This window comes from Hydra vulgaris, chromosome 15 (genome assembly GCF_038396675.1).
Source record: "Hydra vulgaris chromosome 15, alternate assembly HydraT2T_AEP".
NCBI lineage: Eukaryota > Metazoa > Cnidaria > Hydrozoa > Anthoathecata > Hydridae > Hydra > Hydra vulgaris.
Window position 1 is genome coordinate 33,197,812 of NC_088934.1, and position 72,089 is coordinate 33,269,900.

Below are 72,089 nucleotides of genomic sequence, written 5' to 3' on the forward strand. Positions count from 1 at the left end.
TTGAACTACAAAACAAAATTGATCAACTGGAAAAAGAAAAACACGAGTTGAAATCTCAAATAAGTATTTTAGAATCTAAAAATAAAAAAATAAAAAATCAACTGAATCAATATAAAAGTAAATATATACTTAGTTATAAAAATATGTCAACAGACAAAGAACTGTTTCAAAAATATACTGGCATTGAACATGAACAGTATATTAATTTGTACAACTTTTTAAATCCAGGAAAAAATGGTGAAAATGTTAAATACCACAACTAAGGATTATCTAAAAATTTGCACAGTTTAGATAATCAAGTAAAAACTGGTCCAAAAACTAAATTAACCACAGAAAATCAGTTATTTATGTTTTTAGTGTGGCTGAAAAATGGGTTTACAATTTTGCACACATCTTGGCTATTTAAAATTTCAAAATCAACAACATCTTGTTATTGAATAACATGGAAAATCTTTCTATATTTTTCTTTGGGAAGTGTACCTATTTGGCCTTCACGCGAACAAGTTAATAAGTTTATGCCAGAAAGCTTTAAGATGACATTTCCATCAACAAGATGCATTATTGATTGTACTGAATTGTTTTGTCAGAAACCTTCATCACTGAAACACCAGAGTTCTTTATTCTCTAGTTATAAACATCATGTAACTTACAATGGGTTGTTAGGTATTTCTCCTTCAGGAGCAATAACTTTTATAAGTCAACTTGATGATGGAGCTATTTCTGACAAAGAAATTGTTGTAAGATCAGGTTTCCTTGAAGAACTCTGGAACAAAAATGATTCAGTTATGGCTGATCGTGGGTTTACCATTTCAGACCATTTAAACACAATCAATGTTAAATTAAATATACCATCTTTTTTAAATGGACAACTACAGCTAAGTAAAGAAGATGCTACAAAAAGTCAAACCATTGCATCATTGAGAATTCATGTAGAACGTGCTATTCGTAGAAATAAAGTATTTTGCCAAATAAGTAATGAAATTCCTTTGGTGTTTCATGGTTCAATTAACCAACTATGGACAGTAACTTGTCTTTTATGTAACTTTTTGCCACCACTTATCAAAAATCAAAAGTAAGAAAACATTTATTTACATATAGAGGGTAATATACTTTCTTTGGAATTTACATTATTGTCCAATACTTGTGGTAAAAAATTGTTAATCTAAAAATCATTTAACTTTGTAATTAATTCAAAAAAGAACTGATGGTCGAAAGGTGTTCTTATAATAGCAATTCCTTTAAATGTGTACACAACAAAGTCACAAAACTGGGAATTACTTAACCCCATAGCCATTTGTATTTGTGTATAATAACCAGTATAATGATCTTTTTTTAAATATGGGTGTCCATTGTCTAGTCCAATATTAAAATCATTGTCATTCAAACATTCAGAAATAGACAAGTGCTTTTTCATTCTAGGACATTTAATTTCAATTAAACCATAATATTTAGCCTCTTCATCGTATGCAAGACCATCCGGACTTGCAGATAACCAAAATAAATTAGGTTGTATTGCAATTCCAGTTGTCCTAACTAGATATTGCGATTTAATCTATTTTTCAAAACATCAATATATTTCTATCGTCCATGCGGCTCATAAGCAAGCCCGTGGTCTAAAGACTCTTGAATAAATTTAGGCAAATCAACTTTTGTGAGTTATTAATTAACTGTTGAGCAAGAGTTTCAAATTGTCTTTTGCGTATATAAATTTTATGAGAAATACTTGAAGTTAAGCGATGTTTTCTTACATTAAACCACAGCTGATTTTTATTTTGTGTTACTGTATCAGCTTCATACTTTCTGCTTGGTTCAGAAGATACTTTTATTGATAACAAAAAGTCTTTTTGTTTCACATTAAGCTCCCAGTTGCAAGGTATATAGCAATGCTTTTTATTATAAAAGCCTAGAGGTAAAGGAGGTAGGGTATTAGACACATTAAAAGAAATGGCTTTAAGTTTTTCAATATTAGTGATAAGTTCAAAGCTCTCCTTTATCTGGAGTTGATAAGATAAAGGAGAACCAATTGGATAATTTCCAAATGAAGTTTTAGTAAAACTAAAAATGTCAGGTACGCAATGAACAATACCAATATCTTTATTGAAAAAAGCAACATTTGATTTTAGATTATAAATATTTCCTTTTAATGTTTCTTCTTCACATTTTATTCGCCTTGGATCATATAAAGTAGACTTAATGCCACGCTTAATATCAATTTTTTGAACATTTGTAAACATAACAGGATTTTTAATTGTTTTAGTTTTGTGACCTGGAATGCCCCATTGCCTTGATTTACTTGTACAAGCAATCTCTTCAGGTACATACACAAGTAAATTTAAAGAATATTCTGCAAGTTCAAATAATAAAGCCATCACGCGATTACAATAACCACTATTTCCAGCACGGCACGAGCAATATGCTTTTCTAACAGAGCTAGTCAATCTGCTAATATAAACTTTAATCACGAACTTCATTTTTCATACTTGCTTTGCATTTTGCTTTTACAATGATACACGTTAGGTTATATGAAGTGCAAATACTATCCGATGATATATATCGTTCAGATTTAAATCTTTTACCTCTTTCAAATGTTTTTTTTATTGCAATACTTTTTTTTTTAGCTTTTTTTTTCCTGTAGTTTTCTATTTCTTTAATAGTGAGTAGTGGCAAGTATTTTAAGCTTTTACACCATGCTAAAGTTTCATCTGCAGATTTAAAGTTAAGTAAAATATTTAAATTTCTATTTATTTCTAAAACAATTGGTATTTCAGTTGAATAATTTTGTAAATCTACCAGAACATGTTCTACTTGAGAGTTCATTTTATTAACAATTATTTCGATATTTACGTTTTATCATTGCCTGATGTCATTACATCATTACGTCATTGGAATGTGGGATACGTCTATTTATCATCTACCGGAACAAATATGTTTCAGCCGCTTTGCTTTGATCTTTATGAAATATCGTAATGTTTCGGGGGGTTTTATTTTTAAAATACGCTAAAATTTATTTTATTAAATTATCAGTGCTATTCAGAAGCTATATGACAAGTGAAAAGGAAAATTTAGAGTATGCTTTTAAATAGTTTGTGAGTTATTTTGTATTAAATTTTTGAAGGATTACCAAAAATAATCTTTAATAGCTCTCAGCATTTGCGTAGATTGTTTTGTTTGCCAACCAACAGGCAGTGAAAAATCAATTGTGTTTCAATGTCTACCCTTTTTTACCTTCACTTTAAACTTGTTAAGAGAATTACAAGCACCTGATAGTATTCGATATGAATATGTATTAAGATGTGCAATAATAAAGTTTTAGTTGTTTCTCCGCTTTTGAGTTAAATGAAAGATTAAGAAAACATTCTCAGTAAAAAGGGAATCAAAGCTTCTACAAAGTATAATCAACAAAGAAAAAATATTGAAGATAATCAAACAGAGGTAATAATTATCATTATTATACATTATTTTAGTTACCAAATAAAGTTTTTCATTTCTCTAGAGAAGATCTAGTTTTTGCTTGGTAATTACCCTGATAAATTTTTTTTTCTGAACTATTGTTCATAAATTTTGGAATTTCGATTTCATTTTTCTGTAGAAAACATGTAAAATATTTTTCAGTGAATGCAAAATAATCAATCATTTATTGAGAAATTTTTAATGCTAAATGCATTTAGATTGAAATTACATTGAAGATTAGAAATGCATTATTATATTTCATTAATTCTAAATATGTTAAGCATTTATTATGAAATATTAAATTACTCTGATATTGAATTTAGACATGCTTCAAGTAAATTTCTTTTTGAATTATGGAGTGTTGTTTATTGTTAAAAAGTATACTGTTTTTTTTAGATAAATTACAATGAAGCAAATGTAATATTTTGTTCACCTGAAGCCATTCTAACAACTTATAGATCAATTGTCAATGACTCTGCCTTTAATCAAAAACTTATTGCAGTTGCAATTGATGAAAGTCATTGTGCAAAAAAGTGGTAAGTGATTTTATTATATAGATAAATTTTCTACGTAAAGTAAACATTGATATTTACAACTTTAATGTCAGATCTTCTTGGAATACATCGAATTAAATTAAAATTAAAAAAATTTTACTTATAGAAAGAAAAGATAAATGCATTACCTATAGGATTATATAAGTAAAATCTTGTGATTTACATGATTTTATATATACCTTATTTATCTGTGATTGTTATAGGGGATGTTCAAGTACACAATCAGATGCATTCCGGTCTCATGGTACTATATGACCTACATATGCCGATTTGCTGGTTTAAAAGAGCTAAATTTGCAGACATAATGAAATAAAATTCATTAATAGGGGGTGGAATCACACACCATTTGCGCTAGCCTTGGATGTACAGTGGCTTATAGTGATACATGAGGTCACCTACGACTGTTTTCTTCTTTCGTCCGTTTAGAGCGGAAGAACGTTACTTGATTTACCCGACGTTAAAACTATCTAGTTAAACTGAATACCTTTTAACGAAATGATAGTTTACTTATCTTTTATGACTTATAGTCATGACTCAAACCCTGACCGAACCCTTATCCACAGTCGATGTATTTAAATTTAGTTCTTGGTATTTCTATTGCCAGTCAATGTATTTATGCCAAATAATACACAAAATATTATCCTATAAATTTATCTTTATATTTAAATCAACAAAATATTTGTCGTTGTTAATATGTTTTGGTCTGAAAAAAAATTAGAGGATGATATTTGTAAATTGAAAACGACAAATTTAATCTAAATTTGTTTAAAATTCAATTTTTTTTATTTAATTAAAATTTGTTTTAAAACACATGATTTATTTAATGGCTTACCATATAAAATATCTGAAAATTAAAATTTAACTTTTTATTTTTAACGATTATGTAAATTTATAAAAAAAATTTATAAATATTTTTATATTTTTAATAATAAACTTCATTACTTCATTACAATAAACTTTTTGTCAAATAATGAAAAAAAGAAACAGGTTTCAAATCAAATAAAAAATAGTAAATAAACGTTTTATTAAAAATATATTGCTTTAAATAAATAAGGAATGCTTTTAAAATCCCAAAATAGCAAACTCCAGGCATATTACAATTAACAACGATACTATCAACAAATGTCAGCAAATAATAAAAACCAAAGTGTCAATGAATAAATGTCAATCTAACAAGGCAAACTTAATATGGTCATTCTTTGTTTAAAACAACATAGTTCTTTGTATGATTTTGGTGTAGAAAGTTTTCAGTTTTTTATAAATGAATATAGGAAAGTATATTGTGATAATAACACTCAATTTCAATTAAGTAATGCATTAAAGCATAAAAGTATTGAATATGGAAGTTTATCTTTAATCAAATTGAAGAAAAGTTATTGAACAGTATTGTCAAAAGGACATTTTAATCCACCTATTTCAAATGATTTTCGATATTGACCAAAGTTTAAAAAAATAAAACATTATACTGGCAAAATTTCATATTTTTTAAGCAAATCATTATTTCAAATACATTTTTATGTAAACAAGAGATTTCTTTGGTTTCGAAGAACACTTGAAAAATGTCTAACGATACTTTTCTTAAATTTCTAAATTCTGTTTCAAGTAGTTCTGTAACAAATTTTCCTAACATAACATATTTGTAACAAAAGTGTTTCTCTTAATAGCGTTTAATCAGCTAGATATTTTATACCTATTTTCTGCTTATTTCATGCATAATGCTGTATCGCAAAAATCCAAAACAAACTTTCTTTGTTTATCATTTACATTTCTGAGGAAGCTTTTTGATCATTATTGAACCTAAATTATATGCCCACACTTTTTAGATTAAAAGTTTTCCATTATGTGAAAGCAAGTTTAATAAAATCACCAGTCTTGTTAACGCTTCATATAGAAGTTTTAGACTGATTAAGAAGAATATTGTAAGTATTATCAGAAAAAAAGGTTTTGCTTTTTGAGCCCATTATTTTGTATGTTTTTGATAATGTGGACAAAAGTCAAACAACAAAAGAGTTCTATCTGTAGTTAACCATTTTTATCAAATTAAATCACATTTAATTGCCTTTGCTTTGCTATTTGACTTTCTTACTGATTTTAAAGTTATATGAATTAAACAACATTTTCAAATTACATGTTTTCAAATTATATGTTTACAACATTTTCAAATTATATGTTTACAGGTTTTCACAATATTTTCAAAAGAAAGTGAGGACCATCAAAAATATTACTTGTATTACAAGTTATCATAACATCTAAAATACTTTCCGAAAGATAATTTTTATCAATGGTTTTCCCAAAACAGCAACTTCCTTATACAGTAACATTTTTGTAACATACACCTTGTCACAGAGAATAATAGTAGTAATTTCCTAGTTGAAATTTTCAAATTAAAAAAAAGTAGAAGAAGGTTCCTTGCAATTTTAAAATAAAATAAAAATCTTTCTGAGACTCGTATTAGGTAAACATTCTATCCAACGTGTTTTCTTCTCTTTGTCTCTGGGAAATCTATAAATTTTTTAAAACGTTTTTAAATTGTTTGACTTCAATGATAAATAACTCGTAGAACAGCAATAAACACATTTCACCATTTTTTATAAACATAAACAAATCTCATCATTTTTATAATAGGCTAAATAAAGAAACCAACAGACGGTGCTATTTAACTTAGTTTTTATAATTATAAAACCTCTTCATTTAATGTTTACTATCCACTTTATTAAAAAATGTTTTATTAACAGAGAGTGGATATTTAATAGAATTTCTGTCTTTGCTACAGAATTTTTTTTTTTTTTGCTACAGGTTCTTAATTGATGACTTTTAGTCACTACATAAGACCTCCTTGTTAATAAAAAAATGGCAGGTAAATAGACTCAATATGTAAAAAATTATCGGGGTATGTATCGGGGCAGGTAAATAGACTCAATATGTAAAAAATTATCGGGGTATGTATAGAGTTGTTTCAAAATATGACAAATTGACTTTTGCTGCAGTTGATCACTGATCTCAAAATATAATTGGATTCTATTGTTTATTCCGAAAAAAGTTGAAGCCAAAATTGGCCTCCCAAGATGGCGGCGATTTTGGTTCCTAGCGGTGAAACCGATATAAATTTTAAAGGTATTATCAAACTACGAAAGAAAATAATTAAATAAGCTTACAAATTTGTTAAAAATTTAAGAAAACAAATGAATTTTATAAATATTAGAGAAAAAAAAGAAATTATTTTTTTCATAATTGAATTTATTATTAAATGACATTTACGAATTTAGTTAAGTCTTATGTATAAATTATGTACCTTTTAGTTCTTAGTTACCCAATGCTGTATGCTAGAAGGTTAATAACATAACAGCATAATAAACGGCAATCGTTTCTACCTACAATTTTATATTTTTTGTAGCAAGATGCCATTTTGTACAAATGCTAAATGAATTGTTAACTGAGTGCTGTCAGTATACAAAAACTCAGGGGTTCCTTCTAGAATTATATTATACTTGAATTCTATTATTGCATAAACTATTTGAATAAAATATTCTAAAATGTCACTTATACTGGTAAAAAAAATCCAGGTCTGAATTATAGTTATTTATAACAACTTTTAAAACAAATAAAAAGTAAATAATAGTTTCTTATAGTTTGAAGGATAATTACACAATACAATTGAAGAAACAAATGTATGTAAAAATCATTTGTTTGAAAAAAATGTATTTATATCTTTATATAGAAATGTTCAAAACATTACCTCCTCTTTGAAATATCTCCTTAACTTTAGTTAAATATCCTGCTTACCTGCTGTTAAGTATTATGGTTATATTTTACAGCTTGCTGACTTTTTTATATTAATGAACTGTAAATAACTGTTAAATAATTTTATAAATATGTTGTTGAGTTTATTCGCATAATAGATTGATTATACGACATATTAAATTCAAGAAAACGATTTGCTAAAGAATACATATCATATCATTAGTCTTAAAGAGATTACTGGTACACAAATGATCTTGTATAATCGAAAAACTGGTTTCATTGGATATTTGGCAGCAATTAAATCACCATTAAAATATTTATTAACAAGTAAGCTCAGTCAAAAACATAATCATAAATCATAAATCACTTCCTTTCGTGGAGTTCCTCCGTAAAGTATGCACATATGCTTAACCGATATTGTGTTGTTGAAGCATACAAGAAAATTGATAAGGAATATCAATATTACAGAGATTATTTTATGCCTTATAACTGAACTAAAAAAAAAGTATAAAAAAGTTATTGACTAGAAGCACTTAAAAGTCCTGTTACATATTACACTTAAAATTATATATATATATATATATATATATATATATATATATATATATATATATATATATATATATATATATATATATATATATATATATATATATATATATATATATATATATATATATGTATATATATATATATATATATATATATATATATATATATATATATATATATATATATAGATATATATATATATATATATATATAGATATATATATAGATATATATATATATATAGATATATATATAGAGATATATATATATAGATATATATATAGAGATATATATATGTAGATATATATATATATATATATATATATATATATATATATATATATATATATATATATATATATATATATATATATATATATATATATATATATATATATATATATATATATATATATATATATATATATATATATATATATATATATATATATATATATATAGAGAGAGAGAGAGAGAGAGAGAGAGAGAGAGAGAGAGAGAGAGATATTATATATCAGGCAACCAAAAAAGTTAGTGCGGTTTATCCTAATTGCCTATTTCTAAGAAATGTATGAATAAAACTGGTTGTGGTTGGGGGATGATTTTGCATATAAATTAAAGCTTGTTTTAAGGAGAATCAATCAGTGTGTTTCATAAGTTTTATTAGTGCGTTTTAAATTTAAAAGTCATAAGTGGAGTATGGCAGTTTCAGATGCGATAATTCGCGCCTGTTTACTTTATGAGTTCAAACTTGGAACCAAAGCTGCAGAAGCTTGTCGTAAGATATGCGCTGCTTTTAGGGAAGTTACCATAGCAGAACGGACGGGTCAAAAGGCGTTTAAAAAATTTTCTTCTGGAAATGAAAACCTTGAAGATGAACCAATATTTGGAAGACCATCCGTTGTAAACAACTAGGATATCCATCTGGCAATCGAGTAGGACTCGAGTCAAACATGTCAGGACCTTGTCTTAAGATTTATTGTGAGTGATGAAACTATTCGTTTACATTTGCACCAACTTGGAAAACGTTGGAAGTTGAGCAAATGGGTACCTTATGAGTTGAGTGAAACAAAAAAGCTACAGCGCTTAACAATTTGTTCTTCATTTCTTTCCCGCCACAATTTAGTGCCATTTTTTGACCGGATGTTGAGGTGCGACGAAAAATACCTAACGCCAAGCGACTATTGCCTTTTTTTGGCCCTAGATAATCATATGAGGAATCGACAGTTTCGAAACTCAAAACTTTTATAAAAATGGAATATACCAGCTTGTTTCACGATGGGAGAAAGTTATTCTTGCTGAAGGAGTCTATTTTTCAGAATAAACTTTATTAAAACTGTTTTTATGTGTATTTATTTATGGATCTGCAAAACCACACGAACTTTTTTGGTTGCCTGATTTATTTATATATATAAATCATTCATTGTTCTGGTGAGACACCTTTAGAATTAAAGTGAGCAGGGCATACTTTTGAGGATTAGAGGTTTTTTTTGCATATTAATTGCTCCAATTCACTTGCAGCGCTTCTTAGATGATAACTCAAGTGTTTTACTGTCTTGATGCTTAATAACAGCGGGAAATCTATGGAAAGACATGTTATCATGATCTACTCTACTTGATTAACCATTAATAAAACAAGTTCTTGGCATAATTTTGCTGACAATTTTGCTGACAAGGATAAAATAATTTATAGTTTCTATGAAAAAACAAACATTTTTTCACACATTTTAAAACAATTTCTTTTAAAATGTATAATGAAAATAAATAAACCAACTTTCTATAATTAAATATATAATAAGAAAATCTCTTAATACAAACTTTTATTTCACCTATAGACTTTAAATTAAAAAAGTTGTACTTTGTAGTACATAGTTCTACAAAAAGTGTAATGTATATTATTTTAAATGTGCTAGTCCAGCATTTTTTTGTGTTAATTTGAGCATATTTTTAAGGTGTATATGAAAATTGATTTCTTAAAAATCCAGTTAACTTAAAACGTTCAGAATCATGTTTGTTTATAGTATCAACAAAAGGTTGTGTTATTAAGTCATTATTGAGATCCATTGTTAAGCTTCAATTGTTTACATTCATCGTTGAATTCAATAAAATCAGATAAAAATTGTGCATGTCCAACACACTTTTCTTTCAGTGGTAATATATAGAAATGTACATAAGGCCCCAAACTCATTGCACACTAATCAATGAAATGAAATAGATATTCTAAACATTATACCAACTTGCTTGAATGGATAAATATTTTCCTTGAAAATGTTTTAATACTTACACGTCTATTACGTATTTACCAGTACTATTTATAGAAGTCCTTGAAATGTTACAACTTATTTCAAAAAATTTTAGAAGCTGATTCGTGTCTTCTTCCTACTTCTCTTAAAGTTAATGCATATCTTTCAATCAATTTCGTCTACTATGTAAGCTTTTATTTGCAGCAAAATTTGATGCAAAGAACAGTTGATTAAAAACACTCCTTTTAAATTTAAATTTTAACTTATGAACAACACCTATGTGATAAGTTAACTTATCAATAAAAAGTCTGTTTATGAAAAACATTCTTGACATGACAGCAAAAAGATATATTTTCAACAATTTGAAGTTTATAATTATAATCATTTAGATCCTCTGCAACTTGTTTACGCACAAGTGTTGATTGCCTCTATAATGATATATTCTTTTAAGTTTGTGGTTTTACTTGTTGCCCATTATTATTGTTATTAATTATTACTAAATACTTTTAATATACTAAAGCAGTTTGATAAAAAAATTCAGCATATTATTTATATATGTAGCATTTTTAAATATTAATACAATTTAATAAGTTATTTAACATGCTTAAACAACTAAAATGTTCACTGTGTCTGCGTTATGTAAGTTAGCAAGTTGACAAAAATATTTAAAAAAAGATTCTTATGTCTTATAATACTTAAGAGAAGATGTTTAAAATGTAAAACAAAAATAATTAAGTTCATTATTAAATGCTTTGGAGTACTTTATATTCAGTTTACTTATTTGCACATTACTTATAATACACCCTTGAAAACAAGTTATTTAATAGAGTTTTATTTTAAGCAAAAATAAATTACTTATATCGTGAGATAAAAAATTAAATCCTACATAAATTTATTCAAAAATAACCTTTAAAAATCTATCTACTATAAGGTATGTATGTTATCTATTTTACGCTAATTTAATAGTAGTAGTAGTGTCGTTTTTAACGACACTACTACTACTATTAAATTAGCGTATTAATATTTAAATATTTATCAGCTCTTATTCGCTTGCAGGCCTTGCTTGAAAGACGACGTGGTCTTTCAAGCAAGGTCTGCAAGCGAATAAGAGCTGATAAATTTTTAGTTTCAAGAGGAATTGATGTTGTTCATTGTTTAATTTTACTATAAAGTTATAAATAAATGTTTGTTTGTTACTGATTGTTTGTCTTTTTCTAATTTTTATAGCCTGTTTCCTTTTCTTTAAATAAAATAAGACTGTTATTTTTGGACATGTAAGTGTATTTACATAAATTTGCGTATTTCAGCATATTTTATATTTCTCTGTATCTATATGTATATTATATATATATATATAAATATATATATAAAAAAAAATAAGGTATTGAAAATAGTAAAATAGGAAATAGTAAAAAATAGCAGAAAGTAAAAAAAAATGATGGAAGTTGTCAAAAGAATGTTGTGTTATGCTTCTTTTTTAGGTATCTGAATATATATTTAGATTTTTAAATTTGTTTTAAATGGTTTCATCTTTTTTATTACTTAGTTAAAAATATACTAACTGGCATTGCCAAAAAAATATGGATATTAATAAATCCTAAATTAAATTGGTAGAGCTTTTTATTTTGAATAACAGTTGAAATAAATTGTGTTAATTTTTGTTTATTGATTTTTGACCTCAATGGTAAACCAGTGGTTAAGCTAATGAGTTAAATTGAAGATTTATATATCATATAAATCCTAAAGTAATTGCATTTGATTCTTTTTTTAAATACATTGCTTAACATAAGGCGTTTTGATTTTTTTTTTTTTCTTTTCTTTTAAATAGTTAAATATAATTGTTTTTTAGATAAGAAACCAAGTAAGATTCAACATTGTGTTTTCATTTTTATTACCAAATGATATCTTTGTTATTAGGACTGCAGGTTTTTGTCGATTTTTACTTGAACATTATTATTTATCTTGTTGTTGATATGTTTACCACTGTTAATATATTGATATTTTTATTTAATTTCTTTTCTCTTTTTTTTTTGAATGGTTGATTTTAGGCTTAGATAAGTTATAAGAAGAAATACTATCAACTTAAAAATAATTGATAATTTATTGAAATGATTAGAACTAGGCAAGCTGAAATTATTTGTCATCAAAATATAAGAAACGCCGTTTGGTGAGAAAAAATTAATTTATCTCTAAATTAGTACATCATGGTTAGACGAGTTAAAAGTAATTATCATATAAATAAAGGAGATAGTCTAGATGAGATTAATCATCCTCAAAATGCACGAAATGCTGCTAAACTTCTGGCTGTACAATATATTTTCAAATAGACAATATATTGTATAGCAAGAAGTGATACTATTTAGATTATAATTATTTAGCAGAAATCTAATTATTTTAGAGCCAGATCTGTCTGAATTGCTGTGCTTAAAAATTTCTTGATGAAACACATTTTTTATGTTGCCATAATAGAAAGTTAGTTTTGCTTCCATTTTCACTATTTCTGAAAGATTTACAGGAAGTTATATCATAATTCCATATCAATTTTTAAAAATATATTAGAATTTAATATACCTGTCTTTATTGTGCTTTATTTACTGATATTGTGGTTTAACCTATAAATCATAGGCCGCCATGTTTTAAAATATGTGGTCAAGTTTTTCATTGTGTCAGTAATCTTAGGCCAGATCAATATATTCCCCCAACATTATCAACTGTATATCTCTGACCCACTTGCAGCAGTAAATTTTAGAAAGCAATAACATTGCAATAAACTTTGCTTACATAATATAAAGTTTCATTTGCAAACTATAGTTAGTGAAGTTGCTGTTGTATTCGTTGGAGATAGTGCTGCACCTGCTTCCAGGGAAATTATTTACCGAAAAAGATCATTTTGAAGTTTTATTGAGAATGTCAGCTAACTTAGATCCTATGGTTTATTTTTTTTTTTTTTTTTCCAAGAGATGGCATAATTGGTGCACAATCCTGAACGTGCAAAATTGGTTAGAAATCGTGTACCTCAGTTTTACATTAAATTTTAAGTTGAAATAGTGCCTTTGATTAAAAAAGATCGCAATTTGTATGATTCTTTTATTTTTATTTATTATTCTGTTGCAACAATAGTAATATTATTGGTAAAATGTTTAATGGTAATAGTGAAATTGAAATGGATAATATTAAGTTCAAAGTTATTAGTGCAAATGGTAATAGGCGACATAAAAATAGTTGTTGTCAAATAAAGGAGATAGATCTTTTTTTTTTAGTTGCCTTTGTCATTGCTTGATTAGTTTACTTACTGTTGAAATATGGTTTTAATTTTGTAAGTTTAATATGATGTTAAGTTTACTCTATTAATCATTAGTCAACAGTCAGAGAGAAGCCGGAACTTAATTAAAAAATGCTGGGAGTTTATCTTTTATTTAAGGTAAAAATAATTTTGTTTACTGGTAACATAATAAAACCAGTTACTATTATCTATTGTGTTTTTTTACTTTTTTTAACATTCTGCTTTGAAAACACTTTCTTTCTCTTAGATAAGAGGGAGAATTAATAAAACTTATTACATATTTCTTAATACCACAATTGATAATGACCATTTATAAGAAATATCTTACAAGTTGCTAGCTATTTTCAGATGTAATTGTTCAAATTAATAACTATAATTTTCCCTCGATTGTTCAAATATTGGAACAAATAAAATCTTATAATATTATCTTTTTAAATTATTCTGGAGACACATTGTAATGTGTGCTTACAAATATCTTATGCTATGTGCTATTGTTATTGTGTTTTGTGCTGATAAAACTAGGCTGTTATAGCTATTTTTTTGTTCTTTATATTTTCTGTAATACTATTATCCTAATTCTACTAACAATAAAATGCAAATAATACTTTTTTAATTAAAAATTGTAACTTTTTTTTTATTTCTTTTCTTAGGTTTTTGCAGGCTTTACTTGACTTCCATTTTTTGGTACCTGTGTTGTGACAGATTTTAAAAAGAAATTAACTGATGTTAATACAGCTTTTATATCGTTAACTATAAGCAATGACATTCCTGATAGGGAGTTAAAGTTAAAATTTATTTATAGATAAATTTATATTTAATTTTTTATATAATAAATCAAGTTATTAATGTGTTTTTTATTGTTACAAATGATTTAATTGCTAATAACCCGTATTACGGATTGCTTACTGCTAGTTTAAATATTTGTAATTAAATATATTGTGCTAATAAACGCTCGCTTTGTTTACTTTATTTGCCCCATACAATATGGCGGCCGCAAATTTTAACGTCACGTGATATACCATTCATAATCACTATGTCTAAATTCCCCTTAATGCAAAAAGCGAAAAGTAGTAAATAAATCAGGGTTGTTTGTATCAAATAGTATTAAGTATTCATGGTTATTTTTTGAGCTGCATCAGGTTGCACAAATAGAGCAATGAAAAACAACAATAGAGCATTTTAAACATTTCCAATTAATAATAGCGAACTCTGTAAAAAGTGGATCGTTGCTATAAAACGTGAAAGCTTTATTCCTACTGAGCACAGCCGCATATATAGTGATCACTTTTTATCTTCAGATTACAATATAGCTGATTTTAATAACAAATTTAAATTAAAACCTTTTTTATGACATCTATTATTATTGATTCAAAACTAAAAGTCAAAAGAAAGTTTAGTTCTATATTGCCACAAACAAATAAAAAGAGACTTATTAAAAAGTTAACTTATCAGAAAAATGTAGTTGCTATCCTATTAGGTATGCGAATATCGCGTTTTATGGAGCCGAAAAAAGTACTAAAATTCTGTGCCACGTTTTTTGAACTTTTTTTTAAAGTAGCGCCAGAGAAACGTCTTTTTGTATCATTTCTTTTTAGAAATGTATATCAACTTAGATCATTTTTGAGAAATAAAAAAGTGAAGCTTGATTTTAATGTGGTATTTATGTATAGTTGACATATTTTGATTTGACTTTATTGATAATAAAAAATTTAGTTTCTGTTCTCGTGTCAAATAAATGTCAAAGGAATGTTGGGATTTTTTTCAAAACTATTCGGATAATTTTTTATACACATTATCTAAGCACCTACAAAATTTCAGAAAAAATATTTAGTCGCAGATGCCATAAAAAGTGTCGCACTTTTGGTACCTAAAACCCCTTTTTCCGAATTCTGTATTCGGGGAGGGGGTGGTATTAAATTGAGAATCTCGTTTAGGCCAAAGACATTGTTATTGACTTCTAATATAACCATGTTAATGATAATTTTAATTTAGATGTTTTTAATATTGTATTTAATATTATAAAACATTGCAGTTATTAAATCTAATAAATATGTGTTATTAGTAATTATGCAAAATGATTTAGTAACCATTATCATTAATAATATTAAGTAATATTATAATAACTTATAAATTATTAATATTAATATTATTAATGATTATTATTATACATTACAATAATATAATATATTATATATTACATAACTATACATTATAACTAATAATTTATTAGTAATAATATATACATTGTTACCTATACACAATTTAATGATGAATTATGATATGATTTATGGTCTATTATTATAATGGACCATAAATTACAATTGTAAGTTATAAATTTAATGATTATAGTTAAACATACTATTGTAATGTTGTTGAATAATAAAGACAAGTTATTAATTTGTATTAATTCTATTAATTTTAGTAATAGTATTATTAGTGATAATATTATTAATGATAAAATTATTAATATCGTAACAATTATTTAAAAATTATTAAACTAATATTTGATTTCATTCTACATCTGGTCTATTAAATTCTTTTTTAAATGTTCTATATAGAAATTACATATAACTATGGATATTAATATGGAAAAAGGTTTTTACTATTTCTATCCTTGAGCATTAACTTTAATAAATTTAATTGTAAAATAAATTTAGTTATTATTTCAATTAAAAAAATTTTTTTATTTGAAGGTATTGTAAAAAAGAAAAAGGAAAGCTTGAATGAAAACTGAAATAACTGATTTCAGCCAAATAAACAATTTGTATAAACAGTTGACTACAAAACTAGTTGGTGAGTTAGATGATGTTATGTCTGAGAGAATTGTTGGTAGAAATTTATCCCATGAATGGTATGATACTGAACAATCGAAGTCTGTCATATATAATGGCAGAGTAGAAAAAGTAAAAAAAAGATTGCAAGACAGAGTTTATACTATTTCTTACTGACAACAAGATGAAACGGGTTCTGAAGCTCTTGATTAATGCATAAAAAAATTCCAGCTTGCTGCTGATATTGTTTCAGGAGAACTAATATTTTCTTAATCTTAATGTGTGCTATTTGTTGATAGTCTTTTATTTATTTTTTTTAATGTGCCCCAAGAAGTCCTAACGGTCTTGTCACAGAGCACTGCGAAAGTGCATTTAACCAGGAAGTTCACACCTCCTTCCTTACCGTGACGCAAAAATATGTCCAAAGTTTGTTTCGAACCTGGATCTCCTGCTTATAAAGCAAGTGCTCTAGCCACTGCGCCACGGCCGCAGTCTTAATGTGCACTATTTTCCTAATTTCTATGTTTAACAATACCAAACAAAATCTCGCAGGTTATGTGACTTGCAAAAAGGTATCGCAAGTGATGAAACTTTCAAAATAGATACCGCAGGTGTTGTAACTTGCAAAAAGGTATCGCAAATGATGAAATTTGTAAAATAGATACCACAGGTACCTATTTTACAAATCTATAAGGTAAATATTTTATAAAAACCCAAGTACAATCATGATAAAACTTTTAGATTACAAAGATAAAGTAGAAGTTTTAAAAAATTCTTTTAAATTAAAGAGTGAAAGTATTTTCATTAATGAAGATTTTTGCTATGAAACTAACGTAATAAGAAAAGAGTTGAGAGAAAAAATGGAAACTGAAAGGCAGCTGGGAAAATTTGCATATATATCGTATGATAAGCTAATTGTACGCGATTGGGTATCAAAATAACCGTGCCAAGAAAGCAAGAGTTAAGTTTTATTGTTTTATTTGCAATTTTGTATTTATACAAATGTCCTTTTTATTTTCTATTATTATTATTATTTTTTTTTTAAACAAAATCAAATAAACAAAAAAAATGGAGGAAAACCTAATAATTAAATTTTTTGATGAAAATATCATTTTCAGGGACGAGAATGACATTGATAATTTTAATCAACAAATATTTGAAAGTCAATACTATACAGTTTTCGAATCTTTCCAATATCTACAAAAAAAAGGAAAATTTTTTTTCAATTTTTAACATTAATATTTGAAGTTTAAAAAAAAATTTCATGACTTTAAAATTATTTGTCTTACGGAAAATTGGTGTAAGTGTGGTGAAACTACTGCGCAATTTGAACTAATTAATTACAAATCAGTTCACTAACCACGTAATTTTTTTTTTTCTTTAGTTTTACATTTAATTAGTCGTAATACAATAAAATCCATGATATAAGTTTTCGTAATACAATAAAATCCGAGATATATGCATTCGTAAAATAATAAAATCCGTAATATATGCTCTCGTAATACTACAAAATCCGAGATATATATGCTTTCGTAATACAATAAAATCCGTGATATATAGACTAATTTAAATAAAAACTTGGTATCTGATGGAAGATCTAATGATCTTGTCGCCAGAACCATAAAACGTTATAATAAAATATAACTTAAGCCGTTTATAAATATAAGCAAATAAAAATAACAAAATACAAAAAACAAAAGAGCGTTTTTATATAAATTTCTTATTTTTAAAAGTATTTCAAGATATTGTCATTAAAAAGAATGAATTTTTTTAATTTCTTTTTAAAGACTGGGAAGGTAATTGATAAATCAAAATTAGGTAAAACGATTATGTTCCAGAGATTAGGTGCACGATAAGCTATACAGAACTGATTGAATTTTGTTCGACAAAAGGGTTTAAAGAGTGAGTTATCATTTCATAGTGTGTACTTATTTTTTGTTTTTAAGGTAATTACCACGTAATTTTGTTTTTAAGGTAATTTTTTAATCTTGTTTTTAAGGTAATTTTTTCGTTTTTAAGGTAGTTACCACGTAATTTTGGTATTGGTAAGACAAATTGATTTATCATAAATATTTTTTTCATCAACTATTTTTTTTGGCAGAGTGCTTTTCGCGTAAGTATTTTTATCCACAACTCAATTAATTATAGTTTACGTAACGATCCCTGTGTGAATGAAATAGATTGTGAGTCATTATGTATTGAATTAAAAAATAAAAACACAAAAAACATAATTGTAAACGCGACATATAGACCACCATCAGGTAATTTAAAACAATTTAAAACTCATCTTTAATCATTCATAACAGCTATCAATAAAACGCGAGATCATATCTTTTTGGCTGGGGATCTAAACATTGACCTAAAAAAACATGCTTCAAATAATAATGTAAAAAATATTATAAACACTCTTCTTCAAAATAACTTAATTTCAACAATAAACAAGCCAACTAGAGTGACTAAAAACTCTTCTACACTTCTTGATAATATAATAACTAACAACTTTCATAATAACCGTCTTAACACAGGTATAAGCAAAACTGATGTATCAGATCATTTTCCAACATTCTTAGTTACTAATAAAATAATAAATAACTACATTCCTTCTAAAACTACCGTAGGCGACAGATCAATGAAAACTCTGTAAAACAGTTTCAAAACCTTTTAAGAGACAACGTTGATTGGAACCTGGTATTGCAATCAAACGATGCTAACAACTCATTTGATCGATTTCTAAGTAAATTCTGCAAGTAATATGAAACAGCGTTTCCTGAAATAATTATGCGAGAAACACTCTGCCAAAAAAAATAGTTGGTGAAAAAAATATTTATGATAAATCAATTATTGCTGAAAAAATAAACAGTTTTTTTATTAATGCTGTTTATTAATATTCAAAATTGGCATCAAAAGTTCTTCTGAATTCAACTTCATTTGAGTCTTATTTAAAAAATTACGATAAAGTTATGGATGAACCTAACCTTAAATTAATTGAATTGCGAACCGCCTTTTATAATCTTAAAACTAAGAAAAGTGCTGCATTTGATAAAATTAACGTTAATGTTGTAAAATCTGTTTACGATATAATCGAACCTCTTTTGTTTCTCATCTTTAATCTTTCTTTTAAAACAGGTATTGTCCCGGAAAAATTAAAAACTGCACGAATCACACCGGTTTTTAAGACTGGCGGTGACTCTATTATTTCTAATTATAGACCTATATCTGTATTACCGTGTTTCTCAAAGTTACTCAAAATTGCTCAAAATTTCTCAAAAGAATAATGTACAATTATTAATTTTATTTATTTATCAGCTATTTAAAAGCTATTTGACCAATAGAAAGCAATTCATCCAATATGAGCAAACACAAACAATTCCATATGCTGTAACTTGTAATGTCCCCCAGGGCTGTATTTAAGGATCCTTATTATTCTTTGTATATATAAATGATTTAAATTTAGCAACAAACTTCTGAAATTGCAATCTTTTTGCAGATGACTCCAATCTTTTTTATTCCCACAGAGATATTAAAACACTTTTTGAAACAGCTAACGAAGAGTTGGGTAAGGTCAATGAATGATTTATAAGTAATAAACTGTCTCTAAATGTGGATAAAACCAAGTTTATTTTATTTCATAAGGTAAATAAATTAAAAAATATTCCTATTATACTGCCAAATCTAATAATTAATAACGCTAACATTAAAAGAGAAACTTCAGTTAACTTTTTGGGCGTAATATTAGATAAACATTTACGTTGGAGTGAACATATAAAAAGCATTGAGAAAAAAATATCAAAAAATATTGCCATGATATATAGGTCTAAACCATTTCTAAATAATAAATCTTTAAAAAGTTTATACTTTTCTTTCATTCATTGTTATTTGATTTATTGTAATAATGCATGGGCAAGTACAAACCATACAAAATTAAAAAAGTTGCACAGCAAACAAAAATATGGGTGCAGAATATTATTTGGAGCTGATAAAATTGTACCATGTGAGTCTCTTCTGCGTATACTAGGCGCATTAAACATTTATAAAATCAACTTACACCAAGTTTTAATGTTCATGTATAAAATAAAAATGGGATTATCTCCTAAAATATTTCAGTCCTATTTAGAAAAAGTAGTGCATAAATACCCGACAAAATTTTCAGATAATAACTACATTGTCCTTAAATATAATTCAAAACAAATTACATATTCAATTCAATAGCGTGTACCTTATTTGTGGAAAAAGTTTCCTAATATTGCAAATACGAAAAAGTTAGTATACAACAGTTTAAAAAAGAATCGAAACAGGTGTTATTACTTATGGATTTTAACATATCCGATTTTAAATGCTTCTTTTAAGCTAAAACTCAATTATATAAAATATGTCTCAGAATTTATCAACTTTTTTTCATTAATTCAGTTATGGTGTTTCATCTAATCTTAATAGTTACTGTTGAAATCTGAGTTCTTGATTTTTTTTTTTAACTATTAATGAATTGTTATTTATTTTACTTTTATTAAAATTGGTTTTAAAACATACATAAATATTACGGTTTTTGTAAATAAAGTATAATAAAGTAATCTTTTATTTTTAATTTTTCATACTTTATTTAGATATTACTTTATTACAAATTGTTATATATTCTATTTTCATTTTATTCAATACATACTTTGTATGATATACGTTGTTATTGTGGCTCTCGTAAATACGTGTTCTTTAATTAATTTATTTATTTTTTGTTCTTTTTTACTTTACTTTCAGTTTTTCTTGTTTACTTCAATATTACTCTTAACATGAATATTGTTCTTGAAGTATTTCTTCAACTAAATGTTGTTTATTCTTACATTTATAATTTTCAATAAACAGTTTGTAAAGTATAAATATATTATACGGTTATTGTAAATAAGTACGATTGGGGCTCGTTGATAAGACAAAATAATGTCTTCTACTTGCCCCGCCAGTTTTTATTTATAAACTTATAAATTGTAAAAGTTATTAAACGGTGAAATAAACAAAAACAAAAACAAAAAAAGGTGTTCTGACTAGCAAAAAGGTATCGGAAATGATGAAATTTGAAGAATAGATACGGCAGGTGTTGCGACTTGCAAAAGGTATCACAAATGTAGACAATAATTCGTCTGACTTTTTTTTCCCGTGAACTTCGAGAAGACGAGAAAACTTTAGTTATTTAAAAAAATTAATACTGGCGAAAAATATTTACGCTTAGCAGGTTTAAGGACGGGGGTTATAAACTTTTTAAAAACCAATTATCAACCATTTTCAAAAATTATCAACAATTTTACCAAATTTAAGATACGTCAAATATATCTTGTTAACCCGTATTTTTAACTTTCAAACTAAAAAAAGACACATTATTAAAGTTTTTTCTGATTGCAGATTTATAAAAATAATAATAAATTCATTTTTTTTTTCTTACTCATAAGTAGTGGCCAAATTAAGTCGATTAACTTCAAATTTAATTTATTAAATTCAAACATTTTGTTTTGCTTTTTATATACTCGTAAGTTTTGGTGAACTCTTTTATTGCAACATGGTATCCAATTTTTAATAAATGGATAATAAGTTGTTTGATTTTCAATGCAATGATCACGATTTTTTATTGCTTAAAAAAACAAAAAACATTATATCATTAACAAAAAAAAGGTCACAACCTTCTGAGATTTTCTTACCTCCTTCATTAAACGTGTGGATTTTATATCTTCATGATATCACACAAATGTATTCATCCTATGATGACGATTCTATGAAAATTAATCTATGGGATAATAATGGAAAAATAACAGAGGCTGACCTAAATATAGAAAAAGTCATAAATGAAAAGCTAACTTATTCAAATAACTATCATTGTTTTTGTAAAGCATGCTATACAAATGTAAAAAAGAATATTAGCAAAAATACAAAAAAATATAAATGCCATATCAAGAGGTCGTGAAATTTTTTTTATTTTTTTTATTTTTTTTTATTTTAGGTGCCCCAAGAAGTCCTTACGGTCTTGTCACAGAACACCGCGGAAGTGCATTTAACCAGGAAGTTCACGCCTCCTTCCTTACCGTGAAGCGAAAATTTGTCCACAGCTCGGTTTCGAACCTGGATCTCCTGCTTATAAAGCAAGCGCTCTAACCACTGCGCCACGGCCGCACAAATTCTTAAAGAAAACTCACAAAGAATATTGATATCTACACCAAAAGCAGAAGAAACGGATTGTAGAATATTCTCAAACAAACAAATGAAGCTTGATCAAAGAATATTTTTTAACAAACAAATTGAAGCTTGATCTTTTTATTATTATATTTTTCATCATTAAAATCATCATCTGTTTTGGAATGAAATTGACCATATGGTCTATCAGCTTTTATATTTTTCTCTTCTTTGTTCTTTGTGAAAATACCAATAAATTGATCTCACATTAGTCATAGTTGTAGAAAAGACTAAAGTTCTTTTAGCTGAATAAGTATTCAAAAGAATATGTTGAACAACTGGGTAGAAAAATTTCTCTGGATCTCTAGAGTCAATATGTATTAGGCTGTATTTCATATTTTTTCTTTCTGGTGTAGATGATATAATAATTAAATTATGCATACAAAGATTATTAATAATAAAGTCAGCAGTACTTTTAACTGCAGTTGCTGTCAATGCCAATACTGGAATTCTTTTAGGGACAAGTGATAGCAATTCGAGAGTCTATTATTCAAACTTGGATTTTTCGTACTGTCGGCAAATATGAAAAGCGAGGATCTTTTTTTTTTTTTTTAGACAAAAAAATATTTATGGTATTTTTGCTACAGTCAATAAAAATCCTGGATCCGCCCCTGCTGCACACAAATAAGCAATCCTAAAAAAAAGATGATTATAAATATTTTATATATATGCTGATATGGCATTTTTGTGTAAATTTAATTACCTTAACAACTAAGTAAATTTTAAATAACAAAAATTGTTATTTACAATTTACTTAGTTGCTAAGGTTAATTACCTTGTTCGGCAGTGTTTAGAAAACTAATTATTTAATACTGAGATTTTTAAATTCAAAAAAAATTATATCATGAGAAAGAGAATTAAATTCTACATGAATTTAATCAAAATAATAAACTTTTTAACTGTTTTTACTCTAGGAACCACACTAATAGATAAGAGTAATTAGCCTTGCGTTAAACTGTTTTAATGAGTAAACGCGTTCTAAATTTTACATTCTAAAATAATGGCAATAAAAAATAAAACAATAGATTTTGAAACGATGCGCTTTAATGTCTTTGAAACCGCGAATAATATTCTCAATGACGCTGATACGCAAATTTTTCAAACGTATAATTTTAACTCTCGATATTTTGAAACAGAAACTTTCAAAACTGAACTTGAAGCTTATAAAAATAATTTTACGATAATTCACATAAATATAAGAAGCATAAATAAAAATTTTGACAAACTTAAACATTTCCTAATTGATTGCAATTATTCATTCAGTATGATTTGCCTAACAGAAACTTGGTGTTCTGATGAATCAATCCAAAATAACTCTAACTTTCAAATTCCAAATTATAAATTATTATCTTCTGAAAGGAAAGCATACAAAAAAGGAGGAGGGATTGCAACTTATGTTCGGAATGATCAAGTGATAAAAGTGAGAAAAGATCACTCCATTTCTAACCCCGATAGTGAGGTCTTTACAATAGAGATCATCAACTCCAAATTTAAAAATATTATAGTCTCTACCTGTTATAGGCCACCTGAAGGTAATATTAAAAAATGTTCTAATTATCTAGAAGAAATTTTTCTTAAAATCAATAAAGAGCAAAAAAAGTTGTTCTGTATCGGGGACTTAAACATAGATTGTTTAAAATACAAAGAGTGTCCGATCACTAAATTATTTTTTGATAACATGTTTCAACATTGTATTTTACCAATTATTAATAAACCCACACGGGTAACCTCGAATACTATTTCTGCTATAGATAAAATACTAACAAACTCATTTCTAGATACCTCCTTAAAAGCAGGAATAATAAAAATTGTTATAACAGATCACTTTCCAGTTTACTTTACAATAAAACATGATACAAAAATAAATAATAACTCGAAAAAAAAAATTTATAAAAGAAAAATAAATAAAAATTCTATTAAATGTTTTAAAGACGCACTATCGGCAGTAGATTGGGTTAAAGTGTATCAAGAATGTAACCTTGGGAACACAAACTCTGCATATAATACTTTCACAGATATTTTTCTAAAACACTATAATAATCATTTTCCAATCAAAGAAAAAGAAATAAAAGTAAAACATTTGAGCTGTCCATGGATCACCAGCGGAATCAAAAAATCTTCAAAAACTAAACAAAGACTATATGTTAAATATTTGAAAAACAGAAACGAAGAAAACCTATCTACTTATAAACAATATAAAAATCTTTTCGAAAAAATCAGAAAACATTCTAAAAAAGTTTATTATTCTAAATTACTTCAAAAAACTAATGGAGATACCAAAAAAACATGGAACATCATGAAAGAAATAATCGGAAAAAAGTATATAAAAACAAACAGCTTACCAGATAGAATTATTATAAATGAAATAGAACACAACGATCAGAACTCTATTGCCGAACAATTCAACAATTTCTTTGCAAATATTGGCCCTAACATGGCGTCTAAAATTCAAACCGCAAATAACTCCTTTGAAAATTATTTTACTGATCTAAATAGCGAACTAACTTTCAACGGATTAAGCTATGAAGAACTCGAAAATGCAAAAAACTCTTTAAAAATCAACAAAGCACCAGGAATTGATGAAATTTGTAGCAATATTGTAATGAGTATCTTTCCGATAATAAAGAAACCCCTCTTCGAAATATTTAAATCTTCAATTACAACAGGAACCGTTCCAGAGAAATTGAAAATTGCTAAAATTGTACCAATATATAAAACTGGAGAACCATACTTACTAAACAATTATAGACCAATCTCAATTCTTCCTGTATTCTCAAAACTCCTCGAACGAATAATTTATAATAAATTATACCAATATATAACAAACAACAATATCTTAAATACAAAACAATTCGGCTTTCAAAAGCAACATGCAACCGAACATGCAATCGTAGATCTTGTAAATAGCATCAACTACTCATTTGTTAATAAAGAATTTGTTTTAGGAATCTTTATAGATTTATCGAAAGCATTCGATACTGTTGATCATGCTATCCTGCTAAAAAAATTGGAAAAATATGGCGTAAAAAATGTTGCATTACTCTGGTTTAAAAATTTTTTGCTAAACAGACAGCAATGTGTTAATACTGATGAAAATATCTGTTCAAAATTGCTTAAGATTAAATGTGGCGTTCCCCAAGGTTCCATTCTAGCTCCCTTATTGTTCTTAATATACATTAACGATCTTCCAAAAGTCTTAAATAAACTTGATGTAATAATGTTTGCAGATGATACTAATTTATTTTATTCATCTCAGTCTATCGAAGAACTCTTTGAAACAACGAATATCGAACTTGAAAAACTTAATATCTGGCTAAAATCTAATAAATTATCTTTAAACACAGAAAAAACCAATTACATTTTATTCCATCCCAACCAAAAAAGAAAAAAAATACCTAATATATTACCATTGCTAAAAATAGAAAACAAAAATATTGAAAGAACCTCAATAACAAAATTTCTAGGTTTACTAATTGACGAAAATATTTCATGGAAAGCACACATTGACTATTTAAATACAAAAATAACCAAAAACATTGGCGTGCTATACAAAGCTAGACCAATGTTATCCCAAGAAAATCTAAAACATCTTTATTTCTCATTTATTGGCGTGCTATACAAAGCTAGACCAATGTTATCCCAAGAAAATCTAAAACATCTTTATTTCTCATTTATACAGACCTATTATACATATGGTAATATAGCATGGGCAAGTACCAATAAATCCAATTTGAAATCACTTTATCGACGTCAAAAACATGCCGTTAGAATTGTCTATAAAAAAGACAAATTCACTCATGCTGAACCTTTGTTAAAACTCCTTAATGCACTAAACGTCTATAGAATAAACATTTATCAAAACTTATTGTTTATGCTGAAATATAAACTCGGGCTTGTCCCATCACATTTCTCAAATGATTTCTTTAAAAGCAATAGAAATAGATATGACACTCGAGAAGTAGGAAACTTTAATATACCGTTTAGAAAAACAAAACTATCGCGTTTCACAATTTCATATCGCGGTCCCTATCTCTATAATAAACTGATATCCAGAAATGCCATAATTACAAAATTAGATAACCAAAATTGTTTGAAAATCTTACTAAAAAAATTCGTTTTAAATATAAACAATTATATGAACTTACACTAAACTAATACTGAAACTAGAGCCAAAATTAACGTTGAAGCGAAAATCCCAAAAAACTTCAATAACAAATATTAATATAAAAAATATATAAATCAAAAATAATTTTATTTATGCCTAATCATATATTTATGTGTGCAAAATCTAGCATTTATCAATTATTTTTTATCTTACATTTTATTATATGTGAATCCAATATAAAATGAACTACCATTATATTTTGTGAAACTAGAAACATGTAAAAACAAAAATACAAAAAAAATTACTAGTACAAGCGGTTTCTTGATGACAAGACCATCTGGTCTTCTGCAAGTTTCCCGCGTTCTTTTAATAATAATGATACCCTGCAGTTATATTCTTTGTATTCTATAAAGTTGTGAGATTTTATTTTTTCTCTTGCCATCATATATTTTATAAAAATTGTAAATTTGTATCAGTTATATAGATAGAATCACAATATTGTAAAGATAAAAGAACAAAAAAAAAAAAAAAAAAAAAAAAAAAAAAAACTAATGCGCATTTGTTTGACCAAGATGGCGTCGGAATAACAATGTTTACATCGTGACGTCGATCGAACACCATCTATTCTTAATATATCATTAGGTCTCATAGATTCCGATTTTTTTTAAATGAGGCCCAGAATTCACTTCGGTGATGGCGTGGTCGTGTATTTAAAACTAATGTTTGATTAAATGTTTTGAAAATGTATAATGTGAAAGAGGACATAGAAGCAAGCAAGTTGAGGAAAGTATGTGCCACTTGTTTTGAGATGGCCTAAATACTGGATTTTGCATCGTTAATCACGAAAAAGGAAACTTTTTTATAATTGATTTGAAACTCGCCTGTTAATATGTTACAGTTATAATATTTTAGTACTGTTTTAAAAAGCATATATTATCTCCCGAGGAAATACCTATAATTAGATACTATAATGTCTAATAAACAAAAAGTTCTTTGATATCACGTTTAACCTTGTAAGCAATATAAAAAAAAAACAAATTTATCACATTTTTAATAAATCTTGATTAGGTTAAGTTGAATAGGTTTCTTAAAAATAAAAACTATATCTATTCTGATTTAACCTTTATGTATATAATATGATACGTAACGTAATGTATTTTACAATTTTAAGGACAGGTTTGTTTATATACAGGCTGTATATAAATATCGCTGTATTTTAGCATTATTTAGAATTTCAGACAAACATCAGGGTTATTGAACTGGAATAAATCCAGTGCAAGTTGGACTTCATATGTTGATTACTTTGTAAACTCAAAAATATTTTGTTAATATGCAGATAATATTACTTTATTTAGTATATTTTCTCAATTGTTTGTTACAAGATGTTTGTTAACATTGCTTTTTCGTTTAACTAAAATTCTATGACATGTTTAAAGTGTATTTTCAGTTAGTGCACATTAATATATATTTTTGCTATTTTTTATAAACTACTAAATTAGATTTTTTTTTACAACTAGAATAGTTAAACCAATTCAAACATTCATTTTATGTGTCTTTTTTGTGATTAAAATTTTTTTTTAAGTTTTAAATTAACTAAATTTTATTTTTTAAATTTGGATAGTTACACAGCCTACTATAATGCTGAAAATGTATTTTTACAATGGTGTAAATCTTAAATTGGTTGCCTAAAATTTTATAACTTATTGTAGAATGGAATAATAATAATTGATTCTATTTAATAAACAGTTGAGCTTTGGCCGTTCCCTATTCTGAACGTAAATTGATGTATATTTTAATATATATATATATATATATATATATATATATATATATATATATATATATATATATATATATATATATATATATATAATATTCAAAAATAAATATATATATATTTAAAATAAATATATAAAAATTTAATTATACATGTGTGTATATTTACCATATTTTGTGAGATAAATAAATTTTATTAAAATATTTACATATTCAGTTGTGGAAAATTGCTTCAAATTATCCAGTTGTATGTGTATGATAAAATGGTATTACGTGGAATCATAGAAATATTTTTAATCTTTAATTAAATTTCCTTAGGATGAAGAAGATTGTTACAATTCTATTTTGACCTCATCATAAAAGTTTTAAAGTTTTTTTGTTTAAAGTTTTAAACAGTCAGTTGACTGACTAACATTCACAGTAATGTATGCATAAGCAATTAGTGTGAACCAGTTGTAAAAACTTGACTAAATGTGAATCTGAATATATGCAAACTCTTATGTCTTTAAAACAGTTTATGAAACCAAAACAAATTTTTATAGACAAAAAGCGTCTACAAAAAGATTTTGCATTTTGTCAACAAAATTAAAAAAAAAACACTAATGCTTTTTCACTCTACAAACATGTTTTTTTCTTGAACTGCATATTTATACATATATATATATTTTATACATAAATATATCTATGTATATATATATATATATATATATATATATATATATATATATATATATATATATGTATGTATGTATATATATTTATATATATATATTATTAGTTAGTATTAATTAATTGTTCTTCATTATAAACTTAGGAATAGGTTTAGAAATAGGGTTGTCAATTGTCCATCTTTTACAAAGGAGGACACAGTAAAAAAATTTATTTTCATTGGTTTGTTACTGTATTCTCCATCATATAAGCCGCACATCTGGCAACTCTAGGAATAGGTGTATTTAAGTGTAGATACATCAATTTTGGAGTTAATGTTTTATTTTAGAGCCTCTATAATATTAGGTCCTCATAGTCCTTATATTATAGCGGGTCAAAACTACATACAAATTAAGTTTTCTTTAAACTTTTTATGCAATTTATATTTGTAACTGAATAATAATCACAGTTCTTTCGATATCTGAAAAATATTCCTTATATATATATGGTAGCTTATGAGTTAAGCTTTGTATTACTTTGATATGTTCACATAAATTTATATAATTTTTTTCCATTCAAGAATTAAAAACTTTTCTCTAAAAAATGGCAGCCAACGATGACTTTGATGTGGATGACTTGCTAGAAGCTCCCTACAAAAAACCAGTAAGTAGAATTTAGGCTAATTTTTTATATTTTACAGTTTTTATAGCCTTGTGTTTTTAAATTTTATGTTATTTAATTGCAATTTCTCTTTATTTGTCCCAAAAAAAAATTGTATGTCAACTTTTTTTTTTTTAGGAAATTATAAGCTAATTAAGTGAAATAAACAGTTGATTGTTAAAAAGTGTTAATATATTCTGAAATAATATTTAATTCAGATTAGTTTTTTATAAGTAAAATTTTTATGACCCAAGTGGTCTTTGGCTTGCTGTCTCTTAAATATATTTCTATCAACTAATATTCTACATATGTGTTTATTATAATATTCTACCCAATTGTTTTCTGCCAGTTGGCATTGCAAGGTATGTTCTAAATTTTACTCTGTTATAGAATCAGCATCAGCCTGTATTATAAATTAAGCACAATTCAATATATACATAATAATAATTGTACATTTTATTGATAAGTTTTTATGTCTTATTATTATTTTGTAAAATTACAGGAAGAAAATGGAAATGATGATGGAAAAAAAAGTGGCACTGATAGTGGAGATGATAACAGAAAGAGAAAAAAAAGGTTGCTTAAATAAAATATCTTTATACTTTATTAGTTCAATTTTATGCTCTTTTTTAAATTGATTTATATATAGACTTGGTGTTTTCTGGACTTATTTAAAAAAGTAGTATATTATAAAAATATTTGCAGGGGTTGAATTGAGTGATTGTAAGAAATAGTGAGGCCTCTAATTGTATACTCAATTATTTTATAATTTATATTTACTGAAGTTGTTCCATAATTGATTGCTCCTTGTTGTATTTTTAAGCGATGTAGCAGGGATTGATACAGATTTTAGATATTTTTAAATAAAAAAAATTGAAGTGTAGCTTTCTCATTTAAAAATTATCTTAAATGCCCTTGAGGAATTTTTTTCTACCTAAAATAAATACCTGTATCAACCTCTAGTAAACAGTCATTTGTTTATTTTAGTTTTAAACATATAAGAATTTTTTTTACATTTATAAAATAACTGGTAAGTCTTATTTTTATAGTAAAAATATTATTAATGTATTATTTAAATAGGTTTAGATATTTTAAGAGGTTCTACTTTTACAAGAAAATCTTTTCTTGTTCTTCTAGATCTCCTCATTTGGAACCCATCTCAAAAATGCTGCCTACCTACTATATGTTTATTGTCTCCTTTCTTTTTGTACTGTCAATGTTTTTTAAAGTTCATACAAGGCAATAATGTAAATTATTGTTGTATGGGGAAATTTTCTTAAAATTTATTCAGCTAATTTATTGATGTTGGTGTTATCTTAAAACTTAATTTGAATGATTTAATTTTTTTTTTTTTTTTTTTATAGGTTATAAATGATATTTTTTTTAGGATTTTGTTGATAACATGACATCCAAGAGTTTTTTTTGTTAGGTTTTAGTTTTATTAGATGTAAAATATTTCAAAATAAAAAATTACTTAGTTTGCGCACAACCAGTTAATTTGCACTATCATCTTTTATTGTGATTTTAGAAAGACCTCCGCAGTTTCAAACCCAGACAACTTGCATTATTTATGAAATGGTTTTAATTTGAGTTTAAAGTTACACAGTTGGTCAATTTTAATTTTTTTGTGGCAAAGTAAATGTTATTATTTAATATAGTTTGCTAAAACTAATTTGCTCTAATGAGTAAAAAGTAACAAAAGATTTTAAATATATATAGAAATAAACATTGTTTTCAACCTATTTAAAAAGTCATAATACCAAAATACCATAGTACCAAAAAAGGTCATAATTATATTGCTTAAAGTTTTTGCAAATGAATTTTTGATTGTTTCAAGATTCAAAAAAAATTTTTAGCAGTGTGAAATTATGAAAGCAATGTTAATTTGTTTTACTGCTTTTTAAACAAATGAATTCTGAAGAAAAAGTAAAAAAGAAACCCAAGTTGTAATGTCTATAAAAACTGATTGAAATAATTTTCTTAAATGTTATAACTGTTTTACAAAGTTTAGAAAGAAATACTAAACTTGATTTTTTTTTTATTTTATTGAGTTGTTTGGTTTTGTGGCAGGGTCACAAATGGCAATTATAGAACTAAATAGAAGATTAACTTCTAATTAGAAGTAAATTTCTAAATAATTTTTTTAATCAACCTGCTATATCCTATTGTTGCTATTTTATTTATTTATTTTAAACTGGGTATACTCTAACTTAATTAGCAGTGGCTGATGATTGAGATTTTCCAGACGTGAATTTTGATGTTTAAGATTTAATTGCGATTAATAAAAAAAATATTTTATCAACCTTTGGGACAGTTAAAGCCAAAATTCTAGGGCATTTTTGTTCCCAGACTCCAATCATCACAATTTTTTACAAAGCATCCTTATTTGATATGAGTATAAACTTGTTATATGTTTAGAGTTTGCTCCATGTCTGGAAGTCATCTCAAACATAAAAAATGCTGCATTTGCTTCTGATTTGTTATTTTGTAAATTTATAAAAAATTATTTTTTACTTGGTGTTACAAACTATATGATTTTTATATTCATTATGTATATATATATATATATATACATATATATATATATATATATATATATATATATATATATATATATATATATATATATATATATATATATATATACATATATATATATATATATACATATATATACATATATATACATTTGTATATATACATATGTATGTATGTATCTATACATATATACACATACATACATACATACATACATACATACATACATACATACATACATACATACCAGGGATGCGGAGTCCCAAAAAGGACTCTGGATTTGAAATTCACAAAAAGATTACTTTATCCTAGTTTTTGGTATCCAGGAGCTCTAAAAATATAAATAATTTTATGGACTACTAATAGGGAAAAAATACTTTTAGGTTAGAGGAACAATCATTTTTTGAACCCGGAGTTCTTACGTATAATGGCAGCAAGGACTCCGGGCTTAAAAACAATAAGTTTCAAGTCATTAAATCATAAATTTTTTTATTATAGCAGATCATAAGTCAACAAACATGTTTAGAGCTTCTGGACATTACAGACATGGAAAAATAGAGATATAAAGCCAGAGTCTTTTTGGGCCCCCGCATCCCTGATACATACATACATACAGGGGCAAATGCAGCATTTTTTAATATTTGAGATAATTATAACTAACTTATAGATAACTAACTTAAAGACATAAAACAAACTCTAAACATTCATATGTTTATACTTATGTCAAATAAAGACACTTGACAAAAAATTGTAGTGATTCAAGCCTGGGAATAAAGAAGTTTCAAAATTTTGTCCACAACTACCCCAAATTGTGAGAGCAACAAGTTTATGAATTTTTTTTTTTTCTTTTCTTATCTAATTTAATATTCATCAATAAATTTTAGATTTGGTAATATAATTTCTCAGCCTTCAAAAATTATGACCATATAAAGTTTGAATCTCTATAAGGTTATAAATTTTGAATGCTAAGTGGTTGTTGTATGAAATTTAGAATTTATCAATAAATATAAATTTAAATAGTTAAAAGAAAATATTTTATTAACTTGTTACTCTCATGTTTGGAGCAGTTGTGGCCAAAGTTTTAGGGGTTTTTTTTGTTTGCAGGCTCTAATCATTGTAATTTTTTACAAACCATTATTATTTGACATGAGTATAAATATAAAAATGTTTATGGTATGCTCCGTGTCTGGAAGTTAGTCTCAAACATCAAAAAATGCTGTATCTGTCCCTGATATATGCACACTTTTTATATTTTTTATTTATTCTTTCAACATCATTTTTTATTTATCATTTATGGTTCATTTTTTGTATACAATTTTTATACAAATTTAAAAAATATTAGTATTGATAAAGTATAAATGAAAATAAATGCATAACATCGCATGTTAAGTTATACATTTTTTATTACTTTTCAATGTGTTAATTACTGCAGTTATTCATATATCGATTACTGCAGTTATTCATTTATCAATTACTAGAGTTATTCATATATCAATTACTACCATTTTTATATGTAGCAGTTACTTTTTTTAAATATAAAAGCTATTGTAATTAAAATTCAATTTAGCTGAGTAGGAATAGAAAGGAACTTTTTAGGTAGTTATTTAACAGATTGTGTAAGTATATTAGTATAATTATTCATTTTGTAAGTAGTTAAGTTATGTTACAAAATTCTGGTTAATTGATTGATAAAATTATAAATAAATTTTTTGTCTTATGCACTTACTGTCATTCAATCAAATATTTTTGTTTGAAAAAATTACTAATTTTTCTATAAATGCTAGCATGAATACTAATTACTTTTTTTTTTTTTTTTTTTTCTTTTTTTGCAACTGAAAACCTCATACAGTTTCAATACAATATGAGCACTTTTAAGCAATATCTGTCAGGCACATGGTGTCACCCTGCATTTTGTTGAAAATCAACTTTTGATGTTTTTGTATTTTGTTAAAAAATAATAACTGAAAATGCAAACATTTGTCAGGACAAATCATTTAGTATAGTTTAAATGGAGAATAATACACTTTATTTTTCATGGGTGGTTGTTTTTTTTTCTTTGCTAGAGGGGTTAAGTTTTTTTATGCTTATATTTCCTACTTTTATATAATTTAAATTTTTTTTCCATTAAATTGTTTGTTTTGATAAATTTATTTCATTTATAGTTTAGAACTTTCTTTGTCTTGGTGTGAAGACACTATTTTCATCAATATTTTACAGATCAAAATGAAATATAAATTTGAAGGCTAGTAAAAATAGATTTAATGTATTACTCTAAATTAGTTAAATTTAGCTGGCATAAATAAAGTTAAAAACCAACAATTCTAAAAATCATTCACAGAATAATTCTAAAGCTCTTTGTTTTATATTGTAGGTACAGAGTTTTTTTAAATATAGGGTTGTTTGAATGATGAGATTTAGCGTGGCAGTAGTCTCAGAAGATGACTTTAAAGGTTATTTATTCTTGATGGGTGTTATCTATTCCTCAAAAAGAGCCAAGTATCAAAGAATTAATAGCATATTAAAAATTAAGAATTGGAGATGTTGGTTTATTTGTGTAAATAATTTGTATATTTAATTATTTAATTATTTTATTAATTTGATTTTCAGCAAAGATGACAGAAAGTCAAGAGATTCCAAGCGCAGTCGATCAAGATCAAAAGATCGCAAAAAGTAATTTGTGTTTTTTTCTTTTTCTTTTATAGTTGTAAAATTTCTGATTAGGACCTCTGAGAGACCTTGAGTTTCTATTTTACTTAGGCTATGATGTCTCAGAGATAAGGTATTGGTGGCTTAACAGCTAAACCAAACAGCAGTTAAGCTTGTAATAATTTGAATATCTATTTTTAAAATTAAGAAATTTAAAAAATAAATATATAAAATACAGCCTTGGAATTAGAGTCGGCATTCAGCAATGCTGACCTTACAGTCAACCTTAAAGTGTTTGAGGTCTGCAAAAAATTGCCGATCTCATTTCTATGTTTTATGGTAACCCCTTTGTGTCAAATTTTTTTGCCGACCTTTAACAGTCAGCATTTTATTACCAACCTTATTTTTCCTAATCCTCCAGGCTGAAAATATCTTATTTAATTTAGTTTAGTTCTAATCTAATAAAATTAGATATATTACCTTAAAGTTTATTAAAAATAATGAAATAGACAGTGTGCAGGTATATCTGTTTCTTTCATCCTCTTGCTCAAAATTGGGGTCTATGTTCTATGGATGTAAACTTGTGTGTTGACATTTAGTGAAAAAAAAAATAAACATAAATATTAACTATATGAAACACTATATTTTGCTTACAATACGCATTTTTCTGTTCTAACCTTTCGTTCACGTGTGTTGTATTCAAGATTAATGGGTTTTTGACATTTTAAAAATAATACAAGAAATGTGATAGTGTTATGCAAAATAAATTAAAAAATGAAAGGCAAAGATTGCTAAAAACAAAAACAAACACCGAAGTGTAAAATTTTTTTGATTTATTTTAAAGACGATGTGAAGCATGACAACCCTGTCAAATTTAATAGAATTTTGTTTAAAGTATTTTCAGAGTTTCTTTAAGCATGAAGATTAAAATTGTAATAGTAGTATTTGTTAAAAGTTATTGTGAAGCATTATCATATTGATAAAAACAAAGAAAAAACATTTAAATGCAAATATTGTGGCCTTCAGCTCCCACCTAGGAAATGCCCAGCATTTGGGAAAAGTTGCACAAAATATGGGAAGTTTAACCATTTTAAAAACGTATGCAGAACAAACACTTAGTATGAAAAAACAGTAGAGGAAATAGATAACGATGATACTAGTGTATACTCCATAAACATGAATGGTACAAATTCAGAGATTGATGTAAAAATAAACGATTATAATATGAAAATGCAAGTTGACACCAGGAGTCAAGTCACATCAAGTCACAAATCATTCCAAAGAATTTTTGGGAACTTATGTCTAAACTGAAGCTACAAAAATGCTATCTTCGTCTGAAACAGTTTGATGGTACAATCATAAAAGTCCTAGGCGAATTTGAAGCAACTTTGGAAACTGAATCAAAAATGAATATAGTACGAATTGTCGTTGCAGACTGTAATAAAAATCATAGCCTAATTGGTATGGATGTATTAAATATCAATGCTACGAAATTAATTAATAGTATAGACCCTATCGTTCATGGGCGTTTAATTAATTACAGAGCAAATTTTTTTTTAAAAACGACATACAACCAACTTATTTTGAATCGCGACTTCTCCCTATTCACATTAAACCACTATTGATAGATAAACTGAATGAGATGATACAACAAAGTTTGCTCCAAAGGGTCCCTCCTGGTGGAAGCAAATGGGCATCACCACTTGTGGTTGTTAGAAAAACAGATGGAGACTTATGCATATGTGCAGACTACAAAATAAGGGTTATTCAAAAAATATGCTCAAACTCATATCCTATCCCCAATATTGAGACTGTATTCCATAAAATGGCGGGAATAAAATATTTTGCTAAAATTGATCAAAAGGGAGCTTATCATCAAATTGAGTTGGACAAAGAGGCACAAGAAATAACTACAGTTAATACCCCTATCGGACTATTAAGATAGACATGTTTACCCTTTGGAATAAAAACAGCGAGTGCAATATTTCAGAGAGCGATAGAATCTGTTGTGGGTGATCTTATCCTGAACATGATTATACTCCAGGATGATATATGTGTTGGTGCGGAAAATGCTGAAGAACTTAAATCGAATTTGAATAAAATTTTGAGCAAATTGAAGAAATCTGGAATGAGCATAAATACAAGAAAATCAGTGAATAAAGCGAAATGTCTTTCATTTTTAAGATACGAACTGTCAGAAAAGGGAGTTACCCCAAATCGTAATCTAGTCAGCAAAATACTAGGAATAAACCCTCCTAAGGATAAAAAGGAACTTGAGTCGTTCATAGGACTAGTAAACTTTTATGGTCGACATATACAAAAATAAGCTGAAAAAATTTTACCTTTAAGCAATTTAAGAAAGAAAGGGGTTATATTCGAATGAAAAAAAGAACATCAACATGCATTTGAATTGCTAAAAAGGAACCTTAGCGAAGAACCTGTAGTAAAGGTTTATGACATCAACCAAGATCTAGAATTGACAACCGATGCCAGTGAAAAAGCTATATCTGGAATACATTCACAAAATGGCCATCCTGTATTGTATCTCTCGCGAACTTTATCAGACGCTGAGACAAGATATTCTAATATTGAAAGAGAAGCTTTGGCTATTGTATGGTCTACTCACAGGGCTAGGCATTTTCTGTTGGGTAGAAAATTCTAGCTAATATCCAATCACAGGCCACTAGAATTTATATTTGATAGTAATAAAGAACTGCCCAAAGTCACATCCGCTAGAATTTTAAGATGTTCCATACAAATGATGGCATTCGATTACGAAATAAACTATAAGAAGGGAGAGAATATTCCTCATGCCGATGCTTTATCAAGATTGTCTTTTCTATCACAAGATGAAGAGAAGGGCCAAGGGACATTTATACACTTAGTCAAGTCAGATATTGTTAACCTTAATCAAATAATAAAAGAAACGGAAAATGATAGAGTATTGATGGACATCAAAACCAGAATTAGCAAAAATAATTGGAACAGATGCTCTGTAACAGAAAGACCTTATAAATCTATTAGGAATAAACTGACTATCGAAAAAGGAATCATATGTAATGGAGATCTCATAATACCTCCTCGAACAATGAGAAAGATGTTCATCAAACTGGTCTGTGATGACATACATTGTGGCACAATGCTAACCCGATGTAGATTAAAGTTGGAAGCCTGGTGGCCTGGCTACTATCAAGATGTCGAAGAATATGTAAAAAGCTGTGAAAAATGTGCTGAAATAAAAGCGAAGAAGGAGAGGACATTACATACATGGCCAAATGAAAGTAAACCTTGGTGTAGAGTACATATGGATCATGCCCATATGCAGGGCATAGGACTGTTTTTAATTTTAGTAGACTCCTTTTCTGGATGGTAGAAAGTTATTAAGGTAAATATCCGTGAAGCTGCCACAGTGAAGGCAGTACTACAAAATGTCTTTTCGAGTAATGGAGTTCCGGAAGTTTTGGTGTCCGACAACGTTGCTGAATTTCATGATACCACCTTGCAGCAGTGGCTAAAGAAAATAGGTTGCTTGCCGTATAAAACCCCGCCATACAACCCTCAATCTAATGGAGCGGCCGAAAGAATGGTAGAGACAGTAAAGATGGGTTTAAAAGCGTATTCACCAGATAAAGGTCCATTATGTGAATATTTAAGCAGAATGCTTTTAAGCTATAGGACAATACCCCATGCAGGGAGATCAAGAAGTCCTTCCGAGATGATGGGGAGACAGCTAAGATCTCCTCTCACTATGAGTTTTGAAAGTGGAACACCATTATGGTATCGACAAAAACCAGATTCCAATCCTGAACTTGCTGCATTCATATCTCAGGCTGGTCTTAACACTGCAATCATTTTGAGGAATAACTCTTCCGGTACATTAGCACACTGTGATCAAATAAACAAACGCCTAAATGAACCTAACACACGTATGAATAATGAAGATGATATACATGATGATCCCATCAACAATGAGAATCTCGACCCTTCCAATAGTTATAGATCTGATATACATGATATGCCAGAACTACTTGTAACTAAGGAAGAACATATCCAGAATCGAAGAACTACACGGTCGACGAGGGGGGAAAAGCCAATACATTTCCGGGATGTGAAGCCGTAGAGCTTAATTATATGCCGACGAGCAGGAACAATGTTTATATATATACGTGGCTTTTTTTGAGATAATATATATATGCATGTAAAGATGGCTTACTTATAATATATATGTATTTCATTACAAGTTCTGGTATTCATTAACGTTACAACAGTTATAATCTTATAAGCGAAGAAATAAAGTACAATTTAACAACAACTTTTATATACAGTACAACATCAACAACAACTTGCGGTTGTTGCAGATTTAATTCAGACCAGCTTTTGGTAAATCATCGTTCTTGTTATCAAAAATTTTAAATATTTTAGAAAGGATTTTGAAAAGACAAAGATAAAAATCAAAAATGTTTATAACAGAAACCATTTTAGGTTTTAGTAGATTTAAATAAACTTTTTAATTTTATAAAAATTAGTTAAAAGATTTTTATCTGTCAAATTTAATAAATAAATCAAAGTTTGATATTTGCTACCAAGAAAATGGATCATCTGTAAGAAAGTATAACTAAAATGCTATGATTCAGTTTTTTTTTTTTTTTTTTTTTGTCTTTAATTAACATTTTTGAAGTGATTTACTCTAAAGAAATGACTTTGTTAAAAGAGTAAATTTGTATACTACTTTTGTGAAGTTTTTTATTGAATAATTAAAACACATATTAGATATTTTATTTAATAATATGTTTTATTTACAAAGGTTTGTAAAAGTATTCAAAATCCAAAGACTAACTCAATTATTAACTTAGAATGCTGGAAAGTTGTGACTTGCAATTGAATATGAAAGTAAAACAAATTTTCTATTGCAAATAGGTAGCAATAAACAATGTTTTTATGATGATTGTTTTGCTAATAAAGTTTGTTATCATTCATGTTGCTACAAAGCATATAAGGTGTGTTCAAAATAATATTGTTATAAAATCTTCTCATCTATAAAGATTCATACGATTTATTTTGTAGAAAAGCAATCAAAGATCCCTTGAATATAGAATGTGATATATTTACTTTAATAACTGTACCAGATACTTATACCCGATATACTTGCTACCATAAATCATTATAAGTTGATTTTGTTTCTGATTATTATCCTTTGCAGAGTATAAAGCATAATGAACATAATGAAAAATCGACTGAAAGCAATATTTTTGTCATTACATATAATAAAGATAAAAAATGATCTGTTTGCAAAAGAAAAAACATGTAATACATTTAAAAATTTGAAAATATTAAAAATATGAAAGGAATTCATTTAACGTTTGTTTTACCTTTATAGCTGAAGCTGTGAAAGTAAAAAAGAACCTTTGCATAACCAACCAATATTCTTGTTATAAGATGTTTTAAAAAATATAAGTGGAAAATTTTTGATGTCCTGTATTTTTTTTAATATAATAACTTATACTTACAATGACTCTATTTAGATTTAAAATAAGACCACAGATTAAAAATAAAAAAAGTATATTTTTATATTGTTTTTCTAAATTTTTTATTAATAATTATAATTAATAATTGAAAATTTAAGCACATTTAAAAATATAATTATCTTAAATATTACTGCCTAAAAATTACATTTTTTACTAAAAATGATAATATGCATTTTTACAAAAAAAGTTTATTAAAAATTTTTTTTTTACAAATGTTTTTTATGAAATTATGATTGTTTTTGAAATTTTTACATAATTTTGTTTCTTTTAAGACCCAACATGATATACTTTTGAAGAACCTGTCTGAAGTTTAAGGCCTTAAGGTACCCCCCAATTTTTTTTTTTGTTGAAAATTTTTCAATTCCACTATTATTTTGTTATACAGGACACATTTAGAGGGTGGGAGCAGATAAATTAATATTATAATATAATTATAATTATAACCAATATTATATCCAGCAGTTTTTTGGAGCTTTGTCTTGCTTGTTTTCAGTAAGACAAGGTTTGTTTGGTTATGCCATACAATTGCTTTTTCAATGAAATCAAACATAGTTTTTTTTTTGGTATGTATTTTGATTGATCTTACTGTTATACAGCACGCACTAATGCTACTGTTGTAAAAACATTTCCATATTCAAAAATTGGTCTTAAATAGAGAGTGAAAGCTCTAACTAGTATACAAGATGTATCTACTACTTAAAATGTTGTATTGTTATTTCTTAGATATTTCTTATCTTATATTGATATTTCTTATACATAAAAATTGGTATTAAAGGAAAGATCTTCGAAAAAAAGAAAGCTGTGTTTTAATTATTTTATTTTTTTTTTTTTTTTTTTTTTTTTTTAAAATAATCAATTGAAAAACAAACACCAAAACATTACGAACAAAAAAAACTAGTTTACTTATTACTGAGTAAATTTATTGTGGTACTACTACAAGGAGAATTACTTTAGATAGTATACCAAATAAATATTTAGCTAATTTTATATATATATATATATATATATATATATATATATATATATATATATATATATATATATATATATATATATATATATATATATATATATATATATATATATATATATATATATATATATATATATATATATATATATATATATATATATATATATAGAGCTAATTTTATATATATAAATTTTTTTTTTTTTTTTTTTGTTATTCACCTCCTCAAGGCCGAGAAGGCCACTACAGATGAGAAGGCTACTTAATAGTAGTTATAATCCTCTCTCAACTCTATAACTGCGAAACACGAACCTTGACAAACAAGGCCGCTGCGCGGAGAAACAAGTTGAGCGTGGTAATACCAGGTGCATGGTGGGGATCGAACTCGGAACCTCTCGCTTGATGCTCAATATTTATAACTAATTTTTAATTTTAGTAAATTAAAAGTAGTGTCAATCTTGATAATTATATTAATAATATTTTTTTTATACCATCAAAAGTTGTATTATTTGCTTTTATGATATTTTGAGAGCTGGTGTTTAATAAATATTTTTTGTTTATTTAAATAGAAAAAGCCGGTCCCGTTCTCGAGATAGAAGAAGGTAATTATTTAACGGTTAAGTGTGGTAAAATAAATTGAATTTATAATTTTTTTTTATTTTATGATTACTTTTTTTTTTTTCTAAAACAACAAGATAATTAGGGGTGTGGAGCTAGATTAAAAAAGTTTAAATCATTGCATTTGTTTACTAATAAAAAAATTTATACAAGTATCTTCTTTATGATTTTTGTTTGTTTTGTTTAAAGACATTTTTTTTTCTCTAAATAGCATTGCAACTAGGCTTCTTTATAATTAAGTTGGTATATAAAGTTTATGCTTTGCTTAACTGAAAGAAGAAGGCCTAATAAATTACACATGTTCTGGATTTAAAATGAGACTTCTATGTTTTTATTACTGTGAAACGTTGTGCATTGTTAATGGCATTGTCTTTAATTCTTAAAAAGATGGTGCTTTTTCATGAACAAAATAGTTAACTAATTTAATTAATCAAAATAAATAATAAAATATTTAAAAAAAAAAATTATTTCATTAATAGAATTTAACTTTTTTTTCTCTGTTAAAATACAATATTGGTGTTTTGATTATTGAACTAAATATTTTGTTGTGTGCAAAAAATTGCAAACAAAAATTAAAATGGTACCAGGCTATGTATATTCACAGCAAACAACTCAAGCAAGTAATTAGCAATGTTTTTATCTGCCTGACGGGCAATTTGATCTAAAATCTAAAATTACACCACTGAAATGTTGGGCATTAGCTCCACACCTCTTATAATAAAATATTAAACCATTCAAATAAAAGTGTATAAGACACTTACCTTAAAAGTGAAAATTTTAGAGACAAGAGATCAAGATCTCCAAAAAGGAGAAGTCGTTCTACTTCTTATGAGCGTCGAAGGTATGGCTGAAATTTTGTCTACGTTTATTTTCAGCTTTATCAATATATACTATTAGCCTCAATAGTTATTTTTTAAAACCCTTTCTCTATCGGCAATGTTAGTTATAAAAACCAAAATAAATTAAATATGACAAGAACTTTATGATATAGTGGTTAAATTTAGTGTGTTTGTTACAACATTAGTTTAATTTTGTTTGAGTGTGTTTAATATAACATAACTTAAAAAGAAAAAAAGGAAAGAATTTTAATAAAACATTTAATGAGTTTGTTTCGATAATTTTGTTTTTTACTAACATGAAATATAAATCTTTCTGTTATGCTTAAAATTTAAAAACTGTTTTATTTTGTGGTATTAAAGTAACAAATGTCAGTTTTATTAAGATTTAAGAGTTATTTTGTTCAAGACACTTATCTTGAAAGTAAAAACTTTTAGACACGAAAGGAGGTCGAGATCTCCAAGAAGGAGAAGTCGTTCAACTTCTTATGAACGCCAAAGGTATGCCAAAAATATTTTTTTAAACTTCGTTTTTAGATTGGGCTGTTTAGCTGCAAAAAAAATAGAATCTATCTGAACAGTATACCTTAAAATTGGATATTTTGGCACACAAAAATTAATTGAAAAAAAGATTACTCATTGTTTTATATTCAGTTTTTGATATATACCTTATAGTGCAAAAATGCTAATCAAAAAAAAAATTTACCTATATATGATTTTTTTAAAGAAAGGCAAGGTATTAACTTATTTCCATGTCAACTATGACAGTGTTTTAAAACGCTTGTTTTTTGTATTTATTACAAAAATCTACAGTAAATTTTTTATTACAATTGTATCAGGTTGAACCAGCAAACTAATAGCTTATTTTTTGTTCAATAAGTAGGTTCTAATAAATTTTAAGCCTGAAACTAAACTTCAAAAATTCAAGTGTTTTACTGTTACTACAAAATAATGCTGTATTTTGGATTATCGCTTAGAAAAAAGTGTAATACTATAAAAATAAAATATTCATAATAAAAATGTCTTGATAAAATCAAATTTCATTTTTGTAAGAGTATTATGGTTAGCTATTATTTTGTTTACTAAGCAAAATTTTTAATTCGAGATGGACCAATATTTGACTAATGCTCATTTTCAAAATGCGGATAAAAAAGTTTTTACACATTTTTAAGACATGAAATTTTACACATTTTTAAGACATAAAATTTTTTTTAGATTATCTAATAAAATTGAAATTGATATGTTTTTTGCAATCAACACCTAAATCTTATAGATTTAACACTGATGAATCAAAATGTTTTTTTTGTTTTTTTTAAAAAAATCATCAAAGTAATCCCAAAAGCAGAATGTAAAGTTTATTTGAATAACCAATTGCAGTATAAAGTCAAAGTATGAAATAAGTATGAGAGTAGTAGATGTATAATCATTAAAACTACGGTTTTACATTAACATTCCATTATAAGTGTTTTTGTTTGTGTGAGTATTTATTAAAACATTGCTTTTTTTGTTTGTTTTTTGTTAACTTGAGTGCATTTATTAAAACATTTAGTTTTGATTGTGTGCGTATTTTTGAAATTATTGCAGTTTATTTGAGACAACATTAGTGTTATGAACTTATTTCAATTATTTTAGGTAAAATATAAATTATTTTATGTTTTGAATAAGAAAGTTTTTTACTTTTTACTGGTGGTAATAAAATAAAATATTTTATCTGTTCCATTGAAGTTTAAAAATTATAGCGTTTAAGACACTTATCTTAAAAGTAAAAATTTTAGACACGAAAGGAGATCAAGATCTCCGAGAAGGAGAAGTCGCTCAACTTCTTATGATTATCAAAGGTATGACTGAGATTTTTAAAAGATTTTCAGCTGACTGAAATAACAAGAAAAAAATGACAGATAAAGATTGTGGGTATATCTATGGGAATATTTTTACTTTTTTGACCAAATATAAAAAAAGTCATTATCAACAGCTTAATAATTCTAAATGGAAATGTAAAACATGTATCTGTCATTTTCTCATATTTTTTAGAATTTTAATACAAATTTCAGATTTTATGTATTAAAAGAGTAACCCTAAGTCATGATGATGGTAGTATAATGATATTTGTCTTTGAGTTAAAAGTTTAAGAAAATAAAGTATAAATGATCTGTGTGTGTTTTGTTACGCTTCTTTTACTAATTTATTGGAAAAAATTTCAAAAGTGTTTCATAAATTGTAAAAATTAGTTTAAAGATATGTATACTGTTTTTATTAAAGGCGTGACAGGTGGGAAGTTTCATAAAATACTCTTGGTTTTACTTCTTTTTTTTTACCAGGTCTGAATAGCCCTGGAGCTTTGCGTTTAAAAATGTCTTCCCATCTCTGATAAATGAAAGTGTAATTATGCTCTAACTTATGTTTGATTTATTTCTGCGCTTATTTTAATGTGAAAAAGTTGTGAAACAAGTTTTTTTTAATGCAAAATTTTTTTTTTAATTTAAATATACCGTAAAAATGGTTTATTACAAATGAATCATATTTTTCGAAATTTTAACAAAATGTTGTAACTTATTATTGGAATTATTATTTATTTTTTTCAATTTTTTTTTTTTGGATAATTAAAAATGAGTACAAACCAAATAAACTATGCATAAAAAAAGTTGTTGTATATCATTGAAATCAAGTTAAATTTGAATTTAAAATCTATTCAAAAAAAATGGATCTAAAATAATAGATATTTAAAAAATAACTTTAATTTGCAAAGTTTAATTTCAAAAACTATTTACTATTTTGTCCGAAATTTAATTCTGATTAATAAAATGCGTATCAGTACAAAAAAAAGTTTTTAAAACTAAAATATTAGTAATATTTTTTGTAGAGTTTATCATAAAAAAAAGAGTTATATATTCTCTCTTACAAGCAATTTATTCAATTTTTAGTGAAAAATTTCTTGTATTAGCCATTTTTACAGTATAAATTTTTTGTTTGTTTAAATTTTATTTTTTATTTTTTAGAATAATTTTTTTTTAATCCAATGTAGTTTATAAGAATATTGTAGGTATGCGTAATTTTTTTTAGGAGAAGAAGTCGATCTCCTAGGAGAAGCCCAAGAAGGAGTCCTAGAAGAAGTCCCAGAAGAAGTCCTAGACGAGGTCCTTCAAGTGATCGAGAAGTGTATGTTATATATTTATATGTACTTGCAGTCTATATTTAGAGAGGTTTGATTATGTAAATGTATTTACAGTCTTGATTTTTATGTATATTTACTTACAGTCTTGATTTAGTGAGGCTTAATTGAAGTCCTTGATATTTGTAATTTTAATCACTACCTAGTTTGTTTTTTAATCTAAACATGCATGAAAATCATTCTTAGCTTTTAAAAGATTTAACACTACTTGTTGCATAAATCATGTGATTAATAACATAAAGTTAGTTGCCAAAAAAAATCTTTTTAAATTAAACAAAATTTATATTTTTATTAATTTGAAATGAGAGAAACTAACAAAACAATAACAAAAAAAGGAATTTTGTTTTACCTTCTTTCTTTTTTTTCCACTTTATTACCATATTTAACAACCTTTTCATTTATGGTATATGTTGATTAAAATTTCAACACTGAGCAAAAATCTATTGATGTTGTAAATGTATTAAAAGATAACCCAGTATTAGTATCAAGGCTTAAAATATGGTTATACATTTATGTACAACTTTATCTGCTACCTAAAAAATTGAATTTTTTTCCCTTAATATTTTTCTGACTGCCTTTCTTCATATAAGTTTTCCGTGGTTAGTCTTAGTAACAGCAGTTTGAATTCAACAGCAAGATTTTTGAGCATTATTTTTACAAGTGTAATGGTGGTGGAAAAAATGATTTTACAAAAAAGTTATTCAAAGGGTAATCATTATTAAAAGACTTTTTTGAGCTTAGCTTGAGTTTGGTTTGTACTTTTCTGTTTTTTTTTTTTTTTGTAGATTTTTACTTGCAAAACCATTCATATTTCAAACGTATTTTTGTCTTTATAAACTTTTGAGTGTTGGGTTGTTAGCAATTTAAGTTCATTATAAAAAAGTATTATTAATTCGGAATCAGCCTAACACTAAATCAGCGAAAATTGTTTTTATTCAAAGAAAAAAAGTTATTTTTGGTATCTATTCATTCATAAAGAAGCATATTGACTAAGTATTTGTAATATGATTAACATGCAAAAATATATAACGCAGAATTTAAAAAGATGTAAGATTTATAACTAATAAGAAATGCATTACTAATTGATTTGTGATTCAGGTGCTTGTGCTATATAAATAAAAGAATGTTTAAGCTATACATTCCATATATTCTGATGAATGTGGAAGCATTCCAGCTACCCCAAAAGATTATTTTAGCATTGAATTATGGCTATGAAAGTATAAATGCAGTGGAAGGAGTTTTAGAACATAGTTATTCTCCGTAGATTGTGCTAGTTGTTTAGATTTATCTTAGTTATTATACAGAGAGCTCTCTGAGAGTTTTTAAGATAACAATAAAGCAATTACAATAAATATTTTAATAACTGTTTTTAGTTTAATAATCAGTTTGTAATCAATATAGTGACTAACATAGGCTTATTTCTTATTGTATAGGATTCGTCGTAGTAGAGATGGGGTGACTACAATTTCATTGCTATCTGAGTAAGTATTATTTGTATTGATTTAAGTAAAATTGTAAAAACAGATAGAAAATGGTTTTTAACACTATATGATATCAGTCGTGAGAGAGAATGGGATGAAGAACATGTTTCTCAAGAAGAGCGTGATTCCCGCACTGTTTTTATAATGCAGTTAGCTAAACAAGTTACCATTCGCGATATTCAAGATTTTTTCAGTAAAGTTGGACAAGTTCGGGATGTTCGCCTGATATCAGATAGAAACTCTAGACGATCTAAAGGAATTGGTTATGTTGAGTTTACAGATGCCAGTGCTGTTACTTTGGTAAGTTTATTTAAGCATAAATTACCTTATCATTTTTTTTAGTCTATAGTAAGTTTAATAAACATATTTTAGAAAGTTAGAATTTTTTTTACACAATATTTTTAGGCCATAAAATTATCTGGACAAAAACTTCTTGGAGTTCCTATAATGGTATCCCCTACAATGGCTGAAAAGAATCGTTATGCTGCGGCTCAAGCTGCTTTAGTTAAACCGCAAGGTCCTATGAAACTTTATGTTGGATCTCTGCATTACAATATCACAGAGCCAATGCTAAGAGCTATTTTTGAACCTTTTGGAACTGTTGAAAGTGTTCAACTGCAATATGATTCAGAAACCAATCGCTCAAAGGGATTTGGATTTGTAAACTTTAGAGAAGCTGGTGCTGCAAAAAGAGCTATGGAGCAAATGAATGGATTTGAATTAGCTGGACGTCCAATGAAAGTAAATACTGTTTCAGAAAGAACAGATGGTTCAATGTCTTTTCTTGATGATGAAGAAACTGAAAAAGGAGGAATAGAAATGAATGCACAATCACGAGCATCGCTTATGCAAAAACTTGCTCAAACTCATGGTTCAGGTAAGAGAGCGCATTTAAAATTATTTTATAATAATAAAGTTTTTTTCGCTAAAAATAAGTTTTTAACAACTTTAGGTTATTAACAAAATCTTAATGGTCAAGTGTAGCATACATATTACTACGAATTACGTGTTATATACTGTAGTTAACATTATAAACTCAAAATCAAATAGTATTTTTTATATTTATTCGCTATTTCTTCAGAAAAATATGATAGATTAAAAAGTAATTGCAAGCTGTAGCACATTTAAATCTGCTGTTTAGTTAATAACCAAACGATATTTTGGTTAATAATCAAACAACAGATTTAAATAAACAAATTTAAATATTTTGTGTTTATGGTTAAAAATAAATAGAAGTTATAGATTTCACTAAAATGTTAACTGCACATATCAATCATTAACTAATTGAATTTCATTCTTCATTACTATTACACAATTCATTCTGTTTTGGTAGAAATTTGAAATAAATTTTTTCTATGATTCTATTATCTCATGTTTTTTTTCTTTGTACTCTGGTGCTCTTTCCTGTGTTAGTTAACAATACAGTAAATATGCTGAAATAAGATTTCGTTTACTTTTGAGTGAATGACCTTGCAGTCCTGGTAAATTTTAGAATAAATAATTTTTTTTTTTTTTTTTCTTACTTAAGGATAACTTATCTTTGTTAATGTAGTTATCGATTATATTTTAAAGCTCTGTTAAATTAACAAGCTTAAGTAAATTAAATATAATAGTTTTTTTTTTTTCATTAAAATTATTTTACAGAGCCAGCTTTGTTTTTTAGGAGCTACTGTCTATTTGAATTTCTTTTTTCTTTTTTTTTTTTTTTCTTTAGTTACTGGCTTAATTTTGAAAACTTTATACAATTTGTTGACGCTAAATTCTAATGAAATAAATTTTAATGATTCAATTTGTTCACACTAAATTCTAATGAAATAAATTTTAATGATGCAATTTGTTCACACTAAATTCTAATAAAATAAATTTTAATGATGCAACTTGTTAATTTTGAAAACTTTATACAATTTGTTGACACTAAATTCGAATGAAAAACTATAATGTTTATAATAGCTCTCAAGGGATATCTTACTTACTAAGGCTTGTCAAACTCTTACTTACTTAGGAATATCTTACTTACTAAGGCTTGTCAAACTCTTATTTCTGAACGTATACTTGTATATATACATAAAAAGTAATATATTTTATATATTCCAGTTTGCCTGTCTCCTATAAATCTGAGTTAAATATAGTTCTATAAAACATGAAGGACGTCCAATGTCAGAAAAGTAGTTCAACAAAATAGCCAATTTTTTACTATGTAAATGTTTATTAAAATTGCAGTTTCTAACAATTAAAATCTTAAATGAAATAATTTTAGAGTAACTAAAGTAGCGCATGTCCATTGCAAATTAGTTACGTAAAATGAACAAAATTTCTCCATACTTTGATGTAGTAATATAATTCACCAAATATCATTGGCTATTATATAATATGTTAAATTCTTATTTCCAGAATTCTTCTTTACTACAATTTAGACATAAATTTACTCCGAAAATTTCTAACCCATTATAAACTTCTAGTAAAACTTATAAAACCGGTATCCCAAAAAAAAACTCTGCGATCGTCCCTGACTAGTTATACTATTGATGTAATATTTGCTCATAACATAATATTTGTTTGCTAAGGTTTGCAAGTTCCAACTGCTCCTATTATACCTGCTATGCTTCCTACTCCTATGATGAATGTTGCTGGAAGTACCTGTTTAATATTATCTAATCTGTTTGATCCAAGAAAGTAGGATTTTTTTGTACTTTTTGCTACATAGTTATTTTACGTTTCATAAAGTTAATGTTTGATGTTTAAGTTTCTAAATAAACCAATTAGATTAAAATAGATTGATTAAAGATTTGAATAAGATTAAAGTGTGAATTGTTTTTATTAAATTTTTCAAAAAATTTCTTTTTTGTTTAAGTTCAAACATTTGAGAAAAATATTTTTAAGGGAGACAGAATCTGATTGGGAATTGGATATTAGAAATGATGTTTTAGAAGAGGTTACTAAAATGGGAATTGTTGTCCATATCTCAATTGATAAAATAAGTGCTGAGGTTTGTTATTTTATTGTTTCTACATTATTTTTATCACACACTGTAGACTGTTTAGTTTACATTATCTTTAAATTTTTATAGTTTACTATGAAAACAATATTAATGAAAAGCAAAGAGAATTTAATTTTATTTTTTGGCGCTATTCTCCTAGGGAAATGTATACATTAAAACACTTATTCCGGATACAGCTCAAAAAATATTACAGACATTCAATGGAAGATGGTTTGCAGGTAAATTGACCTTATGTATATTTCATGATCATTTTAAAGTTCAATGATTCCGTTAGTATCGTGTATTGTTTACTATCTATCGGCCATGCGCATTTAGTAGAACATAGTAAAGTTTATATTTGCACTTAAGAAGACTTTAGTCAGTTTGATGTTGTTTTTTGATTTTTGAGCATAAATGTCGGTATTAAACATATATACGTATTGTAAAAGTTTCAATATTTTGTTGACAGTATCTGTGTATGACAATATGTAAATTACTCAACCTGTCAAATCTGTTATATGTGTAATAATTATTCCCATCGTTAGGCATTCTTTTCCTTTCAGTTTCGGCCGCAGTTATGAATACAACATGTAATTTTTTAATAAATCTTTTTTTTTGCCCTTTTTTTCATTAGGTCGAACTATTCGTGCAGTAGCAATTCCTGTAGCTAATTATAATACAATGTTTCCAGAAGCTGCCACTGCTGTCAGATCGCTCAAACCAGATCCGCGTTAGCATCGTGTACAATCATGTATACATATATATGTTATATCAAGATAGTGTTATATCAAGATGGTTTTGTTCAAAAAATATCTTAAATAAGATTCTAAGCGAATATAACCAAAATCCTACCATTTTCAAATGTTCTCATAGAGTTGACACAAAACGCCTATTTGAATTACTATTTTACTTAAAAGCATTTGTAATGGTTGTTGAAGACATTTTTCTTGCTAAAATATTTGAAGTTGCCTGACACGCTAAGTGTTCAAGATTTTATTGGATAATAAAAACAATTTCGTAAATGTATATATATTTGGAACCACTAATTTGTTCTAGTCTGGATATAATTATAAATTAAAAATTGATTTTTTAGCTTCTTTTTTTTTTTTATCTGATATTTTTATAACTGCGTGAAAGTTATAGTGTTATTGCTATTGAATTCCGAAACTGAATACAGTCCTTGGAAAAATTACGAACACAAATTATACGTTATAGCAAACAAATAATTTTATTGTAATAATAGCCTTATACGGCGATGTTGGCTAAAGAGCTGGATTTCTAATGTTTAATTCGAAATTCAGTTTTAATCTAGCTCAGCAACTTCCATTAAATTTTACGACTCTTATATAAGAAATGGATTTTTAACTAATTAGATAATTATTTGAAATGTGTTGTCATCTAAGTAATTAAATTACATATGAATAAGAATTTCCTGCGTATTTATTGGAAAGGATCTGTAAAAAAATATTTTTATTATAAAATACTGCTTCCGTCTTTATCACCAACTTCACGAAACCTAAACGCCAACTGCAACCAGAGTACAAAATGTTAATAATGCGCATGCGTAAGCTCAGGGTAATACCCTAATCGCATTTTAAAGTTCTAGGCCGGTGTCATGAAATAAATTAACCCCCATAATAAATTAACTCCCGTTGCGTAAAAAATTACCCGGGGAGTTTATCTATTTCAAAATAGATTTTTTTGAAATAAATTAACCCCTGTCGGTGAAACAATTTGACTCCCTTGGAACAACTTATATTAATTACAAATAAAGTGTTCTTGCTCGATGTTTTCCAAATGTGTTGTTTTTAAATCTGTTAATTAGTTATTGGTATGGATATAAATTATATTTCTACTATTATTATATCATATATTAATAGTAGCAATATATATATATATATATATATATATATATATATATATATATATATATATATATATATATATATATACAGTATCGGACAAAACGAGTGCAACCAAATAATGCTAATTTAGTTTCTTTATATAAAAGTGCTGCATTTTTTCAATTTAGAGAAATGACTATGTAACTGTTTAGAGACAAAGTTCTTCAAGTTTTATTCATCACAAAGTTCATTATTTGAACACGAAAATTAATTGATTAATCAAAAGTATTAAAAAAAGTTGATTTTTTCTTTCTGGAAAAAACAAGTCCAACTCGACAAAATGTTGACCAAGCTGTATTTCGCTATCAATATTTCGTGCCGAATCCTTTATTGTCGACACAGCCTTGCATCTTCGAGGCATAGATTCGATCAGGTAATCAATGAAACTTTGTGGAATCGCTGCCCAGGCCTTTTGGATTTGTTCAAACAGTTGATTATTATTACGAACACCTTCACGATTAATTCTGCGGTTGACGATCTCCCACAGGTTCTCGATAGGGTTGAGATCCGGAGATTGAGGCGGCCAATCCATCACCGATAGGTGGTTGTCTTGAAACCACTGCTTGACTACTTTTGCAGTGTGTTTCGGATCGTTGTCTTGCTGAAAAACCTATTTTATTGTCATATTCCATTCAGCATGAGGTAACATAACATCTTTCAGGATATTTTTATACATGAAGCGGTCCATTATTCCATCGTTTTGATGTATTGGACCTAGATCGTTAGCAGAAAAACACCCCCAGACCATTACATTGCTTCCACCATGCTTCACGGTCTTATGGCAGTAACATAAATTGAGGCGTTTTCCGGCTGGTCGACGTACACGGCAAATGCCATCGCTCCCAATGATGTTGAACTTCGATTCGTCTCTGAACAGGACAGTTTGCCTTTTCTGCACATTCCAGTCAATATGAGATGTAGCAAACAGGAGTCTTTTCTTCTGGTTTTTTAGTGAAATCAGCGGTTTCTTTGCAGGGCGTCGAGAAAACAATCCGGCTTCAACAGCACGTCGTCTGATTGTTCGGTCCGATACAGGCAGCTCTAATTGCTTTTGTATCTCGACTGATGATATCCAGGGATTCTTCTTGACGGATCTGAAGATCATAGAATCCTCTCTAGAAGTGGTGGAACGTGGTCTTCCACCTTTGTTATCTGCTGCCAACTTCCCCGTAGAACGATATTTGGAACATAGTCTTGATACGGTCCATTTTTTCACGCGATATTTATCACAAATATTTTTTTGTGTCATTCCACTTACGTAATCGCCAATAATTTTCTTTCTTAGTTCCAATCCAAGACTGTCGGGAGCCATTTTTGCACTTGAAGTCATAAAAATAGTAAAAATAAATAATCATGCTTCTCAAGGCTTATCGTGTTACATTTACCTTGTGATGATACAATAATGCTCTCTGGAACACAACGTCTCGGTTGGATGTGGACTGTATTGATGTAATGAAACACTTGTTGTATTTCACTTCTTGTATTGATGTTCTTCGATAAAACACTTTGATAAAACTCACTTCGATAAACTGTCTTGATAATACTGACTAATTGACTTCCATATACTGACTGAATTACATGTCGATTTACATGTCTCTTATATAGTAAAATGAACCTGTGTGAACCTGTTCTGGAAGATTCTAGTAGTTCTTTTCGATTCTTTCGATGGAAGCTTCTGAATGTTTCTTGATGCTTCTGAATGTTTCTGGATATTTCTGGATGCTACTGGATGCTTCCAGATGCTTTTTCTGGAAACTTCTGGAAGCTTCTGCATGCTTCTGGAAACTTCTGGAAACTTCTGGATACTTCCTTTAATTATTAAAAAACTTTAATTATTAAAAACCAGTCTAAAGAAAATGTTGGTTGCAAATGTTTTCTCCAATACTGTATATATATATATATATATATATATATATACACACATACTGTATATATATATATATATCTATATATATATATATATATATATATATATATATATATATATATATATATATATATATATATATATATACACACATACTGTATATATATATATATCTATATATATATATATATATATATATATATATATATATATATATATATATATATATATATATATATATATATATATATATATATATATATATATATATATATATATATATATATATATATATTAGGGTTTGGGCTGTCGGCGCCGACAAAATTTACTGCTTTGCAGACGATTTTTTGAAATCAACAAAAAAAGTTTTAAGCTTAAAAAATGTTTTAAGTAATATTTTAACTTTATTATAAATTCAGTGATTAGTAACAATAGGAGTTTTCAAAGATTCTTACAGTAATAAAAAAATATAATGCCGGCGCCTATTCGGTGATTTCTTGTCATTCAATTTCATTGAGAATTGCACCTTCTTCAAGAATGTAATCAGTCTTGTCAATTGTGTCCACCAGTACGTTATTGGTATACAAGAATACCAGCTTTTCAACTCTCTCATTTGTAAGACGATTTCTTAGTCGCGAGTGAATCAATCGAAAGGTCGACAAAGCTCTTTCTGCAGTAGCCGATGAGCAGATCATTTCGTTAATAGGCTTAGCAATTTCGTAAAGAGCAGGGTATTTATCGCGACCGATAATGTTCCAATAATTTCGTGCGTTCATCTTGAATATCGTTTCCTTTCTTCTCTCAGGCAGCGCAGTTATTTTTCCTATAAAAGCAATCAATTCATCCTCAGCAGTGTCACCAATTTCAGATTTGATCTTTTTGGCGAATTCAACTGAAGCAGTGATAAAATTGGTTTTATCTTCATTCAAATATAAACCTTTTGCGGCATTTTCGGGCGTTAATATAAAAGCAATTCCAATACCTGGTGTAAAGAGCCTTCTGATCGGGTGCTTTAATACAAAAATTCACTATGTGATCGCCTCTTATGTTCGTCCAGCCGTCAGACATCAGTGTTAAGTTTGTTTCAGAATTCAAAATTTCATTCACAGAAGTAGAACATTTTGTGTATTGTTTGTCGAGCAGAGATCCTGATAAGGCTTTAGCATTCGGGATGACAGATGCGTACGATGGATTGAGCAACTTAATGAAATCTTTAAAGACCTCCGATTCGACTAAACGAAATGATATACCCGTACGGTAAAAGAAATTATCAAGCTTCGTGTCGATATCATTTTTGAGCTCTTTATTAATTGGTGGATGAAGACGCTGCGTCGCACAGTGGGACGAAATCCCGATTTCGTGGCCAAAAGTCAAATTTTTGAGTTTTGTATTTTTGTCTTTTTACGTTTAGATCTTGTTTACAGATAGTCCTGGAACAAAATTCCGAACAGGGCAGGTATATACCTGCTCTAGGGTGGCCTGGGCGTCAGTTGACATTTAGCCTCCGTTCGGTACGCACTAAACAAGTGGACGCGTCGAAAAATTCTTGCCTGTTTTAAAATGCTGTTAAACTGAAGAAACTATTTCAATTGGAATTCGGCAAGATGGAATCACTTTCTGGAGGCATGTAGAATATGTGGTTATGCACTGTTATTGCTAATTTTAATTTTTTTCATATTTAAATCGCGCGACAAGTAAACATAAAAAAATTGTAAATTTTTTATCTGAAATCGATTTTCTAATGTCGTTTTAAAAATTTAACCGCGTTTATCCACCTTCTTTTGACAAGGAACTGATCGTGTATAGTGTTAAATATAACATATTAAAAAACTGGCTGCCATTGAGTGCCATTTTAATAATGAGACTAGTTTTTATGGAGGAATGCGTGGTGCGACTTTAAACTATGTTAATAGACTAATGTCGCACCATGCACTAATGGTCATGGAAATAAGTGAATTAACATTATTTAATAGCACTAATTACATTTTAATGATTAACACTAACAATGATTAAAATTAACACTAATTACATTTTTTATTTTAAATATATGCTTTAAAAGTTACTTCTCATTCCTAATGATAATCTGATATTTTATAAAATTTTGAGATTGATAATCTCAAAATTTTATAAAATAGTTCTCAAAGAACTTTTAGCAGTTATTACTGTATTTTTTTTTACAGTCTTCCAAATCTTCAAATATGGAATTTTCAAGAAAAGATATATTCTTTATGGTTTAAAAAATGAATATAAATTCATCATTGATGTTTTGACAGATGTAATTTTCAAAAAAACGGAACATATGATACAAGTAGGTGAGGATGAAATGTCATTATCACGGTTATTTTCAAATTTTCGATCGAGATGGAGTGCAGCAGGAAGATGGGAAAATTTTTTTCTGAAAAAAAATGATTGAAGGGCATCGTACAATTTTCAAAATTATCCAATACTGAATGCACAACACCTGAGAAGATTGTGAAGACTGATAATAAAAAAGGAACATGTGGGCGACCCTCGCAATCCTTTGCTTCATCTAGTGAAAGATCAAAGAGACGAAAGACTCAAGAAGTACGTTCAACTTTTTCCACAGAAGAATTGGCATATGCTGCTCAAATGAGTTTAAGGACTTCTGGTCAAGTACATGCTGCTCAAGTTGTTAAAGATGTCACATTAACAACCCCAACAAGAGCCTCAAAATATATATCCGCTGTTAGTTCACAAAATGAAGTACCTTTAACCCCACATGAAGCACTTTCTTTAATGATCGAGAAAGGAGAATCAAAGCACTTTTATCAACTATCAAGAAATGTAGCTAGAGCACATAAATGCAAATTATACCCATCATACCTTGAAGTAGAAAAAGCAAAAAAACGTTGTTATTCATCAGTTGTGTACACAACTGTTAGTGAGTCGTGCGCACAGATTGAACTACAGGCTTTACTTGATCATACCACATCTAGAATTATACAACTTCAGGCTGATGTCATTGATACTCTAAATCCGGAAATTCTGAAAAAATTAGTACTTTACTGTAAATGGGGATGTGATGGAAGCAGCGGTCAAAGTGTTTATAAACAAAAACTTACTGAGACTGGAAAATCTGATGAAAGCATTTTTATACTTCTCTTGTACCTTTACAATTAATACACAATAACCACGAGACGGGTGAAGCAACAATTGTGTGGAAAAATCCTAGACCATCATCTCCACGATTCTGCAGACCAATACGGTTGCAGTTTGTACATGAAGATGTACAGTCAACATTAAAAGAAGTTACCGACATTGAACTGCAGATTGAGGGTCTTGCACCATATGCTAATGAACAAAATGGAAAATCCATTTCAGTAACTTATTATATGTCATTTACGATGATAGACGGTAAAGTCTGTAATGCAGTAACAGTACCACTTCTACACAACGCTGCTTCCTGTGCAAAGCTTCCTCTAAAGAATTTAATGACATCAACAACATTATAAAAATGGACATTACAACAGATAATTTAAGATTTATCATATCTACATTGCATTCATGGATTCGTTTTTTCGAGTGCTGTTTGCATCTGTCGTATAAGCTAACAACTGAAAAGTGGCAAGCTCATCGAGAGAAAGATAAAAAGAATGTGAAAATACGTAAGGAAGAAATACAGACTCAATTTAGGATAAAACTGGGGCTTATCGTTGATCGACCAAAGCCAAGATATGGAAGCTCTAACGATAGAAATACAGCGCGCCGCTTTTTTCAAAATGCTGCTACATCTGCTGAAATAACAGGAGTCGATGAAAGATTAATTCACCGATTTCATGTTATTTTGCAAGTAATTTCGAGCGGGTTTGATATAGATAAAAAATTCAAAGACTATTGTCTAAATACCGCCCATTTATTTGTTGCTTTATATCCGTGGTATTACATGCCTACATCTGTACATAAATTGCTGATCCATGGAGCAGAAATTGTAAAGTATGCCCTTTTACTAATTGGACAACTTTCTGAAGATGCCCAAGAGTCACGCAATAAGGACATAAAAAACTTCAGTTTACATCATTCAAGAAAATGCTCAAGAGAATCAAATATGAGAGACATTTTTAATAGGCTCTTATTAACATCAGATCCATTTCTCTCGAGCATCAGGAAATTGCCCCAGAGACCGGTAAAGTCTCTACATCAAGAAGCTATACAATTGTTAAAACAACCTGAAGTCACCAGACAAGAGACAAGGAACGATTTCGATTTAGATACAAGTGGTTCAACATCAGGTTCGGAATCGAATGATTCGAACATTGATGAATATGACATACGTGATTTTTGTTACTAGGATTAAAGAAATAATTTTTTTACATATATGTGAGTTAATCTTTTACCAATTTTAAAAAAAAAAAAAAATTAAAATTATAAATTTCTGTTTTTTTATTAATAGTATAAATTTGAAAATAATTTTGCAATGTTTTTGCTATAATTTAACTCCTGAATCATTAGCAATGACCTTGAAAACCAAACTACATGAGATTTCATATTTTCAACGCATAAACAGTTTTGGCCGCCATATTGGAGCCGCTATTTTGAACTTTTTAAATCTGACCTCAGATTCCTAATCAGCGACCTCGAAAACCCTTATGTAGGTAATTTGGGAACTTTGGCCACAAAATCAGGATTTCGTCCCACTGTGTGTCGGTGAATCAGACGTAGACAGAAGTTTCTGAGAATCATTGATTAGATGTGGCGGTTCATAATTACGCTTAGAAATCTTTTTTCCTCGACACTGGTGTTTGGACATGTTGATTTTTTATGCGCTGCAAGGCGTTCCTAAGACCATTGAACAGTTTTGTTACATGTTAAACAAGTGCCAGAACGCTTCTCTCGATCAAGATTTGTCAAATAATTCGAAATTTTGATGTTTTCCATTTTAAACATTTTGAATGACGAAAATACACGATTTCTTGATTCTAAATCACTTTAAATTGTAGTAAGAAACACTTACAATAGTTTATATCGATTGATTATATGTAGCTCCAACCAAAAAGAAACAGATGAGTAATGAAAAACTCGTAAAAAGTAGATAATTATGCAAAAATAATTTTAGACATTTGGATTCAGATAATTTAAATTTTTCGCTTCCGTTAAAGTATGCGCAGACAAAATATGCGCATATCTGCGCAGACACATTTCCAGAACCCTAATATATATATATATATATATATATATATATATATATATATATATATATATATATATATATAGATAGAGAGAGAGATAGAGAGAGAGAGAGAGAGAGAGAGAGAGAGACAGGGAGAGAGAGAGAGAGAGAGTTTATATAGCTAAATAGTATATATTAATATACACGCACACACACACATATATATATATAGAGAGAGAGTGAGAGAGAGAGAGTATAGTATAGATATAAACTCTATAACCTTAGCCATTATTATTAGCAAAAGAGAATGGTTTGAAGTATTAGTATCAAAACAATAGTAATAGTAGTAGTAGATCAAAAAACTATAGTAATAGTATTGCACGAACACATCAGTTCATGCAATACTATTACTATTGTTTTGTTATTATAGGGGGTTAATTTATTTCAGTGAGGTTTAGAATTACTTGAGCCCCTGGTTAATCCATTTCGCTATATTTTAAAATAATTCGACTCCCGGGGTTAATTGATTTTGAAATAGATTAACCGGGCAATTAGAATGTTTTAACCGGGAGTTAACTTTTTGGAGTGTTAATCTATTTCGCGTCACCAGACGTAAAAATTAAAGTTTTAGCGTTTTGATGTCACAACATCACAAAGTAAAAAACGAGACTGGATTTAAAGACATCAGATTTACAGACAGTCCTCTTGGTACAAAATAAGGTTGAGAACTTTCCATTTTTAGAAAAAGCAATCCATAGAAGTAATTTCTTTTGAAACTTTTGTTTTGTTTGGTATTTAACTGTAGATGGAGTAGATTTTATATCACTAGTATAAAATATATCATTTCCATTGATACGGGAGTGATTTAACGTGAAATAAGACTCATCTTCAATGATTGGTTTACGATTTTTGAATTTCTGGTACAATCGACTGCACTTAGTTCTAGCTGCTGCTTTTTGCTAGTCAGAGCGTTTTGGAATCGTCATTTTTTTTCTTGATTTAATATTTTTTTTAAATGTTTTACTAATGGGTTGCCGAGTACAGTTGAACTTTTTAGCTGCCTGACGTTGAGAAACTCCGTCTTTATGGTCAAACATGAGTGTGAGCCTTTCGATGTTTGTCCTGGTCATTTTTTTAGCTTTTATTCTACTTCCTTGAACTCTTTGGTACCCAGATTCACTTTCAGCACGTTTAATTATCTTGTAGATAGTACTTTTAGGTATAATCTCAACTTTAAAGTGGTCATAAGTAAACTTTTTATCAGCTTTTTTGTAATTTAAATAAAATTCATACATACGTTTTCTAACCTCTTCTTGTTTTGATTTTATTTTTTTATTCATTTTTCTATAAAAAATAAAAACACATAAAATATTTAAAAACTAGAATAAAAATACCTTCTAAAACAGTTTTCCTATTTTTAAAATCTTTTTCCTTTAAAGAGATATCTGTCTTTAAATCCAGTCTCATTTTTTAGTTGTCACCCGTTATTTTTTAGTTCATTGTGATGGACTCAGCTGCATGGTTACACCTTAGTAATGGAGGTTTTGACCTTCGAGCCATGGCAATTTAAACGTGGTTCAAAAGAAAAAGGAGATTCATGGGGAAAAAACTCTCTTAATGGATAACCAGAACCTTATTTCAAAGTTACAGGTAGATCAACTCGTGATCGCATTAACCTTTTGATTAAAAAGTTAAAAAAACTTATTGTACCCTTCAAATGATAACAGAAAATTCAGTGATACATTATTTTCGTAAAATGTCTTATTCGGAATTTGTGCCCAGAGATTAGTTAAAATACTCTGAAAAATCTAATAATGTGTATTGTTTCTGTTGCAAGTTGTTTATGTTTCATTTATTAGATAATACGCAGAGTAGTTTAAGTCGTCTAATTAGGATATTCAAAATGACAAACTTCTATTACTCACCTAAATAACTTTCAAAAGTGGTTAAAATTCAGAACGTTTCTTAAAAGTAAAAACGACAATTGATTAGTAGTTTTTTTTGCGGAGGATAGGCGATAAACCCCTCGCCTATAATCCCTCCCCCCCCCCCACCTTTCCCCCTCATTGTAACAACCATTGTTATAATAAAAAATGAAGTAAAAAAGAAAAAATATATTTATGAAACAAGGATACATAATATTATACAATAAATTTTATATTATCAGAAAAAAAATTTTATGTTATCAGAAAACTTATTCTGAGAGCTGGCCAATCGGAAGAAACACGATTTTATAACTTCCGTGCTATGCATTAAAATTTTATGCACTGAAACAGGCATGTAATATCACGAATATAAATGTAAATATAAAGTCCTTGTTTCAGAACAAAGTTTTTTAAATTTGACACAATCAATGTCATGGCCAGAAAATAGCGTTCTTAATAAAACACTAAAGTCTTTAATTAATTCGACTTCTAATTCTGTAACCTCTCCACTCTTTTCTGGATTTAAAAAAACGAGTTGTGTTACCATCGTTTGTATTGCCATAATGAGGTTTCGGTCTATCCATAATAAGTCTCAAGTGTTTTTTAAACTTTTTCCTAACCTCTTCCGAACGTTCTTATATACGACATTTATCCTCATTGCCTCTAACTTGCCACTTTTAATGTCAAAACGGTAGCTAGTGGAAAGCAAACATTCAAAAGTATGTATTAAGCATGCAAGGTAGACAGACCGAAATCGTAATTTTCTTTTTTATCAACCAAATCTTTTAATTTACCATTCATCATTTTTGGAGTAGCACTACAAATATAACATTTTTGTGTAGAGTGCGTATCGGTTAAAGCATTGCATACTTTTCCGTCTATCATTGTAAGTAACAGATTGCGCCTCACAATAAATTTAAATTCACCAACAGTACACAGTGTTGGAAGAAGTTCAGATATTTCTTTTAAAAATTTGTCAGTTTTTATTACAGTAAATTCCTGTGTTTCTTTTGAAAATATGAAATTAATTGGTCAGCAATAAAGTGTTGACGATGGCCGAGAATTATGCCAAATAATAGTATTAGAGTCATCACTCAATCTCAACGGGACAAACGCAAACACAAACAAAAACTCATCATTAGCATCGGAGTTCTCAAATCTTTATTTATAGGTACTGTGGCCAGAACTTTTGTCACATCCCCATTTGCTTATTAGGATAGATTAGGGTAATTTGAGCATCTTAAGCAAAAATTTGAATATTTTCGAAAATAATTATTCTAGACTCAAAATTTTTGCGAATAAACAATTTTAAGGGATCCCTACTCATGATCCACTAAGACTTTTGGGCACTCGAAACTTTTTCTTAAAAACACAGAGGTTTTAAAAAAGTAGCAAAAGTGCTCATGTTACCTTGACCACTTGGTAATATGAGCACTTTAAATTAGCTCAAATAACAATAACATTAATTAAGTAAATTTATTTTTTCAATTTTATCAATTCAAACCTTTGAACGATAAAAATTCAAATTTTTTGAACTTAAATTATTGAAAAATATTTTGTATTGTTGAAATATTAAATTTTTTTACCATGTTTTGTTTTTAATCAAAAAGCAATTAAAACCACTGCTATTTTAGGACTTTAAACTAGGTAATTTCAATGAAAAATACTGGGTAATTTGAGAATGCTCATATTACACTAAAATGGCATCTTAAAATAAAGTCAAAACTAAATTTTTCTATCATTCTTTTTCAAACAAAAATGGATTGGATTTTTAGCTAACATATTTTTCTTTATGAAAAATTAATTTGATTATTTTAGTACCAAAATTTCGCGCCACAGATTTATTCATGTGTGATGTTATTATTTTAACAACGCAAAAAATTTAACAGCGTTTTAATTAGCCTTTAATTACCGCATATAAATTTACGCTAATTGTACTGATTCCTGTTATCGCCACATAAAGTTGATTAAATAAATACATAGCAACTTTAACTTAACAGCTTACATCTAAGAAATCTATAAGTATGCTTATATTACCAAGGTGCTCATATTACCCCAATCTACCCTAATGTAAGCGACAAATTAGAGGATGCATTTTTGGGAAATTGACTTAGTGTTTCAATTAAACGTTCAGTTGTTTTATTCAATATGGCTTGAAGTTTAATTTCAGCTCGTGTTTCTGAGATAGAAATAAAATCTTCTGGAGGGTAACACAACCTTTTAGATTTACATAAATTATAGTAAGACGGAAACACATCATGCTCTGCTTTCATTGACCACTTTCGTGTTTGTTTATAAGAGTGACTAGTACACTTGGAATCTACATAATAAGCAAGTGCCTCATCACTACTCAACTGCCCGCTACCATAAATGAATCGATGTATACAAAAACGTTCTAAGTCATAAAAACTATTTTTAAGTCAGACAACTTTAACTATGTATAACACATATATATATCACAAATTTTGATATATATTTTAACAAATCTAATATTTAAAGATATCAAAAAGCACCCAGATTTTTTTTTTGAATTCATTAAAGTAATAATTTTGGATTTAATAAGTTTTTTCTCATTCCCCGAAAAAATAGTTTTTATGACTTAAAACGTTTTTGTATACACCGATTCAAATAACATCAGAAGATTTTCTTCGCTCTAAGGTTTCTGTACTTTTTTTAATAGAAGTAGCTGCGTTTCTTTGACCCGACAAACAATGTGCTATTTCAGCAGCTGTTATTAATTCATTAGCACTCCGCGATTGCAATAAGTCTTCAACTTTACGTCTTTTGGTTTTTAAAGATAAGTCTTCAAAGTTTTTCTTTGGCCGACTTTAAGGCTGACTTCCTTCAGATGTTGTGGAAGAACAGGACCGATAAAAACTAATTTTTAATTCTAAATTATTGCCCTCTAACCAACTTTTACTTTTATTTAAAAAATGATCCATATTTCTATTGGCTGCATTCTAATTTTGCGCAAGTTTAGCGGATTTTTTTTCTTTCGAATCACTGGTAACTTCTTCTGTAGTATAGTCTTTCAAAATAAAGTAACTCAAAAGAGAATTTCGTTCTTCCTTTGTATGTTTTTGCCATTCTTCAAGTAACTCCAATTTTGAAATAGAATACACTTGGTCTGAAAAAAATTAAATAAAAATGAAACGGGCAGACGCGGGCAGCCAAATTATTTAGACGCCTCATTGTTGTGGTTATAATATATAAAAAAATCAGCCTGTATATATTTGGATAAAATTAGTTACACGCTTTGAAAATTAAAAACGATAAAGAAATTACAATTTTAACATTTTAAATCTACAGAATATCATTTATCCCAATTATCTTAAATAAGTTTTTGATAAAATACAAAGTACATACCCTCTAATTTATAATTCTTTACAGCAGAGTTAATTATTATTCACAATAAATTAATTATACGTTATTGTTACACAGCAAAATTGCAGCTATTTTTTTTACAAAAATGTGTTTATCTTAAGTGACACTTGAGCGCTAATGATTTAACACTTAAAAACGCGTGCACTAATTAATATTTTGAATTTTTCTCTAGGGAGTATTCAGTAATATCATGGTAATATCTACTAATTGATTCCTTAAAATGACTTTTGTCCAGCTAGATTGTATGAGTCGATTTACTGGGCATTGCTTAAAAATGTCAACACAAATTTAAGCGTAAAACTAAAACGATTTGTTGTAAAATATGCTAAGTTTAAAAGTATTTTTGATAACATATTGAAAAAGAACTTGCTTGTTGGTGATTTTAATATGAATTTTTTTGTTTACGATGACGATGACAAAGTTAGAAATTTTTATGATACAATTTTTGAATCTGGAGCAGCTCCTTTAATCAATCGCCCAATAAGAATAACAAAAAATTCAGCAACTTCGCTGGATAATATCATTTCCACTGACTTGTTCAACAGTGATATAAAATTGGGCATCTTAAAAACAGATATTTCAGACCACTTTCCTATTTTTCTAACCATAAACACTGACCAACCGCCTAAACCAAAATAAAATAAAATTATAAAAAAACGTTTTTTTAAACCATTAAATATTGAGTCTTTCAAAAATCAGCTCTCATTACATTGAAACACTTACATTTTAATGAAAACGCAAACAGCCTTTATGAAAAATTATTTGAAACATTATTCTCTGTTTACGAGTCTAATTTTCCAATTGTTTCAATTACATTGAAAACAAAACACTTTAATAATCCCTGGATTACCAAGGGATTCAAAAAATCATCCAAAACTAAACAAAAGCTATACATAAAATATTTGAAAACAAAAACACCAGCTAGCGAAAAAATTTACAAAGATTACAAAAATCTGTTTGTAGAAATCCGAAAAATTTACTATTCAAAATTAATTAATAAAGCTAAAAATGATTCAAAACTTTCAATTTTTGAAATAATTTCTTTCAATATTTGCACTTGACAAATATTGAAAAAAATTACTGGAAAACAAAAAACATGCTAAAGCTCTTTGACACAAATGCCTTAAGTCGATATCAATAGCTTGTATGAACCACAAGTAATAGCTCATGAATTCAATAAATATTTCACTGAAATTGGATCAACTCTGTCAAGTAAAATACCAAAAACCCAAACCTCATTTTATGGTTTTTTGATACCTATTGATTAAGATATTTGCTCTAGTTTGAGAAAGCTTTCAAATCTTTAACAAAGAATGAAGCATCTGGCACAGATGAAATAAACGGAAATATCGTTATAAATTGCTACGAACAATTAAGAAATATTCTTTTTAAAATTTTCAGAGCATCTTTTCATCAAGGTATTATTCCTGAACGTTTACAACTTGCCAGGGTTGCCCCTACCTATAAAGAAGGCGACAGATAATTTCAGTAATTATCGTCCTATCTCTGTTCTTTCTATATTTTCTAAAATTTTAAAAAGAAAAATCTTCCACAGGGTATGCAGTTATTTTAATTACAACAACATACTTCATGACAATTAGTATGATTTCAGAAAAGGGAGTACAACTGAACATGCCATTATTCAGTTCACATATAACATCGCTGAATCTTTTGAAAAATCTCAATATACACTCGTTGTATTTATTGACCTATCAAAAGCTTTTGATACGGTTGATCATCACATTTTAATCCAAAAAGTAAAATATTATGGTTTAAACAATAGAATCTTAAAATGGTTTGAAAGCTATTTAACAAATCGAAAGCAGCTTGTGTAAAGTAATGATGGTCAGCAAATTAAACCCCTGAGCATAACCTGTGACGTTATAATAGGTTAACATAGGTTAAAAATAATAGTGGTCCGAAAATATAAACATGTGGTTCTATTTTCGGACCACTATTATTTTTAACCTATATAAACGATTTAAACAAAGCTTCCAAATTGAAAAGTATAATGTTCGCTGATAAAGCTAATAAATTAACTTTAGATATTAACAAAACAAAATGGATTATTTTTCACTCCTGCGCAAAAAAACGTTTTTTACCAAATAGTATGCCTCAAATTTATATTGATGAAACTATAATAAAAAGAGATACTGTTGTAAAATTTTTAGGTGTATATCTTGATGAGAATATTTCTTGGAGAAAACGTATTGATCATGTAAGCACAAAAATTTACAAAAAATTATCTAAATAAAAAAAGCTAAACCCAACTCTATTATTCATTTATACACAATTATATAAATTATGCAATCATCGATGGGGAAGTACGGAGAAAAGTAAATTACAACTTCTTTATCGCCGTCAGAAACACGCAACACGCATAGTTAATTATGCGGATCCCTTTTCACATTCAAAATATTTTTTTGATTATACGAAGGTACTAGATGTTTATAAACTTAACATATTTAATGTTTTATGTTTTACTTTTATATGGAAAAACGATTTATATTTATTTGTTTTTAACAACCTTTTTTCTTTAAAACCAATAAATAAATACACAATAAGAAATAAGGGTTTTTTAAATAAACCTTTTTTTAGAACAAAGTTGTAGTGTATATTGTGCATCCCATCTTTGGAATAGAAGAGTATTACCAAACTTTGATCCTTCAATTACTCTTCCTAATTTTAAAACTAAATTAAAAAAATTCATTCATTATAGCCAACATTCTAAAATTCTACTAAAAATGTAAAATGTATTTGTTAAATCATCATCTTTTTTTTTTTTTTTTTTAGGTGCTCCAAGAAGTTCTAACGGTCTTGTCACAGAGCACCGCGGAAGTGCATTTAACCAGAAAGTTCACGCCTCCTTTCTTACCGTGACGCGAAAATTTGTCCAGATCTCCTGCTTATGAAGCAAGCGCTCTAACCACTGCGCCACGGCCGCATAATCATCTTATTAGGGGAAGGTTGCGTAAGATAAGCAAGTTCCAAAGATGGTATAACCTCATTTACGTGTAAACTAATGATTTTTTCGCGAACTTTTTTGGTCAAGGATATTCATACAAGTTCGACGGTGTTATTTATTTTAATTTCTTGATTGTATTGTTAATATTCTTTGATTGTTTTACTGTTAAAAAAAATTACAACCCTCGTTACAATTTTTATTCAATATTTTGTAATTACGTCAGAACGAAACAAGATCATTTAAAATTTATTACATCCTTAATATTTTATGCTTATCTACTGCTAATTCCATGGGTTATATGAGATAATACATAACCGTTTACTTTTTTAGAGATAAGAAAGATTTATAGTTGTTTTTTTTTTATGGTTGAGATAATTACTTTTTACTTAAGTATAGTCCTTGAAGATACAATTTTATTTAATTTTTTTTTGTGATTATTTTTATGTTATTTTGAGTTTTTTTGAGTTCCATTAAAAAAAGCTCATCTTAGGAAACCAGTTTCCTAAGATGAATTAAGTATAAATGTAAATATAAATGCAGTAAAAGTAGACTTATAGTAAAAAATCACAAAGATGACGTATAAATCTGATAGAATAGACATTCATTGATTTGTTTTCTGAATTTCAACTATCAAGCATGTAGCTATGCGATCTAATCTTAGTTGGGCCAAGACAGGTTTTCCGTAAAAATTGGAAAAAGTAAAAATGTGATCCTAATTCATCAGCAATATTTTAACAATTCTTAATTTTAGTTTAATGTAAATATTTATTTAACAAGGAAAGATAGATCTTCGATATCTTTTTTATTGGAAGATAAAAGCGTTTAAAGAAAACAAAAAGTGAGTGAACTTTTATAGTTTTATGCGAAAAAACTTTTTTTTTATGATAAACTCGTGAAGTCATGCTTCTTTGAAGTCATCTCTTTTTTTTTTTTTTTTTTTAATTATTCACCTCCCCAAAGGTCGAAAAGGCCACTACAGTCGAGAAGGCTACTTTTGTGGGTACAACCCTCTGTCAACTCTATAACTCCGAAACACAAACCTCGACAAACAAGGTCGCTGCGCGCAGAAATAAGTTAAGCGCAGTACTACCAGAGACGTGATTGGGATCGACATTGGAACTTCTCGCTTATGAAGCGAGCGCACCACCACTACACCACTACCGCTTTTTTATATTGAGTGAAACAACAGTGTTTGCTAAGGGTTTGTTAGAGTATGACTTTTAATAAAATAAACTTTATTGTTGGGTTCAGGGTAAGAGTATAGTTTTTAATAGGTATTTTGCTAAAAAGTTACTCGTTTTTTACGGACTTACTAAAGGAGGTGTCTGAAATACACGTCGCCGAAAAAATACCTAAAATAAATATTGTAAATAAAGAAACATATTGCGTAGAAATTGCATCTCGAAATTCGAGAATTCCGGAATTTGTTTTCATATTATAGTTTCGAATTCAGAAAATTTTTTCAGCGAATTCCGAAATTAAAATTTATTTTTTCGTGCTCTCTCCAACTTTTAATTTTGTTTTTGTTTCTGTACATATAAATATTCTACATTCTAATTCTATAAGAAGTAATCAAAAAAATAATTGTAAATTACAGTTATCCTGCATGATACGTAAACATAGAGAATATACAGTTATCCTGCATGATTAAACATACAGTTATCCTGCATGATAAGTAAACATAGAGAAAACATTTCTAAATTGCAGTTAACGGTTTCATGTCTTCATTTCATATCCGCATGTAATAATTTTATATTTGATATAACCTTGTGTTTTTTTCTTATATTTTACAATTTTCAACAGTTTTGAAGTTTGCTTATTGGAGTGCGGTGTGTATTGAGTTATTTGGATCAATATTTTTTAAATAGGTAAGCAGATAATAGCAGGAGTAATAGCAGTTTTAATTTAACAACGTTATTTGATTACTATTTAATTTTAATTTTGTTTTGTTTAACAAGTTAAACTTTTATCAATAGTACATCATAAAAGTCTTCAAAGGAAAGTTATTCGGAATACACAAAGCAATGTAAAAATCAAATTTCTGCTTGGATTCATTTTTTAAGAGGATCAAAAAAACTAACTGCGAAATGAAAAACATGTTATGATATAGTAAAAACCGCTGGCTCAACGACAACACCGTATCACACGCATTTAAGAACAATACACAGTATTAATGTATTAAAACGGGATATCGTGCAAAATGAAGGTCCAGAAAGCAGCACATCAAAAATAATGATTACAAACTATTAATTCAACAAAAAAGATGAATCATTTTCTGTAATTGTATCACGAGCTGCCTTAGATAATATGCCATTCAAAATTTTCTGTACGTCCATCGATTTGAGAAATTTGTTTTTGGCTAGAGGTGCTCGAGATTATGTATTACCAAAATCACCTAATTCGATTTGCAAAATGCGGGCTAAAATGATGCAGGATTTTATAAATTTAAAAGAAGATGGAACAAGATTTTGCTTAACTCAAGATGAATGGACATCTTCAAGAAACCGATGTTATTTAAATGTCAATGTCCATGGTAAGACAGTTTTGGAATTTAGGTTTAGTACCTGTTGAAGGACGTTTCCCTGCAGAGAAATGCATTACGGCTCTGAAAACCACATTGCAAGACAACAATCTATATATCGATAAAGATATTACGTCTATAACAACTGATGGGGCAGCTGTGATGCAAAAAGTTGGACGGCTTTTACCATGAAATAAGCAGTTGTGCTTCGCACATGCGATACATTTAGCTGTAATTGATGTTCTGTATAATAATTCGAATACAACTGAATTGGTGGTTCACACATATATAGAAAATGTTAGTGTAGAAGATCAGTTAAGTGACTTCGATGAATTGGATGAGGAATTGCATCTGATATTGTTATTCTAGATGCTGAAATTTTGTCGATTAAAAACATTATCTCGGCACTTCTCCCAGTGAAGCTTACTATTGAAGCCCTTTGTCGAGAAGATGCAAATCTGCTTTCTGCTGATGCGGCATTTTATTTATGGTTGAGAATTTCGGATCTGATAAACTTTCATTAAAATTAGAAGACCGATGCGATAAAAGTGATGTTGGAAGAACAAACAAAGCCCTTAACATTAATGCAAAAGTTGGAGAACAAAATTCAATTGAATTTATCGTCATACATAACATCCAACTCAACTGAACAAATAATAAATAGGAGCTTAGTTTCAAAAATTAAATCTGAAATAAAATTCTTTGAAGAGAACGGCGTTCATGGCAAAATATTAGAGTCCGTCTACTCATATTTGATTTTGATTCCGTCATCGAGCGTGGAGTCTGAGCGAGCCTTTTCAATTGCTGGTAATTTATGTACAAAACGAGACTCGGAGACGCAGCATGCTTAAGCGATCTCTGCTTCCTTAAGGCATATTTTAGGCAAATAAAACAATAATTTTATATTTTTATGATTAAATGATATACCATATTAGAATGTTTCCGTACTAATTGAATTCGGTATAATTTTATGTTTCATTTTTATTTTTAAAGAAAGTCATTTTTATATAATGAATTATCTCAAATAAGTTATTTTTATTATCTTTAGGCATAAAAAAATTTAATTTCGAATTCTGATTTTTTTATTTTTGTCAAAATTTGCATTCCATAAGATTGCGCAGATAATAACATAGTTCCAAAATAAAAGTGTCATAAGCCGAATGTGACATTTTAAAATTGATCGCAGTTTAGTTAAACAATCTTTGTAATCAAATTTTGTTAATTTCAATGTCCATAACTTTTTGTAGAATTGTTTTTTGTTAAGAAATTTTCACTATCGTAATACTAATTTTAGTCTCTTTCCAATGATAACATCAATAATGTAAATAGTTTGAAATTTTTACACACATAGGGGAGAGTGATCTAAAACGGGCCCCTTAAGTGAGACGTGCCCCTATCAAATCTCTTGTTTAGACAATAACTATTTTAAATTTAACTGTAGAATATTGTGCAATAGACTATAAGCATTTAAGAAAACCATCCGAAAAATAGTTTTTTTCATTAGTATTTTTTGGCAAAAAGAATATTTGAAAGTAGTACTTTTGAAATTTTTTAGAGCTAAATATTTTTTTACTGTAATCGTAAAAATCACTTATGTTTATTGTGTTTTAATTAAAAGATAACATATTAAAAGCTTTAACATGTT

At 27.6% G+C, this 72,089-nt stretch overlaps 2 protein-coding genes across 9 annotated transcripts; both read left to right on the plus strand.

Annotated features, from left to right (window-relative positions):
- Positions 1-533: 533 nt before the first annotated feature.
- On the plus strand, positions 534-1,076 carry LOC136091898 (uncharacterized). The gene has a single exon (XM_065819613.1). It carries the CDS (start codon positions 534-536, stop codon positions 1,074-1,076), a length of 543 nt encoding a protein of 180 aa, XP_065675685.1.
- A 28,799-nt stretch (positions 1,077-29,875) lies between these two features.
- On the plus strand, positions 29,876-51,833 carry LOC100201157 (RNA-binding protein 39). 8 transcript variants are annotated; one of them, XM_065819236.1, is made up of 15 exons: positions 29,876-29,993; positions 30,493-30,566; positions 35,136-35,198; positions 42,239-42,271; positions 43,069-43,128; positions 43,562-43,624; positions 44,899-44,961; positions 46,184-46,279; positions 47,726-47,773; positions 47,851-48,073; positions 48,179-48,650; positions 50,338-50,446; positions 50,654-50,759; positions 50,911-50,989; positions 51,385-51,833. In XM_065819236.1, the coding sequence occupies exons 1-15, from the start codon at positions 29,934-29,936 to the stop codon at positions 51,483-51,485; spliced, it is 1,650 nt and encodes a 549-aa protein (XP_065675308.1). In that variant the 5' UTR covers positions 29,876-29,933; the 3' UTR covers positions 51,486-51,833. The 8 variants fall into 8 exon arrangements, with proteins under 8 accessions (XP_065675308.1, XP_065675310.1, XP_065675311.1 ...); XM_065819238.1 differs by lacking the exon at positions 44,899-44,961 and having other exon boundaries at positions 29,877-29,993; XM_065819239.1 differs by lacking the exon at positions 43,562-43,624 and having other exon boundaries at positions 29,877-29,993.
- The last annotated feature ends 20,256 nt before the right edge of the window (positions 51,834-72,089 follow it).

Coding starts and splice junctions, on each gene's coding strand:
- LOC136091898 (XM_065819613.1), top strand. CDS start 534: ATGACATTTCCATCAACAAGATGCATTATTGATTGTACTGAATTGTTT.
- LOC100201157 (XM_065819236.1), top strand. CDS start 29,934: ATGGCAGCCAACGATGACTTTGATGTGGATGACTTGCTAGAAGCTCCC. Junction 35,199..42,238: donor AGATCAAAAGATCGCAAAAA/GTAATTTGTGTT, acceptor TTATTTAAATAG/AAAAAGCCGGTCCCGTTCTC. Junction 48,651..50,337: donor TGCTCAAACTCATGGTTCAG/GTAAGAGAGCGC, acceptor TTGTTTGCTAAG/GTTTGCAAGTTCCAACTGCT.